The sequence below is a fragment of the Bidens hawaiensis genome, unplaced genomic scaffold (assembly GCF_021521415.1).
Source record: "Bidens hawaiensis isolate Kalapana, Puna unplaced genomic scaffold, B.hawaiensis_p1.1 tig00004497_1, whole genome shotgun sequence".
Taxonomy (NCBI): Eukaryota; Viridiplantae; Streptophyta; class Magnoliopsida; order Asterales; family Asteraceae; genus Bidens; species Bidens hawaiensis.
The window spans coordinates 1,380,074-1,452,162 of NW_027491272.1; the positions used below are offsets into that span (position 1 = coordinate 1,380,074).

General features: G+C 35.1%; 4 protein-coding genes across 4 annotated transcripts; 2 read left to right on the forward strand and 2 right to left on the reverse strand.

Moving 5' to 3' along the window:
* Positions 1-679: 679 nt before the first annotated feature.
* Positions 680-2,333, forward strand: LOC143626756 (autophagy-related protein 18a-like). Its single transcript, XM_077096739.1, has 4 exons — positions 680-1,396; positions 1,491-1,683; positions 1,762-1,888; positions 1,973-2,333. The coding sequence occupies exons 1-4, from the start codon at positions 680-682 to the stop codon at positions 2,064-2,066; spliced, it is 1,131 nt and encodes a 376-aa protein (XP_076952854.1). The 3' UTR covers positions 2,067-2,333.
* Positions 2,334-5,431: 3,098 nt separating this feature from the next.
* Positions 5,432-6,328, reverse strand: LOC143626767 (uncharacterized). Its single transcript, XM_077096745.1, has one exon. It carries the CDS (start codon positions 6,326-6,328, stop codon positions 5,432-5,434), a length of 897 nt encoding a protein of 298 aa, XP_076952860.1.
* A 9,964-nt stretch (positions 6,329-16,292) lies between these two features.
* LOC143626773 (acyl-CoA-binding domain-containing protein 4-like) lies at positions 16,293-26,990 on the forward strand. Its single transcript, XM_077096750.1, has 18 exons — positions 16,293-16,436; positions 20,444-20,514; positions 20,798-20,861; positions 20,959-21,030; positions 21,629-21,814; positions 21,896-21,973; positions 22,817-22,912; positions 23,042-23,111; positions 23,228-23,289; positions 23,733-23,872; positions 23,941-24,067; positions 24,215-24,329; positions 24,919-25,007; positions 25,089-25,172; positions 25,250-25,432; positions 25,503-25,658; positions 25,971-26,030; positions 26,605-26,990. Exons 1-18 carry the CDS (start codon positions 16,299-16,301, stop codon positions 26,779-26,781), a joined length of 1,968 nt encoding a protein of 655 aa, XP_076952865.1. The 5' UTR covers positions 16,293-16,298; the 3' UTR covers positions 26,782-26,990.
* Positions 26,991-31,668: 4,678 nt separating this feature from the next.
* Positions 31,669-36,852, reverse strand: LOC143626768 (PWWP domain-containing protein 1-like). The gene is made up of 3 exons (XM_077096746.1): positions 36,267-36,852; positions 32,447-34,536; positions 31,669-31,794 (listed from the first exon to the last, which is right to left on the reverse strand). Exons 1-3 carry the CDS (start codon positions 36,850-36,852, stop codon positions 31,669-31,671), a joined length of 2,802 nt encoding a protein of 933 aa, XP_076952861.1.
* Between the last annotated feature and the right edge of the window lie 35,237 nt (positions 36,853-72,089).

Genomic DNA, 72,089 nt, shown 5'->3' on the forward strand with positions numbered 1-72,089 from the left:
TCAACTAGTGTTTTAAAAACCGGTTCAAACCGGCCGGTTGAACCGGTTAAACCGGATTTCGCATAGAAGGCCAGTATTTTGAGCCCGGTATTTTTGGCCGGTTTGCTAGAACATCGTACCGGCGGTTTTTTCTAAAATACCGGTTTTTACCGGCAAACCGGTTTTATGTTCAAGAAATTTTTTATATTTGCGACCCGTATTTTATCAAAATTACTTTTAACTCAACAATTAAAATTCAAACGTGTAAACTTTAGGACTGTTTTTTTAAAATTGAGTGCTTTTGTATTATTTTTTCAATATGGATTACCTTTTGGATTATTTTTTGTTATAAAATCATTTATTTTTGAGTTGTTTTTGGAGTTAAAGTTGTATTTATAGGAAATTATAAGGTAAACTATTCAACCGGTTGAACCTCCCGGTATAACCCGATTCAACCGGTTATACTGTTTTTTAGCCTAATCCGATACGAGTAAAAAACCGGTTTTTAAAACATTGGTTTCAACGATGAACCAACACATGGTTCAAACACCCCCTAAAAATTAAAATTAGGCATTAAAAGAGTTACTAAGAAATCTCATTTATCAAATTGCAATCATTTACGCAGGTCACACTTTCCCAAATCTTTATTTTCAACTCCAGAGCCTTCACCCGCCGCCACGGCCACCGTCTTCTTATTCCCATGACGTCAGTCTCACCTCCAATAACCCTCATCATGGACGACCACCACCACCAGACCTCACCTTCATCTTCTTCCTCCACCACTCCCACCATCCTCCACCTGTCCTTCAACCAAGACTCCACCTGCTTCGCCGCCGGCACCGACCGCGGCTTCCGCATCTACAACTGCGACCCCTTCCGCACCATCTTCCGCCGCGACTTCTCCACCGGCGGAGGCATCGCCGTCGTCCAGATGCTCTTCCGCTGCAACATCCTCGCCCTCGTCGGCGGCGGACCGGACCCACAGTACCCACTTAACAAAGTCATGATTTGGGACGACCACCAGAGCCGCTGCATCGGCGAGCTATCCTTCCGCTCCGAAGTCAACTCCGTGCGCCTCCGCCGAGACCGGATTGTCGTCATCCTTGCCCAGAAGATATACGTCTACAATTTCGCCGATTTAAAGCTGTTGCAGCAGATTGATACGTTTATGAACCCCAAGGGGTTATGTGAGGTGTCTCATGTTGCCGGTTCGATGGTGTTGGTGTGTCCCGGGCTGCATAAGGGGCAGATTAGGGCGGAGCATTATGGGTCGAAGCAGACCAAGTTTATTATGGCTCATGATTCCAGGGTTGTGTGTATGGCTCTTACTCATGATGGGAGGCTGCTTGCTACGGCGAGTAGTAAAGGGACTTTAGTTAGGGTGTTTAATACGCTTGATGGCTCGTTGCTGCAAGAGGTATTGGTTATTTGTTATCGTTAGGGTTTATCTGTATATGTTGAAATAGCCCGCAAACCATACATTGGAAATGTTGATTGCATATTGAATTAAGGTACGGAGAGGTGCAGATAGAGCGGATATCTACAGTCTGGCTTTCTCCACAACTGCTGAAAGGCTAGCTGTTTCAAGTGACAGAGGAACCGTTCATGTTTTCAACTTAAAGGTTGATTCTGGACCGTTGCAAACGATATCAGACCATAATAATGGATCCCCACCAGTTGTTTCGCATCTATCATTTATGAGGGGTATCTTAATTAATTAGTTGCTTCTTTGTACATGATTTACAATCTAAATTCGTACTTCTGAGCACTGTCTTGTTGCAGGGGTGTTACCAAAGTATTTTAGTTCAGAGTGGTCGATGGCTCGGGTTCATTTGAACGAGGGTTTGCAGTATGTTGTTGGTTTTGGTCACCAGAAGAACACGGTTGTGATACTTGGGATGGATGGGAGGTAATAAATATTAAATACTTAAATGATAGCAATTGTTTGGTGTTCTAAGATGTTTTCTGGAATCTTAAAATTGTGTTTTTGCAGCTTCTATCGATGCCAGTTTGACCCGGTGGCTGGTGGTGAGATGACTGTGGTGGAGTGCCATAATTTCTTGAAGCAAGATGAAACCGTTTCTTGACAAACAATGAGGCTTTCAAATGTGAATATTTGGTAAGCTGTGTGATTAAATGAAGTTAGTTTTCGTGTGAACGTGTAAATATGTATATATATTATGCTCTAATAATTGCAGTTTCCCTGGTCGATATAAACCTAGCATGTTTAAACACCTCATCATGGTCGATATAAACCTAACATCTCCGCATCTGTAGGATAGTGGTGATTGGCTGGTTATGACCCATCAAACCGTCGGGTTATGGTGGTTGGTCGATCGTCGGGGGGTATGAATATCACTGTATGGTAAGGATTAGGGTGAAATTTTGGTAGTATGTAATCAATGCCAAGTAGAAAGAAGGAAATATTCATAGTTGAGATTTTAGGGGAAAGGTTGGTGCAAGGTTTTGAGTTGCATTTTGAAATATTCATTTGGTTCTTGCTCTGATAAATAACAGCATGCTTTGCTCCTTCACTCATTTTGATAGTTGTTTTTATTCCCACTTCTCATACTTAATACTTTGATCTGGTCTGCTGATTTGGCAAGTGTTATTTACATGATGGTGTTTACAATTATTATAATAGGGATAGTAATCATAACACATTTTTTAAAGTATTAGTTCATTTGAAGTGTGGGGGTTGGTTGAGTTGTCGTAAATTATACTTTAACCAAATCGATACTTTCTAATTGACTTGTTTTGACTCTTAACACATTCCAATTTTCATGTAGGGGGCTTGAATCTGTTACGCGGTCCGCCCCTTTTGTCTAGGTTACTATCATTGGTAATTATTGTTTATACACATATCAAAACACAAGTTGGTCACAATAATGAATGTGCATTAGTTGTTGGTGAATACACAGTTTGCATGCTATGTTGGTTAATACATAGTATAATGTTAGCCAAATGCTTCATGTGTGATAAAATTACTACTGAATGCTAACACCTATAGGTTTATTTTTTGACGTTGATTCCATTGAACTTGATGCCTTTTTCTGAAAGAGCTTATGATTTTCTTCACCTAGGAATGCTATGCAGAGAACCATAACACCATGACACTTTTCTTGAATATGGAATCAACACATTGTAGATCAATGATTAATATCTGGTTTGATTTCCTTGGGTTTTTTCCCTATATGAAAGATCTTTGGATTTTTAGGACCTTAGGCTGTTTTTGGAAAGTCTTTTTAGCATAGGACTATGAAAGTGTGATGGAACAGCAAAGGCATAAAAGTTCTTTAGCATAAAATTTTCGCACGATTCCATCACGCCATCGATTATAAAAGTACTACATATTGTCTTCATTACTAAAATACCACTGTTTTAAATGTTTCATCAGCGAGTCTATTCTTACTTTTAAAATGATTCTTACATATTTGATAATCCCTTGCACCCACCTATACTTAACTCTATGTACTTATTGAATATAGAAATAAGTTTAGTTATCAGAAAGAGGCTGATATAATGTATACCGAGTCAAACACAAGTAATATATAAGACGGTAGATAAAAGAACATTTGAGAGATGAGCAACCAAACAATGAGAGGAAGGGAGCAAAACAAGGATCTTTACATCATTGTGGATTTCTCCTCAATTTGCTCAAATTCACAACGTGCATAAATTCATTCATGGGTTCCCTCCAATTGGTTTGGTAGAGGTGGAACCATGGCTCAAGAACCTTCCAAAGGGGCTCAACCACCTCCACAAAACTACTACCCGCCACCTCAAAATTATGGACCATACCCAAACCAACCTCCACAAAATGGTTCATACCCAAACCAATACCTTGGGTACCAACCGTATCCGCCATCACAACCTTCAGGCCAACCGACTTACGGGTATCAGTATCCTCAATCGTCACAACAACAATACGGTGGTGGGTATAACTCTATCCACCGCAACCAATGCCACCACATTATGTAGACGGCAAGGAGAAAAAGAAGGATAAAAATAAAAAAGACAAGAAGAAAAAGAAGAGGAAAAAGAAAAAGAAAGGTATAGGGGGAAGCTTGGTTAGTATTGGATTTCTCGGGGCAGCCTTACTTGGAGCAGCACTAGGAGAGGAAATTGGTGGGGGCAGTTCTGATTCAGATCAGGATTTTTGTGGACTTCGTATTATCATTATTATAATATATAATATTATTTAATTAAGGAAAATTGATTTTTATTGGTCCCAACTATTTCATTTTTGTTGGCGCTGGTCTCAACTTCCATTTTGGCTGGCAACGGTCCCAACTTTAATACTCATTTCATCCACCAGTCTGCGACTAGACTAACGGAGCACTAACTCCATTATGTTTTTGCTAACGTGTCAATCTGAGTTGTCAAAAAACATCTTACGTGGCAGCCACCGTGGATTATTGATTTATACCTAATATAACCTCAAACTTTAGGGTCTAAACTGAAATTATAAATTTGAAATATATTAAATTAATAGAAAATAACCCAACCCCCCCCCCCTCCTGTAGCCCGTATTCCCGGCGAGCCGCCGCCGGCAACGGCGTGAGGTTCCGACCACCGAAAAACACCCTCATTTCAGCCGTTCTTGACCCGTTAATTTAGAATAACGTAGTTAGACAGCAATAAACAACAATAATTAACATTCTAATTATATTTTAACGCCTTAACCGTTGAACTAATTCTCGTAACCTTCACCGGAAAATCGGCCATAAGCAATTAACACTGATTAATGAATTTCATCGCAATTACTGGTATAAATAGGACCCACACACCAAGCTAAACTTGCTCATCCTCTCAATCTCACTGATATATCCTCTTTAACCCCGTAATCCTTCCTCCAAGTTGGCCAACTTCGTTCACCCCTTTCCCGGCATCATTCGAGGTAATTAAAACATGGTTTTGAATCATTTTAATCCACTAATCAAAAACCCTAACTTAATTTTAACAAACATGGATTAGATTAATCAATTGGATTTCTAGGGTTTGCAGAATTATGGATGAACCTGTATTATTTTATACAATAATCCATGGTGGCTGCCATGTAAGACGTTTTTTGACAACTCAGATTGACACGTAAGCAAAAACATAACGGAGTTAGTGCTCCGTCAGTCGCGGATTGGTGGAAGAAATGAATATTAAAGTTGGGACCGTTGCCAGCCAAAATGAAAGTTGGGACCAACGCCGACAAAAATGAAATAGTTGGGACCAATAAAAACCAATTTTCCTTTAATTAATGATAAATTATTACCTAATTATAAAATTAATGTCCTTTTGTTTTTATTCATAAACCATCCCAAAAGCTCGTTCACAATTAAAGGCCCATCCAAAATGAAATGGTCACCTAATAATGCCTATTGATTCTTCGAGATCACGAACCCTAAAACCTTTTTGAGACGATTAGCAAGGACCTTAGAAATCACTTTACTAATAATCCCTATAAGGGTAATAGGTCTATAATCTTTGAGACCCAAAGGGGTGTAAGAATCAAAGTTATAAAAGCCGACCCACAACCAAAACTAATCAAACCTGTCTCATGAAAGTCGGAAAAAATATTAAAAAAGTCATCCTCAAAGAAACGCCAAAATCTCTTCACGAACTTGAAATTAAAACCATCCGGCCCCGGGGCCTTGTCTGCCCCACAATCAAAAACTGCATCCTTAATCTCTTTTCTAGAAAACGGCTCGATCAGACTCTCCTTATACTCCATCGGCACCTTATTAATATCATCACATTCCAAAAGTGGTCGCACTTTAAACTTTTCTTTGAAATGATCTCTAAAAAATTTTAATACATGTTTCTTAACTAGTGACGGTTTAGAAACCCATTCCCCATCAATCTCCAAGCCAGGAATCGCATTCCTAGCCTTTCTCCCATTAACCATACTGTGAAAGTAAGCTGAGTTGTCATCTCCAAAAGAAGCCCATATGACCCGAGACTTTTGCTTCATATCTTTACATCTAAAAATTTCAATCTCTTCAATACTTTTTCTACATTCCATCCACACCCATAATTCCTCCTCTAATAAATCTCTCTCTTCCATACGCAACTCAAGATCTTCTTTTTCCGCTTTAAGAATCACCATCTCTTCATTTTCCTTAAGATAACAGTCTTTCAACCATTTCCTAAGCTTGTCTCTCAGCCTCTTGAATTTTTTTAAAAGAACCACATCTGGAGGACTATCACAAGTATACCCGTCCAATGCCTTACTAACAACCCCTTCACAATCAGACCTACCCAGCCAAGAATTGAACCAACGAAAAGGTTTCAGACAAAAATTATTATTAACTTGAGAAAGCATATGATAATGTGAATTGGAACTTTCTTTATCCATAATGATGCAAATGGGTTTTCCGGATCGGTGGGTTTTATGGATTAGAGGGATTTTGGAGTCGGCTCGATCGGCGGTTCTAGTAAATGGTTCACCGACTTTTGAGTTCAACGACCCGATTTCCCCGTTTCTCTTCTTGATTGTCATGGAAGCACTTTCGTGGGTTCTAAAAAAAGCAAAGTCGATTGGTGAGCTTTCGGGAGTTCAACTTTCGAAGAATGAACAAGATGTTACTCATTTATTTTATGCAGATGATGCGTTTATCTTGGGGGAATGGTCGAGAAAAAACTTGGAGAAGACTGCTAGAATTCTTCGGGGTTTTTACTTAGGTTCGGCGTTGCGAATCAATCTTCATAAATCTAACCATTTTGGTGTAGGGACGACTGATACCGAGGTGGAAAATATGGTTGGCGTGTTGGGATGCAGAAGAGGTATTTTTCCTTTTAATTATCTTGGTATAAAAGTGGGTGCGAACATGAATCGCATCACCAATTGGTTGCCGGTGATTAATGTGATGGAGACGCGTCTAGCATCTTGGAAATCCAAATTGTTGTCTATCGGGGGGAGGGTTACACTTATTAGATCAGTGTTGGAAAATCTCCCCATATATTATTTCTCGCTTTTTAAAGCCCCCGTGACTGTGATTAATAAATTGGAAGGTATTATGAGGAGGTTTCTTTGGGGTGGCACGAGTGAAGACAAAAAAATTAATTGGGTTGCATGGGATAGAGTTGCGAGACCTAAAAAGGTGGGTGGTTTGGGAATTAACCGTCTTAAAGAAATTAACGAAGCCTTGCTTCTTAAATGGCATTGCAGATTCAAAAAAGAAGCAAACAATTTGTGGAAGCGGGTCATTGTAGAATGTGACAGGAGTAAAAACAATTGGTTGTCCATTCCTCTCGCCTCCAATTCTTCTGGATGTTGGAAAGAGATTGTGAAGGTGGGAGAAAGATGTATTTCAGATGGTAGGAAGCTGAATTCTCTTTTCTATGGTTCAGTTGGAGATGGCAAGTCTATAAGGTTCTAGTGCGATTTGTGGATTGGGGAAACGCCTCTTCAAGAATCATGTCCTAATCTATTTTGATTAGAAAAATGTAAAGATTGTATGGTTGAAAGAAGAATCACCCTTTGAAGCACCGTAAAAATTTGAAATGGAATTGGAAAAGAGAACCGACGACAGCTGAGGAGGTTGGAGAACTTTTTGGCCTTTTGGAGCAGATCCATGATTACAGTTGGGCTCAGGGAGTGGATTCGTGGAGATGGGTAGGTGGTGGCCCATCTAATTTTACGGTATATGCGGTTAAACAACTATTTATTTTGAATTAGAATTATAACGATTTTTATAAAATGAGATGGAATGGATGGATCCCTTTGAAGTGCAATGTCTTGGCATGGCGAGCGGAACTAGATAGACTCCCAACTAGGGCGGAATTGACGAAGAGAGGTATGATTTTACAAGATATAAATTGCCCGTTGTGTGGCGATTCTACAGAATCATCGGCCCATTTATTTACTGCTTGCATTTTTGCATTGGAGGTGTGGGATCGGGTTGCGAGCTGGTGTAGGTTACCTCCTCTCTATGCGTTTGAGGTTAGGGATTTACTCTCTTTAACAAAAGGTTTGAAGTTGTAGAAACATGAGACGAGGACGGTTCACGGGATTGTGTTAATGACTTTATGGTGTATTTGGATTGCCAGAAATGAGATGGTTTTTCAAAGGAAGAAAGTTAAAGTGGTGGATGTTATCGCGAAGATTAAAGCTAGTTCGTTTTTTTGGATTAGAAATAGACCTAAATTCAAATATATAGAATGGAAGGATTGGTACGATTACCCTCTTATATTGTTGTAATTTCTGGTTTTCCATACGGTTCTTGATTTGAGGACTGGCATGTGACTTGTTTTGTTGAATGAAGTTTAATTTTCAAAAAAAAAAAAAATTATAAAACTAAAAAACTATGCAACAAGATGGTTGTTGGACAACTCGTTACAGAACATCAATTAAATATAAACTTAGAAAGCATTAATTACTTAAGAACATAGATTCATAAAATAATGCATTACACCTAAAAGAGTATGTGGTTGACAAATTAGATAATTCAATGTCTTCTATCAACAAATATTGTCTATATTTATTTATTTATGTATTGTTTTGGTTGTTCGGGTGGAGACTTTCAAGTATGTTACTAATCTTAAATTGCTCTAAGCTTGCAAGTTAACTTTGAGTTCATATCTCATTCACAACCGATTTATCCAAAACCATTGGTGGTGTTTGGAGTGCAACATTCTTTTTTAGATATCTCACATTTGGACGTGTTGATATGAGATGAGATTTGTTAAGGCGTCCCAAATTGGCTAATCATGTAACTAACAAGATAATATGGAAAGAAGTGTGTTGTTATGGAGATCAGTTTTATTAAAAAAAAAAATCAAGTATATAAAAACCACTAGTGATAAAGACACTAATATATGTATATTACATACAAAAAACACAATGTGACTATGTGAGTGTTAAAGATACAATTTACCTTTGCCTTACGTTACATAGATAGCCATTATAATAGTTTATTCACGACGCTCAAGTTGTATCCATCATATGAAAGTGTAGCTTGTTAAAATCTGACTAGGTTTTGAAAGCTAAAAACCGGTTCGGTTTGTTTACTTACGTGGACAGCCATCATAATGGTGTATTCATAATGCTCACGTTGTATCCATCATACAAAAGTGTGGCTTGTTGAAATCTTACTAGGTATTAAAAGCTAAAATCGTGTCTTAAAAAACACAATTTCTTTCAATAAGAACCAGATAACTGTAATAACTGAATCAAAACAAACATCAAATCCAAATAAAGCAATAAAATCAAAACCCAAACCAATAAAGAATTATATTTGATGTATCTTTTTACATTGTTTTCTTCTCTTGTTCTACACAACAAAATAAAGTAAAGTATTAACACTATGACATGATGGCAGAGGGGGGTGGCGTTGTTGGTGGTGGGGTGACCTGTGGATGGTGGTCGCAATGATTTCAATTTCTTTATGATTATTTTCTTACTGTTACGTTTTCAGTTACTAATTTCAAATTCAACTTCTTTATTCCAATTACATATCTAATTTCTTCAAAATCCAACTTCTTTGACACTCGAATTTGTCACATCAAAAGAGTTTCAGCGAACCAAACACACCCTTAAAAGACTAAAAATTCCGTCTCATTTTTTTAAAGGATAAAAGGTCTTTATCAACAAGAAGTTCGAAAGCTCAATAAGCATGCTTCTTCCCCGAAAATAATTTAACACGGGAGTTTGGTCACAAGGAGAAATCATTTCTCTTATGTGACGAAGCTAACGCTTTTAACGCTTCACTCCTTGTGCAGGTCATATGTTGTTTCCAGTTGAGTCATCTGCCTTAACTCACTAGAGGCCCCGAAAACAAAGAGAAGATGTGTACAGACGATATATGTAGCAACAAGAAGGAAAATAATTGCATAGAGGAACTCCCGAACATTTTTCGGATGTGTTGATATCAATGGTGACTCATTATTTCGATGAATCATTTCTTCGGACAGAAGAAGATTATGGAAACACTACTTGAAGTCTGTTAGTGCATGATTTGTTGTCCATAGTTAATCGAATAAGCTAGGGGTAGTTTAGTCTTTATGCTACAATGTAATATGGCGCATTCGCTATGGATTGTATAGTGAATAGAGTCCATTCGTTAGACTAAGCAGCTCATTCATTAGCCTAGGAGCACATATGCTAAGAACGTAGCGTATGTGACTCATTTGTAATACCCCGGCTTAAGCGGAAACGCCTGAGTGTAACGTACAGATTGCTCAAAACACATGTGACACTATTAAGTGACAATATTATCATTAATTAATTTCAATATCAAATGCACAAGTTTGAAACAAAGAAATTATAACAATGGAAATGATGGAAGGTAGTTTGTATTTATTAACAATGGAAATGAGTCTATTAGTATAATTGGATACATATTTTGTGTCTTGTTTTTATATAGATAATACCCAATTGACAAACGAATCAAAAAATTTAATTTATTAAGTATTAAATATTTAAGATTGTTTGAATTTTTTAATAACGGAAATATGTTTGTTTCTCTAATTCCATACAATGTTTGCGCCTTAAATTTTGATACACAAAAATATGACTGACTAACGACTTCATTAGTCGGAAGTAATTATTTTGTTGAATATCATTGGAACACTCCGCCCGCGCTAAGGCTGACGTGTCACTTTTATAGTTGGTTAGAATTAAACGATACATTATCATTAATGATAAAACATTATAATTTTACAATAAATACAAAAATGAGTGCAAGACGTCATTTATTTCTCTAAAACTCTTGATCTTTAATATTTTCCCAAGCCTTCGATCGATTCTTCGTGGATAATCTTGAATACCTAACGTGCAAGAAAACAATACAAAATCACGTCTGAGCGAAACGCTCAGTGAGCGGATAACGAAATCATAGACATTATAAATTATAAACTTTCAACTTATAATACATTTTATCAATTTTCACTTATAGCATATCAATTCGTAACTTTGATCAACCTCATAAACAATAATTCCATATCAAATTTCCCAACCAATGAATAAAAATATAAAATCCATAACGATGTCATAAGATTTCTTGAAGACATGGTTAAGATGATATTTTCTCTCAGAGGATTGATACAAACGTCTCCAATAATTCAATATTCTTATGACCAATCCGTAAACATTCAGTAGTAAGACGATGTATTTTTCCCGTTATCCATCTATACGCCTCAACCCACTCACGTTTCTCATGAGAAAAATAACGAAATTGATAAACGCAAAACGTGTCAAAAGATATTATGAAATCCAATATCAAAACAGCTATTCGTAGGTGAGCCCAAAAACGTATCATAACAATTCGATTAAAATCAAAATCAACTTCGTAGTCGGTGGTTCATATCAAACGATTTGTAATCAATGGTTTTCATAAATCAATAAATAATTCATGCTATAAATTTAGCATATAAATTACAAATACGATAAAAACAGCATAGTAGGCTAAAGTAAATCAAAAGGTTTCAAAAACACATGATGGAATCCAATATTAAAACAATTCTTCGTATTAGGGTCCAAAAACCTATCATAACAATTCAAAAGAAATCAAAATCAAATTTGAAATTGGTAGTTCGTGTCAATAAATAATCGATTCATAATCAATAATTCATATCAGTCAATAAGCAATCCATATAAATTAATGATACGATAAGAAAAATAACATTAATAGCTAACCATACCTTAATTGTTATACCACACTTGAGTATAACTCTAATAATAAGAACTTGATTGAAAAGTTGAACAAGAGTAGTTTTGCTCATGGAGAGGATAAAGTGGAAAGAAGATGATGGTGTTGTTTATAGAGCCGAGTACCCCATGAAATAGAAATGTAATTAGTATTGACTTCTTCCATTTTAAATTTTAAAGTTATTTAAAATCTTTGATGATTTTCCTAAATCGTGACATTTATTATAATTTTAATAATACAAAAGTTATCAAAATTTTCAATAACTAAAATAAAGCATAACATCCATTAAATATTTAAAAGATTTGACCACCATTAAAATTATTGGAGCGTTATAACCATAATAATAATTATTATTATTAACATTAATATATGAATTGAATTGTTTACTTTTAATTAATATTATTTATTTTTGAATTATTTAATTACCAAGAAAACTTGAGAAGCCTTTGTATCTATGGAAACTATAGTTATGGACCAATAGGTAAATGACATGTGTTCAAAAAGTATATTGCTTTAATAGTATAGGTAGATAGATAGATATATTTTGAATAAAATTTACAAATTTAGTCCTTCTAGTTTCCAATTTATATTAAACAGATTTTAAACTACATTACAATTTAGACCTTGAACTTTCAAATGCATATAAAGTAATAATAAGTTACAATCTTGGATATTTTTTGTATTAACCCGAAAGTTTGCAAATCATTTAAACTTAATAAAACGAAAAACTTCGAAGTTTCATTAATTAATCAAAGCGAATAGAAAAATGAACGAATGATAAACGTAAATCATCTTGAATATTACATTAGCGATTATCAATGAACAAGAACACATAAAACCGACAAAGCAGGTTGGTTTAACGAATACAAATGCAAATGCAAATTCAAATTCAAATAAATATTAACGAATGTCACATGAAACGAAACTTGATAAAATTATAATATGTATATATATATATATGTAAACAAAACCGAAAATTTAAAATGGGTCGGTTTTCAGGTTTAAAAAGTAACGAATGTTAAGTTAGGATCTCATACGCTAAGGGTGTAGCATATGAGGCTCATTCGTTACTAGAGAGAGCCCATTCGCTAAGGAGTTTAACGAATGGGAAGCTATTCGTTAACGGGAACACCTCATTCGTTAATATGGCTTAGTGAATGAGTCTTGTGCCTATAAATAGGCAGTTCGTGTTCATTGGGCTTAAGAGTTTTAGCCTTATTCTTCAACGAGTATCGTTACCATGCCGAATTCTCTCTAGAATGATAGGCCGCCTCGAGGTGCACATTGTTCAAGACCTTGCTGAATTTGTCAAGAAAAAGAGGAGATAAAAATTTCAAGGAATTTATTTGATTGGTATCTTCCTATGTTCGCAAGGGTTTCTTGAAAAATTGCTGCAATTCGGGTGGTAATACACGGTTTTGAAACTACGATTGACTGAGTTCAAGACTACAATTGGTCTTTGATTGTTGATTGATTTTTCGAGATTGAAACCGGATTATGTAGGATATGAGTGTTTGTCCATAACTTTTTTCTGAAGGACTTTGATCCTGACAATGTTGGCTACGAGTATTCGGCGGATTACTTTTGTTGAAGGGGACAATTTTTTAATGGGTTGATCTTGTTGAAGAACGCAATACAAGTCTTGTTATTGAATTAAAGAATTAGATCGTTCAGGATTGATTAATGAAGATTGGATCGATCTCTGTATCATATGCCAAAACAGTAGTGCATCCAAGCGAATGGGATGTAAAAGATCTAGAGGAATAAACGAGAACGAGAAGCCATTCGTTAACGAGAACACCTCATTCATTAATATGGCTTAGCGAATGAGGCTTGGGCCTATAAATAGGCAGTTCTTGTTCATTGGGCTTAAGTGTTTTGGCCTTATTCTTCAACGAGTACCGTTACCATCCCGAATTTTCTCTAGAATGATAGGCCACCTCGAGGTGCATATCGAGGTGGGTCGAGCTTAACCGTATATGTTTATGTATGTATGTATGAGATCTTGTAATCATTCGATATCGTTCTACGTAATTTATAGTCTCATGTGCGTGCCATGTTATGCGATTGGATCATGCTAGAGGAACAAACTGTTTTCTCAAAGTCTCACTTATCATATTCCATTGTGATGTGGGTAGAATTCTTGTTTCAACAATATCTGTTACAAGGGCTTAATGATTAAGTCACATGTATATAAACTCCAGAACAAACATGAGCCAATCCAAAGATCACTTTGTCAATAACTCAAAATATAATGGCTATGATGAAGACTAAAACAAGTGCAGAAGTACATACCTCTTCATATGGAGTATGGTTTAAATGCAGAGGTTGTACCACCCAGTGAGCCATTTAAGAATTAGTTGGAACATTAACCACGTAATAAGTAGCAGCGTGAGGCGTCCATCTGTGTCAAAATTCATCAAAACTAGGTTATATAGGAGGTTGATATGTAAAACAACAAAAGACATACAAAATGCTGCAGATGTGATTAGTTTTTGCCACCTACCATTTTGATTCTCACAATCACTTCCAATAAAATCATAATGAAGATATGATTATAAACATTAACCATATTTTGTCAATATCTCCAAATAAATTCCACCATAAATCTTATAAAAATGGTAGTACTACAAACTTACCTAACATGCTAAACTATCACTTTTCATGGATAATCATCCATAATAAATAAATCTCCAATTGACTGTTATAAAACTATACAATATCATCTTCATTTCAAAACCGATTCCATAAATCCAACTGTTTTTTGGAAAAAGAAGGTACGTTTTTACGCACCAAAGATATAATAAACCTAGCTTTATTAACCTTGCCAGTAATCTGCAGCCCTCGAAGCAGTTGATGAATACTATCGATACTTGGAAACCAATTCTTTTACATGCTATTTTTGGAAACCAATTCTTTCTAATGCTATTTTTGCACATCATATACGCCATATCATATTCACCTTCTTTATACATAACTAATGCATCATCGTTTGATAAATCCTAGCATTCGGCTTTTAACCCTCATCATGTACAGACGAATATACCCTTTATGCCATATCAATATAAGCCGCTCGACATAATGAGTTAATTTTAAATTTATTTGCCTCCATTAAAATTAAACAACTCATTATTGAGCGTTACCAATTTGACTTATAATACATAATAATTTATTAACTAAAATGATCTCTCAAGATTTGGCATTATTGTTTGGAGCACGTTGATATATATAGTTCATAGTTTACGAATTTGTAATTGAATGCATAAACGTTGTCTTTAAAGTTATGTAAGTTTTGGTAAGATACATGAATGTGTTTAGGCATAAACATTGTTGGAGAGGATCCACAGCAAAGAGTTTGTAGACGATACAACTCAAACAAAAAAGAGTGAAGCTAAGTGTATGAAAGAAAGTATTTGAAGGGTGAAAAGATAACATGTAAGTACGAGTATATCAAGTAGTCATTTTATAACCTGTTTAGGGTTTTATTAGGTCGACAGATATACACCCTTCACACCAGTTCGTGGAAGCCTTGTCAGAGTGTGAGACCCTTCAAACACTGCCCCGTCATCTTTTCCAAATTCTCTTTTTTTCCCCTTTTCTATTTTGTTTTTTTATTTTTGGCGGGAATAAGGAAGAAGTGGGCAAGTGGTGGTTGGATTTGATTTTGGGGCCAGCGGTGGTGGGTTTTTCCGACGAGTTTTCCGGTGGTTAAGCAAGCTAAAAGGGTAGGTTGGAAAAGACAGGGGTGGGTTCAAAAAATACTTGTCTATTGAAAGACTTTAATTATATCGTGTATAATTTTAGTTTTTCGCTTGTATTTTTCAATTAGATATAATTTATAAATAAAAATTACTAACTAAAAAGTAAATATTTTTAATTCGATTTATTTATTTAGATATAGAAAATGGAGAATGATGGAGAATAAGGAAATAGTATATACCCTTTGGTTGAAGGGTGTTAAAGGGTGATGATGAATGATAGGTGAAAAGTTAACGTACCCCGAGCGAGGAAAATGGTGTTAAGAAGCATCTTCCTCTTAACCTTACAGCGAAAGCTCCATTGAGGAGAGAAGAGGGGGGTTGTTCCATTAAGAGTAATTACTTTATATACCATTTTATATACCTAAATGGGTAAAAACATCATTTTATAGAATTATGACAAACAATTTTAACAAACTTTAGTGTTAAAAACTTAGAAACAAAACATTATACCTGATTGTTGACATCATAAAGTACAAGCATATCATAAGAGAGGTTGGCAAAATTATCCTTTTAACAATAAATTAGTCTTGTTTATTTACTAAAAACAAGATTTTCAAAGTCATGCGTAATTGACATCATAACCTTTAATGCATTCCATCATAATAATGTTTATTAAAATTAAAAAAAATCATTAAATTAATAAACAAAATTCATGTATTTTGTTAAAATATTTATAAAAGAAAAAACAGTATTGCAAATGTTTTACTATTTAGAAAATAAAATCGAGTGAAATAAAAAAAAAGGTAATATTTACCACCATTCTTCACCCTCAAATCAAATGTCTTAAATTAATTAAAGAAAAAAGAAAAGAAAAGAAAAGCTCTTAAATCACCAGTGCTGGTTGTGTTGTTGATCTGATCTGATCTGATCTGATCTGATCCGATCTCATCTCATCTGATCTGATTTGAATTGAGAAATGTCGAGGACAAGCTTCGGGCTGGCATATCCGGATCGGTTCTACGCGGCTGCTACTTACGCCGGATTCGGCGATTCATCTGTCACTTCCAAATTCTCCAACGACGTCGCTTTGTTGCTTTACGCACTCCATCAACAGGTCTCAATTGCTGCTTCTTTCTCATTTTTATTATTCTATTGCAGACTTTCATTTTCGTTAGGTTAGGGTTTTCTTATAGATCTACTCTGATTGCATTTGTTACAACTTATCTTATAGATTTCTCATCGGAAACAGCTAGGGTTTGTGTTTTTTTAGATCAAGAAAAGAAAAAAAAACACTTCTTCTTTAGCTTTTAGATTTAGATTAGCTGACCGACGACGTAACATTATTCTCATGTTAGGATAGTTTTCATACTAATTTAGCCATTGAAAGATGAAGCTTTGACAGGCACATTGTTCAGTTTTAACGTAAATTAATAGTCATATCACCGCTTTGCTTGCCACCACTCCATCAGTAGTGTGAGAATCAACATATGCTTGTGAAAGCATAAGTTTGTTACTCTCTTTTTGCACCTAGGAATGGCAGTGATAGCAGACCGACAAACACTGATTTTGCCGTTTCCTTGGTTGTTCAACTAGAATTTTGCATGGGCAATATGGGTGTTAGCCGAGGCTCATGCACGTGCAGTCTAGGAGAAAAAGCCAAAGAAACCATGAGGTCACTACTACCATGTTCTACTTCTATGTGGAATTTCATACCTTTTTTCAGTTTTTAGAAGTTTCGCTTGTTTACATGTTTTTTTATTCTTATTTATGCACCTGTTTTTTTTTATTAAGGCGGTAGGTCACAAGTAGGAGTTAGATGCATGATCTAGATTATGGATTATGTTAGCAGGGTAATTCTTATTCTTTCCTAAAGAGTCTTGTAATTTCCTATTCAAGTATCATGAAATGAAGAAAAAAAGGTAGTGCATGATTTGATGAAAGAATATTGTTCATTTATCTCTTATGTGCCAGAGTTAGATTGATCCATCTTTACTAGCTCAATTTGGGCATATTGAGTGGTGTTCTTAGGCAGGAAGCAGGATTCTTTAGCTGGAGTAGTGACTCTGTATCTTTGGTTAGAGATCATAGCACTACCATTTCCGTAACGAGCCGGAGAATTATTCATTTCTATCCGTTACATCTGATTTTTAATCTTATAACCATTTAGCCTAATTAGATTTACAAGAGGCAGTAGTGGTTATTAGGTTACACTCCTAATATTTGTCAAAATATGTTAGTCTGCCTAACCATATCATGAGCAAACTTGTGTTCATTAGGATCTTGAAGCTTATTTTGTCCAACAAGACTTCTGCTCAATAAACTTCACTTGGAAACAATTTTGAAGTTGGATACTCACTCTTGAAGTCGTATAGGGATGCCAGATGCTACATTTATCCAAGCACCTTTGATGGTTTAGAGTGAATTCTTTAGTACCGTATTTTGTTTTGAGTGATTGGAGACTAATATTCCAATAGTGAATTCTCTAGTTTCTAGGTGTTGATACTTGTGCATCATCTGTCCACATTTCATGTCTTACTTAGCGGAGTAGATTGATGTTAGGGTGTTTATAGTTTAAAAGGAAAGAACACATTACAACTTTTTTCGTCTTCCATTCATATTAAAGTATCTTTCCTTAACCCTATATATATATATATATATATATATATATATGGTTAGTTTCATTTGAGAACTCAAAAAAAGTTAAGAACTTTTAGGAACTCTTTAAAACCAAATATTCTTTTAACTTTTTTTTATATATTAACATTATTTGAGACTTGTTTTATCATATTTATAAAAAAAAAAATTTAATTACATATATAAATCACAAGTTACACATGTGTAAAGTTTATGTGATAAAAATTTACATATATGTAAAAAATCCATAGATATGCGTAAAAAAAACTAATTTTCATAATTTTAATCGTAAATATAGATGTCAAAAGTGATAAAACTACACTTAAATAACATTAACATAAAAAAACTTTTATAAAAAACGTTAGTTATTAAGAGTTCCTTCAAGTTCTTAAATAATTTAAGAGTTCTCAAATGATACTAATCCTATATATATATATATATATACACACTAAATACAACTCTTGCTAACTAAGTTTACTTAACTTACAAGGCTCCTACTCTAATAAGGAAACCACCCTGCTCCTAATTTAATTATTACCCACCAAAATCATATCAAACCAAATCTTCCAGCTGATGTCTTTCTGATTTGTTTATCTCAAACACCAATATTCACCTTTCAACTTTCACAAGTGAACCAAAACAACCTTTCACATGTAAAATCAAGATTAAACTTCTAGCAAGCTTTGCTATGGTACACTCTTTTATCATAGTCACATAATTCGCTAGCAAGGCCACGTTTTTCGTATTGGATCGTTTTGTTCCCAATCGAAATCGCCAGCATTCCCAATTGCCATGAAATCGCGAATTGAGTTGACTGGTTCACCGTTCCTAATCAATTTTGCGATCCTATTCCAATTAACTGGTTTGGTGTTACCGATTTCAATTGAAATCGATCCAATCGATATAGCGTACATACTAGGTTCGATTTTGTTAGCGATCGCTTTCAATTTAATTGATCCAATCAGTTTAACATTGTCTTTGTTAGGGATATAATACACTTATCAATTTAGAAACGACTTACCTATTCAGCTTTGGTTTCCAAATGCAGCAATTAAAATCAATAGAATCAATTTATATTTTTGAGCGATTTATATTACACATACATCTCGATCTATTTACAGCAATGAAATCAGTTTATATTTTAGTGCGAATTTTATTTTACAGCATTTTTTATATAATTTACAACATTTATGCTTTCTTTTTCTGTTTTATTCTTAATTAGAATTTAGATTTTGGAATTTGGATTTTGAAATTGGTCATTTGAATTTGGAATTTGATATATTATGTTTTGAATTGGGAACATCGAACCGAACTCTATGGTACACCGTACCCCGAAATGAACCTACCCCTCTATGTACCGAATAAGCCCCCACTAGCGAATCGCGTTCCCGTTCCTTGTTCCCGTACCGGACGAACTGCGATCCATGTGACTATGCTCTTTTTAGTGTGTTGGGCCTGCTCAAGCTTGACTGTGGTTGGATCTTGAAACAGTTGATTAATTAATTGATCTCTACCTTCAAATGAGCGCGGCAATGTTTCGCCTTGACTTGATTGCATCCCTTTTTACTCCCGTTAGCACCATTTCTGTGAACTCTAACCAAATTGCACAATCTTCATTTCAAATTGAGAATTTTCCTTCACATTATTTTGAGTACTGTTAGTTGTAGATTTATGATCCATTGCGTCATTTAGTGACATTGTGTTGCCATGTGGTGAGTAACGCTGTCAGCTTGAATGGCTAGTTAGAAAAAGCGTTTTGTCTCAAAGCCAATAGTGATGACTGATGATGAAACTTAATGTGAAGATGATAGCCATATCTATGAGAAAAATAGCAAACTGTTACATACATATAGACAATATAGCTGCTATTATGAAATAATTAAGATACAAAATGAACTTATATACTCATGGATTTCATACACAAATCCATTACTGGTTTGAACAAATGACCTCGAGGTGTCTTGAGTCTTGAGTCTTGGTGTGGCTGAGGAGCCTAGGGGCGTGTCTTGTGCGCCTGACTACATAGATACGTATAAACAAAGGCTAAAGTGTATTATATTATAATCTTATGGGCCGGTATCTCAATACTAGAGCTCAATAGCTAAATCGAGTAGTTTTCAATTTTCGCAGAGTCAAACACGAGTAGCTTGTGAGTTGGCTAAGAAGCATCCACACGTGCATTCCCAATGTGTGAGCGTGTGACCTACTTGTGTTAGTGGAGGCCGCTTCCTTAAATATTGATATACTTGAAATGCTACTACTATTGTATCTATGAATGTGTGTATATGTGTATCTGATTTGTGTGCACTTACGTGTGTAGATATGTATATTATATATACATGTATGAATATTTGTATGCATATGCACATTTAACATAGCATTTGAGACATGCTGCTGATTAATTAAACTTACAGTTCCCAGTGTTTTATTAATCAAGCTTTGTTTGTAGAATACTAGTTTGATAAAGTGAATTTTGTTTTATATCAGGCAACTGTTGGACCCTGCAACTTGCCAAAACCAAGAGGTTGGAGTCCAGTGGAACAAAGCAAATGGACAAGGTTTGTTTATTGAAGCACATGTAGTCTAATTTTGATGCATGAACCAATATATAAATTAAGGCTTGTGTCACTTGCTGCTTGTATTTTAATCGCATACAGATCCAAGACTGATTAGATGCACATTTTATATTTGTTGATGGCATTTGTATAATTATTACATAATTTTGAAGATAGGATTAGTAACTTTTGCATTCAATCTGATTAGTCAATTATTCAAGAATCCTTAGCACTTTTTTAATTTGTTATACAATCAACTTGAATAACAATTGTTCTTTTATTGCAGTTGGAATGGTCTTGGAAACATGGCTTCCAGTGAAGCAATGCGCCTCTTTGTAAAAATATTAGAGGTATATTTAACATGGTATTTAATTATTTATATTAATTAAACTGAAATATTATATGCCACAAAGCCATAATTATAGCATATGCTTACCTCTTGAGTAGGAAGAAGATCCAGGATGGTATTCAAGGGTATCCGACTTCATTCCCGAGCCTGTTGTAGATGTAGAGATGAATGTGAGTGGCCAAAATGTTTTACTTCTTTAAACCATCTTGATGGTAGTATAACATATGTTTTCGTTATGCACCTGGGTGTGCATGAAACCGAAATAACCGAATTCAACCCAAAACCGACGGTTTGCCTTTATGTTTTTTTTTTCAAAAACTGAGTTTTGGTTTCGGCTTTGCATGTGCCAGAAAAGCGAAGTGAACCGGATTTTTTTAATTGAACCAATCCTGTAAAAAACAAAAAAAAACGCCTTTTACTATTTAATTTATAGATTATTTAATTTTTATTTTTGAATCGTACGTAATTTATAATAGATTAATAAACGGTGTAGCCTAAAAATATAACCCAAATATCTAATAATCAGATAATCATTAGTTTAATAAAAAGTTAGGCCCAATGTAATTATTTTGGGCCTATTTTTTGGCTTAAAGTTTTTCCCAAATGGCAAAATCGAAACTAAACCAAATCTATTGTTGTATATGGAAAAGCCGAACGGTTTCCAAAAATCCAAAATTTGAGTTTTTCTTTATGGTCTGGTTTGAGCCCATAACCGACCAATACATGGTAAACTATAATCTAAATTGGAATATTATGCATCTGGTGTAGCATAATTCAAAGTCGGAATCACCCACTAACAATGAAACCACTTTACCCGAAATGAAAACTATTCCAACTGAGAACGGGAATTCTGTGGATAAAGATGTAATGGTTGAAGTAGTCGGTCCTGTTGGTGTGTATGATCAATGGGTTGCACCCTCGGTATCTGGTCCACGCCCAAAGCCCCGATATGAGGTATTACTATTAAAGTTTATTGATTCTTTCTTCTTATTTTACCCTTTTCTGATTATTATTATTATTGTGTTAAACTAATAGCATGCAGCAGCAGTTGTTGACGATAAAATGTATATATTTGGTGGAAATCATAATGGCCGTTACCTAAATGATCTTCAGGTATGCTCCATTTATATAATCTGCAACTACTATTTTTCAATCAATCAATCACACCCAGTAAAATCCCCACTACTAGCAAGGCTATTGGCATGGTATGGGGAGGGTGGGGCGTAGGCAGACCATACCCCTGTCCTGCTATATAATGTTAGTTATATAATAATAATAATAATAATAATAATAATAATAATAATGATGATAATAATAATGATAATGATAATGATAATGATAATGATAATAATAATAATAATAATAATATAGAAAAGAACATAATATCGCAAAATTTATTTGAAAACCTATAAATTGTCATCTTAACGCACCCTATCAAAACTTAAATGTCATAGGATTTTATTTGTCTTAATATGTTTCTTTCCTTTTAATTATCATCATCATATCATCATCATCGTACTCAGTATATCCCACCAATAGCAAAGCTATGGTAGGGTCTGAGGAGGGTAAGATGTAGGCAGCCTTACCTCTACCCCATAGGGATAGAGAGGCTGCTTCCGGTGAGACCCCCGGCTCGATAGTAGTTTTGCATCAAGCCTTGGACATAAGGCACATAGCACTCAATCATCGGGACACCGGCTGATCGGTGCATGTACCCTTATCTTTCAGCTATCAACGCCACTACATGATGCCTGATTAACCGTCCGTCACTTTTAACGTTATTTTCACGAGATTAGTAAAATAACGTCAAAATTAGTGCAATTTCACTTTTGCCCACCCGAGGGTTCACACATATATACATCATATGTGCGCACCGCAAGCAGGGCTATTCCTTTTAATTATCCATAGTATATTATTGTAGTAAATAACTAAAACAATAATATTGTTGAGTTGCAGACCCTTAATTTACGAAATTGGACATGGTCAAAGGTTGAAGTCAAAGCAAGTTCTGAGGATTCAGTGAGAGTAACTCCTTGTGCTGGACATACTTTGGTCAGTATTGAAATATGTAGTTTAAATAGAATTAAAACTTGTGGATTACTTTCATAACATCAATTCATCACATGTGATTACGACTATTTTGTTGACTAATATGACACGATATAACATGCTGATTTGTAGATACCTTGGGAAGGAAATAAGCTTATTTCAATTGCAGGACATTCAAAGGACGCTTCTGAAGAAGTTAATGGTTTGTTTTAACCTGCTGTGTTTTCTTTTACACTTAGCTGCACTGATTATTATATTGTACAAACTTATACACAAACAAATGTACATATGCATAATTATACCCTTAATTTTTAACAGTGAAGGCATTTGATCTGCAAACATGTACTTGGTCAAACATGAAGACCTATGGAAAACCTCCGGTATATATTCTTAATATCTAGCCATTATTGTTATTTTCTATATTTTCATTTGTTCTATAGTACCCTTGTCAAGAGAGTAGATTGTGAATTTGTGATACATGAATTTCATAAGTGTATAACCTAAAATTTTTGAATTTTTGTATTTTATTGACATAATCGCTATTAAAAAGTTAATATGCTGTGTAACGTGTATCATAGATCTCTAAATCTATCAACTTTTTTGTTAATACATTGTTACAATAAGCCATTAGGTCAAGTTTTTAATCTAGAGAAATAGAAACTTTAAAACCAACATAGAGATTATATATTTATGCATATTCAATATCAAAATCAATCAGTTAATTCGTTTTCCCACAAGCATTGGACACCTATAGAAAATGTCGGTCAAGACGGAAACAGACTTTTAGCATGTTTCTTTAATTTATTTCATCATTCTATTGCAGGTTTCACGTGGTGGTCAATCCGTTACGCTTGTGGGGACCACCTTAGTCATATTTGGCGGTCAAGACGGAAACAGAACTCTGTTAAACGATCTGCATGTTCTAGACCTAGAGACCATGACATGGGATGAAATTGAGACAATGTAACATCTTTATTCCATCATTTTTTTATAACAAGCGTACACATATATTTTAACTTCATAATATGCAGAGGCGTGCCACCTTCACCGCGGTCTGACCATGCTGCTGCAGTACACGCGGAGCGTTATCTTCTTATATTTGGTGGCGGCTCACATTCAAGTTGTTTCAATGATCTTCATGTCCTAGATTTGAAAACTGTGAGATAGCATTATTAAATATTTTTTTGATGTTACTGCCCATTGTGAATCTTGAAGTTGGTTTATATGGTTATGCTATTGCCCAGTGTGAATCTTGAAGTTCGTCTATATGGATATGCAATTATTATGTATGATTTGTTTTTTTAGATGGAATGGTCAAAGCCAAGTCAACAAGGAGATATACCGAGTCCTCGAGCGGGCCATGCTGGCGTGACCATTGGGGAGAGTTGGTTCATTGTTGGTGGTGGAGATAACAAGAGTGGTATGTAGGCTTATAAACGAAAACGGACGGAACATGTTCGTGTTCGCTTGTTTAACTTTAACAGAAGTACCGAACAAACGATTGAACATGAAAAGCTAATCGAATGACGTGTTCGTTCGTTAAAAAATGAAAGCGTTCGTGTTCGTTTATGTTTGTTCGTTAACGGTATAGACGAATGGTTCACGAATGTAAATGATTGAATGTAACTGAACATAGATGAACGGGGATAAAGCTAGTAAAAAGTAATGTGAAGAACAATGTGTTGGGCCTAAAAGTTATAAAAAGAAGACTAAGTTGTAATGGGCCAAAATTTTCTAAATAAATGTATTAACGAACGTAAACTAACTAACTTAAACAAACGTAAACTAATGAATGTAAATGATTGTAAACAAACGAACACAAACAATTTTAAATGAACGAACGTGATGTGTTCATGTTCGTTTTGTTTTACTAAATAAACCAAATTTTTTTGTTCACATCCGCTTGTTTATTAAATAACAAACTGTTCACTCTTATTTTACCCATTAACCAACCCACCCGTTTTCAACAGGTTAGATAGTTATCATTATTATTTTTTTGATAATTGCAGGAGTTTCGGAAACCGTTGTCTTTAACATGTCCACTTTATCATGGTCAGTTGTAACAACTGTTCAAGGACGTGTTCCTCTTGCCAGTGAGGTAACTGCTTGACGAGAATAATTGCTAGTTTATGGCTTATTTTTAAATGTGACAGATGACAATTTTGACCCTTTTGCGCAGGGGTTGAGTTTGGTGTTAAGCTCTTACAATGGTGAAGACATTTTAGTATCTTTTGGAGGGTACAATGGAAAATACAACAATGAGGTGACAAGTGATCCTTTCTCTTTCTCACTCATGCAAAGTTTTTTAGGGTTTCTTAATTTGGTGTTTTATATTATTAGGTCAATTTACTCAAACCTAGTTACAAGTCAACCTTGCAAGCAACTCGAGAAGGAGCTGCTGCCCTAGATAGTGTTTCGGGTGCCCAAAATGCTACAAATGGCACTAGAGATGTTGATTTAGAGTTTGAAGCAGGCCAAGAAGCAAAATTTAGGGAAATTAGTGTGGAAAATAATGAGCCACAGGTAACTCCAGTTTGTTTTACTGTAGAAATATAAATGATTGTAATGTGTATATATGTCTATAATTATGCAGAAAAATGAAGTTAATGAAGTGAGCGAGCGATCCTTAGCTGCCCTGAAGGCCGAAAAGGAAGAACTAGAGAAGGCTCTCAGTAACGAGAAGTTACAATCAGATGAGCTAAAACAAGAACTGATAGGAGCTGAAACCAAGAACTCAGACTTGTACAAGGTAGTATTTTCCAGTGCATAGGCTATGCACATAAAAACCATCAAACTAATTTGTTCATATCTTTTTTTTTTTAAATTCTGCACTGTTAACCTACATATGTGTAGGTAATAATATAATCTAAACATGTGTAGGTTATAATTTATATACATAAATGAGCAATCAAACGAATTTTCTTTTTTTGAATTTCATGAGAGAGGAGTGTGAAACAATAAACATTAAGTTTGAAAAAATGAATGGCTCATTTTGTTCTACATTCCCACGTATGTATGTATGTATGTATTTAAATTTAATTTCATGTTCACAATTGTGCAGGAACTTCAGTCTCTACGTGTTCAGCTTGCAGCAGAGCAATCAAGATGTTTTAAACTAGAGGTAACTACTTCTGTTGTATTGTACTACATCCACCGTCGGTGTTGCAATAGGGGTGTAAACGAGCCAAGCCCAACTCGTTTAACCTATGAGAGCTCGAGCTTCAGCTTGGCTCGATTTGAGATCGGCTCGCGAGTAGTTTACAAGCTCGAGCTTGGCTCGTTTATTATTCATTGTATAAAATTATAATTTATAACAAATTTTAATTAATTTTTGTATACATTTTAATCATAGCTTTTATATATAATTTAATATATATTATTTACTTATTTTTATCATAGTTTTATATATATATTATAATGAATATTATTATATATGTAGATAATAGGCTCGTATAGGCTCGCAAGCCAACTTGAGCTTGATAAGTGAAGCTCAGGCTTGGGTTTGGGCTGGTTTATTAAACAAGCTTATTTTCAGGCTCGCGATCATTTAAGCTCGGCTCGAATCACGAGTAGCTCGCGAGGGGCTTGGCTTGTTTACACCTGTAGAATTTGTGCTACGGGTCAAAGTGGGTAACTTTTTAGGTGGATCAGGGTTGACCTCCTAGCGTTATTATTATTGTGTTTTTAATTATAAGGTGGATGTTGCGGAGCTAAGACAAAAGCTACAAACAATGGACAGTTTACAGAAAGAACTGGAAATTCTTCAAAGACAAAAGGCCGCTTCTGAAGAAGCTTTTGCAAAACAAAAACAAAGTTCAGGAGGGGTGTGGGGATGGCTAGCGGGGACACCGCCTTCTCCAGCCGATGCGTGATAACATCAAGCAAATAGATACACAGTCATTTTCAGAATTAAGATCCCTTTGAGATTCGTTTTTCATCGTTTGATTTGGCGTTAGATATTTACAATTTTGTGTTTGTCACAAAGAGAAGATAGCTAAATGGTGCTTTTGTTTGGGACTATGAACTCAAAGGTTACATAATTGTTGAGGTTAAGATATATGGAACTAATGCATGATGTTGTAATGGCAAATAGATCAACATGTTAAAGAGTTTAAATTGTGTTTTACAGTATGGTAATTTTTTTATTGCCAATGCCATTTCTGTTCTGATTTCTAGTCCTTTTGAGGTGGTATTTATATTATTATCAATACTTTTTTAGTTTAGTTAACAAAAAACAAGAGTATCCAAGCGATTTTTGATGAAAAAACTACATAGAAGGCGCTACTTGATGTCTAGGTTTTCTGGTTGTTGTCATAGAACCGCTAGCTAACTTTATGGATTGATAATGACTCCGCCTTCGGATGTTGGCTAGTTGAACATATGGATAATAGGTGAGAATATATATATGCGAGAGGCCCTAGAGGGCATAGGAAAAAGATAATTATTTGTTCTCGTCAATGAAAGTTATCCTATAGATTAGAGGTGCACAAATCGGGTTCAACTGGAAAACCCGAACCGGTTCGAAACCGGTTTTTTCACACCGGATTGTAAAATGGCACCGGTTCCAATCAAGAACCGGTTCGGTTCCCGACCCGAACCGATGCCCAGCTATGCTAACTTTTAAGAACCGGGTAGGGTATGAACCGGAACCGGTTTTTACGTAAAAACCGGTTCCACCGGTTTTTTTTGAAATTTAAATATCATAGCCGTTAGGAACCGGTTCCAACGGCTATATAGCCGTTTTTTACCGTTGGAACCGGTTTTTTAACTATAAATAGGTTATTTTTTTACTCTAAATAGCAAGGTTTGTTTGTGTACTTGTTAAACCACTTCCAAAACTATAAAACACACTCCAAACCACAATTAACCTTAAACCGACAACAAATGGCAACTAATGATGACGTTATGGTGATCGAAACAACAAGATGCCCCGATGTTTGGGTTCATTATGATTTGTGTCTCATGACCGACTCACATGAGTTGGCACGTTGCAAATATTGCTCGAAGTTTCTTAAAGCAGGGTCCAACTCGACATTACGAAAACATACGAATAAGTATTGTCGAGAGAAAAGAAGTTTGGAAGCTAAAAAAGGAAGTGGGAGAGTCGTCCGGCTCTACAACCCAAAAATAAGTATTCCCGGATTTAAACGACGGACTTTGTTTTTTATGTTTTAGTTGTTATGTTTAGTATCGTTTATGTTTTAATAATGTTTGTAATAGTTATTTTTTATATAAATAAAATGTTCGTCGTTATTAAAAAAGTAACAAAAATTATTCATGAGTAACAAAAGTAATTATAATAAAACAAATCAAAACTATAGTTGAACAAGTTACAAATAATTTTACCAAAACAAATAATTACAACTCTTCTTCGTCTTCACCATCGTCTTCGTTATCGGAAGAAACCCCGTCCTCCGCCTCCTCATCATGAATATGACGCTCTATTGGTATTTCGTCTTCAAAGTTCGCCTTGTGTTGTACACGATCCACCGCATCCAAATGGTCCTTTAGGCAAATGCAAACCTCTAGAGACTCGGGAGTTAGTTTTGTTCTTCGCATAGATAACACCCTCCCACTAAGAGAAAAAACCGATTCGGAAGCAACCGTTGAGGCTTGTACGGCAAGCAAATCACGAGCCATGGCGGATAGAATGGGAAATTCGTTTTGTTTACCTTTCCACCAAGCCAACAAATCAATATTGCGAATTTCGTCGACCGTTGCGCCCTCAACATAGTTTGCTCCACTATATCGACCAAGTTCGCTACTTGGTGTGTTTCCTCTTTGCCTCTTAGATGCCGATTCACGAATCCCATTCATCAAGTTTATAAGTGGGTTATTGCACGGCCTATTAGTTGTTTTTTCACAAAAGACGATCTCGTGCTTGGACCATACATTTGAAAATAATGGTCATAAAGGTCTTGAAGGTTTTTGTTGAACTTGTCATTCGCTTCCGTCGACAACTTCGGGTCAATCTCGTGCATACCTAAGTTGTCGAATATTTCCTCAATCGTTGTTTCAACCCCATTAACATTCCAATAGGGGTTTAATGTGGCGGCACAAGTAAAGACCGGCGGTATGTTTTCAAAATATTTTATGAACTTTTCTTTCATCACCGCAACAATATTTTCGAAGAGTTTGTTCTTCTCCGCAAAGCTTTTAAAAACACAAGACATATAGTACAATTCTTGCAAAACCCAACAACTAGTAGGGTAATAGACTCCCGATAATTTTGTTGTTGACTTTTTGAACACGTCAAGATACTCCAACAAATAACCGACTTGGACCCAAACACTTTCCGGAAACATATCGGCCTCGCGTTCTTCAACAAGATTGTTATGAAAAGCTTGTAAACTTTGGCGTTGGGCAAAAGCACACTTTAACATATGACAAGTTGAGTTCCAACGGGTTGGAACGTCCCAATTCGGCCCCAAATACTTTCTTTCAACCGACTTGCAATAGTTATTATATTCAAGATGTCTTCTTTTACCACTTTTGAAGACATCTTGTAACATAAGTCTAAAGTATTTTAAATCATCACAAATGTTTTCATTGTCAAGACCTATTTGAACAACCAAGTTGATGATATGTGCAACACATCGGACATAAAAAAAATCCCCGAAACAAGGTGGTGAATATTTAATGATAAATTTTTCAGCCGCCTTAGTATTGTTTGAAGCGTTGTCAAACGAAATCGAAAATATTTTATTTCTCAAGTTGTAAGTCGTTATAACTTCATCAAGTAATTCAAACAATTTTTCGGCGGTATGTGGGAACGGGAAGTTTTCAAAAGCGATGGTGCGTTTCATCAATTGCCATGTCACCGGATCAACCCAATGAGCGGTGACACATATGTATGATTCGGGCAACCCGTGTGGTGCCGACCAAACATCAGTAGTTAAACTAACCATGGCTTCTAAAGAATGAAAAGACTCGATTAACTCTTTTTTAGCACACTCCCACAACCTGATACAATGACGTCTTAAGGTAGTACGACTTACATGTGTGTATCTCGGTTGTAGAGTTTCGCGAATCAACGACGTCAACTCCGGGTCATCAAAGTGGTTAAACGGCAAACCTCGTTGAATAACGAACTTTGCCATTCTATCTTGAACTTGAGTCGTGTTGTAACGAAATAGTGTACCATCTTTACCCAAGTCAATTTGATCGGTCGCGCCAATCCCTTTCAACGCCTTGCAATATGGCTTCTCGATGTGCTTTCTCAAAGTAGAGTTGGAATCGTGCTTTAATATTGAACCACATAGTTTGCAACGAGCCTTTTGATAACCTTCGTCATCCACAATCAAATCCCAATTCTTCCATATGTCTTGGTTGCGGTTATGGTTGACTACCGTAACAACCCTTGGGTCCTCCGTAACAGGAACAGGGGCAACAAAAACACTCTTCTTAGCCTTCTTGTTAGTTTTTTTGATGGGTGCCATAATAATATTTAGTTGGATGGTCGGGTAACGGAACGGGTTTGCTAAAGGAGTAGTATTTTAGTTTGTTTTTGAGTTTGGTGGTGAAATTAGTGGTGGAAAACAAGTTATATATAGGTTTGGGCATCAAAAACCGGTTCCAACGGCTATATTACCGTTGGAACCGGTTCCAACGGATCTATTGTCTCTCGAAAACCGGTTCCAACGGCTATATTACCGTTGGAACCGGTTCCAACGGCTAATTGGTGGCTAAAAAACCGGTTCCAACGGCTATATTACCGTTGGAACCGGTTCCAACGGCTACTTTGACTTTTGTTTGACTCTTCAAAAAAAACCCGCCGGAACCGGTTTTTTCGGGTACGAACCGAACCGGTTACAATTAAGAACCGGGTTGGAACTGATACTAACATACAAATATGAGAACCGGGTACGATTTTCGGGTACAAAAATACCCAAACCGGGTATTGTACCAACCGGGTTGGAACTGGAACCGGTTCCGGTTCGGTTCCACCAGTTAGGTTCCGGAACCGGTTTTTTTGTGCACGTCTACTATAGATGATGATGATGATGATGATGATGATGATGATGATGATGATGATGATGATGCTAGCATGTAAGAAATTATATCAGTTTATTTACAAGTTTTGAGGCACAAAACAGATGTTTTTCAATGTTAAACTTATTTATATAATCAGAACTACAATCTAGTAGTGGTATATATATGAGGGAACATACTTTCCTGCTTTTAAATCCCTTTGTGCTAACTATTAGTCTGTTGATCTTCTATAGAGTGACATCAGTTTAATGTTGGATCTAAGCAATGCTATTGCTGGATGCTGACCAACCCCACAAACTCAACCCACATTTTAGTCTAGCATCAAGCGATATCACAAACGAAAGCACACCTCATGCGATCGTTATAAGTGAAAAAATGAACTGAAATTGGTTTGGATTTGTAAGCTTTCGGCTTTATCACCTTGCTAGTGTTTTCTCTCTTGAATGATGGTAAATAAATGCATTGATCTGATTATATATATGCAAGGCTTTATCACCTTGCTAATGGGTTTCTCTTTTCGACAACCCTCGTTTGACAATACAAGGCCAGACCATGGCAAGTGTGGGGCGTGTGAATGTACATGCCCGGTTTTTTGGTCAGCCCAAACTATTTGATTTATTTTTACATACAAAATTATTATATTTAAAAATGTAATAATAGTTTACAACCCAACATCTTTAAACTATCAACCTTTAAAAAAAAACAAACCTGACTAAATCCAATAACCTTTTTAGTTTTAGCCCATCAAAAGTCACATACCAATTTTCTTAACATGCTTTGGGACTACCCAAAAACCCGAGTAAGCCAGCCTTCATGAGACGGAATGTCAAACGTTCATACTGATTTTGCAACTTCATGCTTGACTCGTTTAGGAACACCATTAAGGAGGAAACCTGCCACTTGCCATACAAACCATCATACAAAAATTAGAAAGCGCATGGGCAGACATTTGTTGACTCTGTTTAACCATTCGAATGCCCAACTCAGAAGTCAAGCTGTCAATTGCAATAAGCGATCAGGGTTTAAGGAGGTCAACAAACATTCACTTAGCCAAGTCTAATTTCTATTCTCTATATTATTGTTTTTAATCTGTTGATTAATAATCGATCGACATTCAACAAATTTCAGGTTAGTCCAAATCATTCAAGTCTAAACCGATAAAACAGGTTCAATCGAGAATCGTTCCAAGTCTCATCACACAATCAAATCTGTCCAATTGATTACTGATTTGACTATATGATTATTACATTACATAAATCACTTATATTAATTATTGTCTATTCTCCATCCCATACTCAAAAAAGTTAAAAGAGAAAACAGATTAAATTTTACGAAAGCCTCAATCCGGTGCTATAAAAAGGTTCAAAGCATTCGAATTTTTTATATAAAAAATTTCTAAAAAACACAAAGAAACACAAGAATCTTCTAGAAATCGGTAATCCAGGACTTGACAGTCCCCTCATTTTGGTATTCCTAATCTTAACTATGATTTGTATTGTCCGATTACAGAGGATGGTAAGGCATGTATCCTAAGATATTACAAACATTTGTCACAACATCATTGCATCTTGTAAGAAGGCTCAGCATTTGTGTCTCTATATCTATATTTGGAGCCATCAATGGTAATGGCGTCGTTTGCACAGAATGTGTTATCACTGGCGGTACCAAAGGCGGTGGTTGTGGTGGTGGTGTGGTGGATGGACCAGCAACACCACTAGGATTAACATCCTTTCCAAAGTTCTTGCTACTAAAATCCGTAAGAGAAGAAAATGAAGTTGTACCGCTTTTGTTCTTCAATTGACTCTCGTCCTTGCTTGCCATAAACTTTACACGTCCCCTACCTGCCGCCTCTTCACCATCAGATTTCTTCAAAATTGACTTCAGTGGTCTGTTCACGTCTGGCTGGTGACGGTTTGTTGGGGCTTCAACCTCCTTGAGGGTGCACTTCACACCTGTGTTTCCAAACACACTGCTACTTTCAACCACAAACTTATGAGCCGCTTGTGCATGAGCCCTATGCCTGAAAAGCACCTGACACGAGAGCGTGTTCCAAAATATGTGAGTTGCCGAATGATCCAATGGTCCATAACGCGTGAACCGTGCCTTCAGTTCGTTGTAAGACGGTAGAGATCCACCTTGCGGGAACTTTAACATGAGTATGGTCGGTCCGGGTCCAGATCCTGGTTGATCAATCATCTTTGTTATCTTCTTTTCCTCCTTGGTTGAATTTATAATATCACAGGCTTTCTTCCTTTTAGCAGCGCGAATTTGTTCCTGGAGGCTAGGCGGGCCTCGTTTGGGCCCACTTAGTGGTTTTACAGGTGATGCTTCTACACTATCCTTGGAGAATTTACTAGCGTTTGTCTCACCAACAGCCACTGGTAGTGAGAAGTTTTGGCCTTTAGCTTTCATTCCTTTAACATGCAAACTTCCGTTGACTTTATTAAAAGGGTCAACAGCAAGTGAACGCGGATCATGAACTGCGCGTATAAGATCGCCCTCCCTACTGCCCTTACCTGCTGCCTCTTCACCACCAGATGCCTTCAAGATTGACGGTGGTCTGACCCCCATGGCTGACTGGTGGTGGTCTTTTTGGACTTCAAGCGGTGGTTCAGGCTTGGTTGCATCCATGCCACCAACATCCTTGAGGGTGCACTTTACACCCGTGTTTCCAAATAGATTGGAACTTTCAACCACAAACCTACGTGCCGCCTGTGCATCGGCCTTATGCCTGAAAACCAATTCACACGAGAAAGTTTTCCTAAGTATTTTAGTTGCTGAATGATCCATCGGTCCATATCGCATGAACCTTGCCTTCAGTTCGTTAAAGGACGGTAGAGATCCTCCTTGTAGGAACTTTAATATTAGCATAGTTGGTCCAGGTCCAGGTCCAGTTCCCGGTCCCGGTTTCTTCAATGTTGTAGCAACCGCCTGCTTGACATCTTGCTTTTTAGCAACAGTCAGTTCTTCCTGGTGGTCAGGCGGGCCTTGCTTGAGTCCACTTGGCAGTTTTACAGGTGGCACTTCAGAGGGTTTATTAGCATTTAGCTCACCATTAGCCAGTGCTAGAGAGAAATTCTTGCTTTTTTTGAACACAAGTGATCTGAACCTTAAACAAGCTTTCTTTCCTTTAATGCATGATCCTCTGTTAATGGTATTACAAGGATCAACAGCGAGTGCATGCAGATCACTCAACACACGTGATAGATCCGTCTCATAATTACCATTACTTCTTTGTGGCCCTTCACGTTGACTTCTTTTCTTAGTCAAAAACATTTCAGCCAAAGAAACCTCGTCTTCCTTTTGTTTCTTTTTATTCTCAGACATGACGATTTTCCCAGAAACCCGTTCTTTTGGATGTAAAATTACCTTTTTACCCTCTACTTCTTGCATAATTCTCTTCTCATCAGCCGTAGACTTCACTTTTGCTTGATCAATGCACGGTGCATCTTTTAAGGCAGCTTCACCAGAATCACTTGTTGAATCTTTGAAAGAAACGAGCAGAATAGGGGATGCCACGTTTTCTTTTTCCTTTTTTATTTCTTTTTCGTCTCTCCGTTTCAAAATATAGTCATCTTTCTTGGCATGGCCCTTAAACTTTGCAGTCTTCTTAACCACCATACGACTCAATGGAGCTGCAAATATAACAATAGCATCATTGAAAAAATTTGACCAGCTTGCTAAAAACATACTAGAAGTTCACAACAATCTAATCTTTTGTTTCAACCGCTCCTTTTGTATGCAGTTTTACAGTTTGCAAGTATGCAATCAAATAAATATTTGGCCAGAAAAGAGAGTTAGGTACAACATTTAAATCCATCTCCACAAAGATACCGGCAGCCATTGTTCCTAATTGTGGGAAATTATGTATCTCCCAAAAATCAAGATTTACGAGTTCACTAATGGTGTTACCATATTTGTTTTCTGATACATTTAAGGAGAAAAGTTAAAAGACTTTGTATAAGTGATTTCATTAAAAGTAACTCTTGCTTCAAGAAAAAAAGCTCAATTAACGGCTTGGGTTGACAATTTCAAAATACGCAGATACAAATATGCGACGGTAATGGTTTAATTGCCAAACATAAACAAATTACAATATAAACACTAATGTCTTAACAATAACCATAACGTTGATCAATAAATGACGAATTCCAAGTTTCAAACATATACATGAAAGTCTGTACGCTTGTGAATAGGTTGAATGCAATCACAACCAACCTAAAGATTTGATCTCTAATTCTCAAGAAAACAGGGGCGGAAAGAATAAACATATGTATTTATGAATAACTGAAAACAAATTACAAAGAGACATTAAATAAGTCTCATATCTTGATACAACTATAAAACTATAAAACAAACACCTAAATAGATAAACAAAGATAAACTTCACTAATTAGGAAATATTTTGGAATAATAATAAAATAACGCGCCCAAATTTAAAAGACCATTTATTTATTCTACCCAGATCGTGCATCAGTCTGGAAAGCTTTACGACCGGATATATTACTAATTACGACTTCTAAATTACTCACATGTGTGTCTAGGCGTCTAGTGAGAGAAAGTAATTGCTAAAAAGTCATCATTAGGCAGGCAAATTATGCATTACCATATTGGTGAAGTACTAAAGTTCTTTCACATGAAAGCATCAGCCATATTAGTTATAACCGTGACAGATTTACAATAACTTTCACTTTTGACATATTATCATGGGCTAAAGATAGAACTATTTCACGAAATTTATTTTTTCGAATACATGACACTAAAAAGATTCTTGTTTTGCCCCTGCGGTTAAAAGGGTGGTAGCGATTTTGCGTGTGCTCGATAATGCACAAATTCCCAAATACAATACACATTCATTACCCTGTATAGATTGCATCAAAAAGATAAATTGTGCACATGAAAGAGTTCTCCGTTATATCAGCTGTGAGATGTTTTAACTCACAATAAAGAAGCACACACTTTATATTCTAGGTGTAGAACTGTAGTCTATACAGAATAGTAAACGTGCATATATTTGGGTATCCTTGCAAAATTGACCACTAACTAAATTGCTAATAGAATTTTACACTCACGTAACACTGAAGAACCAAAATTAGAATTTCGTCAATGTCACGAATTTGAAAAAAGAAATTCCGTAAAATAGTTCTATCTTCCATTGATTCTCATTAATATGTCAAAGTGAGATAAAGCAAAAAAAAAGTATAAGCACGAAATAAAACAACTAATCAATTAACTCGCACATACTGTTGCTTTTAAGAACCAAACTTTTGAAAGACACTTAATTGCATAAATAAACTAAGAAATTATCTATCTACAAAAGAAAGAGAACCCAAGTAAACAAATAGCATAGTATATGTATGGAAACCTTTATACGCCGAATCTTTAGGAGGCTGTTCATCAAAGTCCTCAAAAACTGCTTTCCTGTAAGCCAAGACCGTAGCCTTGTTCTTAATGAACTCAATATCCTCAACATCCTCGCCGCTTGCAGCTTCCAAAGCCAGCCGCCTTAAAAACCCACTAACCAACTCGGGCTGAAAACCAACCCTAGCTTTCCGAATCGCATCAACCGAATACACAGTGCCAGAATCACACCCCGCCTCATCCCTAAAACTCCGCTTACTACCACCACACATACACGAAAAACCGAGACCAACCCTCCTATTGACCTCGGCCACGGCATCTTCCACAGCCTTAACAAAGGCCTTTGAAGTGGTCTGCACCGACATTTCGGCATAATTGGAATCAAAGGGTATGAGCTCGGAAGAACCGAACCAGCCGAAACTAGTAGCACCAAACAAGGCAACCAACAAGAGACCCTCCCGCTTGGAGCGTCGGACCATGGGAGTGGCAAAGTCCTCAGGGTAGACGCGGGCGGGCCACCACGGCTGCGATTTCATTTTGGCCCAAACCATGTCCCCGACTTGGAATACATGATCAGAAGAAACCACCATGCCTACTACAGGATATTCATTCTAAACTTTAATAACCCTAACCCTAGGGGGTAGGGTTTGTTTTGTAGGATGAAAACGTGCAGAACAATAACAAGAAAATGAAATTGATTGATTTGAGTGATAATCAGTATCAGTAATGAATTTGAGAAAGAAATGATGCCTGAAAAGAATCCAAAATAGAATTGGTAACGAAACCCTAGAGACAGAGGCAGGGATTTTATACTCACCTTTTCATATCTTTCATTTCAAATTAAATGCTTAATATTACATCGGCCTATTCTATTTAAAGTAAAATAATTATGGATATTTGTCATTCTTATAATTCTTTTTCCTTGAAAACTAATATCTTAATTAACCATAATATATGTAATATATTAATAATTATTCATTTGCCTTTTATACTCTATTTATATTATATCTATACATTTTTATAAAAATAAATATTAACATATTCTTTTACTATATATTCCAAAATACTTGATGAAATCCAAAAATTAACAACAAATCATGTTTGTCAAATATTGAAAAGAATATAATTTCAGATGTTATCATTAACATATTGTACTATGTATATTGTAGAAATTGTAAAGAAAAACAAAACTCGAATATGCTTTCATTTTACAAAGTTATTTTATAATCATTAAATTATAAATATATACTTAAAATTCGATCCATTTCTTAAAAATCAATCAATTTATCTATTATTATTGTTGTAAATTGTCATATAAATTTATAAATTAAAAATCTATGCTTTAAATCTATCCATTTATTTTTCGGTTAATTTACGAACTCTATATATGTTAAAATGTAAGGATAGTATATATCAGTCACTCTCAGACATAACAAAGTTTATCATATTTAATTTCTTATTATTTTTATCATGGATTGTTCCGGGTTTTTTTGTGTAACTTAAATTTGATTTTTATGGGTCAAAAGTTGGTAAATATTTTGTTCGGTACAAGTTAATTGTATTTAGAATCAAAATTTGTTGCAGGTCAAAAATGGGATATCTGTGTATTTTTAAAAGTTTGGGAATGCAAATAGATTTATTATCAAATTTATTACGGATTCAAAGTGTTGACTTGAAAATGTCAAATGGATGAAAGTTAGAATTTTAAACACGATTCGGGTTTCAAAATATTTTCAACGGCATTTTTGGAAATACTCAAAAGATTCTGGATTTGGCAAATTGACTATTTTTCCCTCGACCACTAAAATTTAAGAAAAGATTGTGAACACTTTCGACATGCCACCACCAGACCTTTCACTGCTTCTAACGTTTATTAAATTTGAAATAGTTGTGTAAGCGTTAACTTTTCCTTCAATTGTGATCAGAGCGTTGTATGAAAAGCATGTAATGTAAAATTATGCTCAAATAAAGCAAAATAATCACAAAATTGAATGAGTTAATATGCTAATTTTTATGTTGTCATTATGACAAAGTCAAGATGCTCCCTGAAATTTATTGAAATCTTTTCATGGTGTAGCTCAGAAAAACATAGTTCATGAAGAACATCCGTCGTTACAACTTATGTTCTCCTTTTCTTTGATCGATGGGTGGTAAATTGATAAATTATATCAATAAAGGTAACACTTATTTTGCATTTAAGCTGAGTTGTTAGAATACTATTGTATGAGAACTCTTATTCCTGAAATTAGTTAATAACCAAAATTCTTTCAATTATACATATGTGACACTGAGAATGAAATTTTCGATAGAAAGAACGTTCTCGGATACATTTCTGCACGCACATTTTTTTTATTAAGCTCATTAAAAAAATCATTTTGTGATTTAAATAAAATTAACTTATGTACACATAGTATACAGACAAGCATAGATATAATATATTTTTTCATATACGCTATATAATTATTTGTTTTACTTATAATTTTATAATTTGCATAATCTCGTGTGTGACACGGGCTTTAAAACTAGTTATTATAATATTATAATACCGGGTGTTTTTCCTTTTTCTTTATTTTTAAAAATTTTTTAAAAACTAATTTTTTTCCATATTTATTTAATATTAAGTTAGTAGACTAAAATCCACAACCATTTCGTTAAAGATTACACATCTTTGTCACTAAACCAATCTAGTGGTAATTATAATAGGTGTTTTTCTTTTTTTTTCTTTTAACGCTAATTTGTTTTCCATTTTTAGTTTCTCCTCATGCCTCAAGTAAGACTAAAACCCACAACCATTTACTTAAACGCTATACACATTTACCACTAGACCAAGCTAATTATAAAGAGTGTTTAGTTTCTCCAATGTTTTAATTTTTTTAACAACTAATTTTTCTTCCGCCTATCTATTTCACCTCGTGTCTAATGTGAGACTAGAACCCATAACCAATTAATTGCAAGATATACACATTTGTCACTAGACCAATTTATTGGTTGTCTTTAATGCTTTAATTTAATATTTAATAATAATACTTTATTTTTTTATTTTCGTTATCGAGTCATTGTCACCTACTGTTGGGGGCCCGCTTTCTTCTTCTTCTACCTCTTTGGACCTTCATCGATTTGTGGAGACGTCCACGACAAAATCACCGCTCAATGTTATGAACTGGCCCTCGTGATAGCCATCTCGTCCACCTCCACGATGAATCAGAAGATACACTAAATAGATAAGAAAATAACCGGAAGCCAAATAAAGGCAATTTCAATACAATCAACTTAGTACATGGTAAATTGTATGGATCAAATCGGTAATGAGTCATTTTAATATAGACATTTTGATTTGGATCACAATCAGTTATGACGAAGTTAAGTGTTGGTCATTCGTAAAAAATTTAGCAGTGTCGAGGTGCTTCATTTAGATGTAAGCCTAGTTTAACATGGGAAAGATTAGCTAATTTAAGCAATACGTTTGACAACGCTTGTGTTTTACGAACGCCTGAGATTTACCGACTCACCGTCCCGTTTTACCAACGTCTGGGCTTTGTCGATCGAAAAACGCCGTTTTAAATTTATTTTTTATATGCTACTTTGACGAATTTATTTTTTGAGTTTTAACGCTTGGATTTTGCCAATGTCGTTAATATTGTACCATAAAGTACACAACTGAAACTGTCCAAATTCGCATCGACTCATAGCTGCAACGTCCGATACCTATAATGCTCGGTTTTTACCAATGACCCGAGTTTAACCGATCGAATTAATGCCATTTTGATATTTTATTTGTTAATATGTTAGTCTTTTTATATGTGAATTTGAAAATTACTTTAGTTTTTAAAGCCCATGTTTTACCATCGTTGTTTATACCGTAGCGAACTATCGCCCAAATTCGCGTCAACTCGCCATTGTAACTCTCGGTTTTTACCTACTAGGACTTTACCAACGTATGGGTTTAAACTCTCGGGTTTTAACAACCGAATAAATATTTTTTTAAACATTTTAATTTTTTTTATATGTTAGTCTCTTTATTTCGATAAATTTAGTTTTGGGTTAGTTACGGTAATAACCGAACCCACATTGGTGCACCGCCGCAATGTGACGGATACATAAACAGATCCAACATGCCCGGCGCAACGCGCCGGGTTGAACGCTAGTTTAAAACATAATGAAAATGTATTGTATTTTAGGCATGAACTTTGAAACATCATAGGCTTTTAAATTTACTGTGATAAAATCTTACATAGAATGCATTCTATTGTGTTTTAAATATTCAATTATGATGTTTTTCTATATACTACCATGCTAATAGAATCTAGAAACCATCTCTAAATTTAGAACACAAGGACTACAAAGACTTCTTACATTTTTTTAAGGTTTCGGGTTTTCTTATTTTAACCCCATATATATTTATATGATAAAGGATCCAGTACAATAATCTGTTAGCGTACATTACATACGCAGCACCCTTAACCCTTGATTTCAAAAACACGCTAACCCTAAAATCACAACTACGGGATTTGCTTGTCGTCCGCCGCCTCTGCCGTCCTATCAAAGTTCACCGTCCACCGTCGCGACCATCGTCTACCGTCGTGAGACCGTCCTCTTCTGTCACGACCATCGATCGTTGTTCACAGGTCAGCTGATCAATATTCAATTGAAATTAAAATTGATGAACATAATTAATCAATTAACCTTGAAATTGACCCAATTAATCATCAGTTTGAAGCTTCAAATCGATCAATTTTGATTTTTGAGTGATGGGTTATAACCTTGAATATATCAAGATTTAAGCCTGAACGTTTTAGATTTGGGAATTTTTCTTGTACGCTTTTGTTTTTTTAACATTGAACGCATTTCGCGTACGTAATGTAAGCGATTATTGTACGTTAACACAACTATACATATACATATTCTCTTATGCATTCTTATTCTTTCTTCCCGCATCTCTCTCCTATTAATTACATATTAATTATACATATTTTCTAAAGTTCTTTTTATATATTTTTGTTTAATATTTTCTATAATTGCTTTTACAAAACGTATTTTATTTTAAACAAAATTTAGGTTTGTTTATAAAACATTTTTTTATAAACCAAACGTTTTAATAATTTAACTTGTCTAATATAAATTATATCATTTTTATATATATATATAGGAAAACATTTACAGATATATGAAACATTTTAGCTTCTAAAACTTACTCAGCGAGTTCGTTGTTAAAAACACATGGATCTTTAACCGAATCCGACCCGCTTTCTTTTCCCCTGTAACCGTAATCTCTTTCTTTCTATCGATATATTGCTGATCAAAACTTTATTGATTCTCTTTACTGCACATTCTTCAACTGATCGAAAGTTTTCTTCCATTGATGACTGGTTCGTATTGTTCCCATTGTACCGTTTATGTTCTCATAACACTATTTTACTTTAGTTGTTACCATATTTTTAGTGTATCATCTAATGTTGTATAAAAGAATATTTAGAGATTCATGATTTATTTTTAAGTTTATGAATTGTAGTTGTAATTTAACTTCATACTTATTTAATGTAATACTTAACTTTATTTATCATTCTTTTATTTATAAAGTTATCACTTACAGATTTAAGTTGTTCAACCCGTGTAAGACATCGGTACTTAACCTAGTATATATATATATATATATTTATAGGGTAAGGTTAAAATGAAAACCCACTTGAGTTGTGAAAATCCGCGAAAGCCCTATGTAACATCGTTTTTTTTTGTTACATGTAATATATGTTGTAACATTTAATACAAAGCATCGAAACATAAAAAAAAATGTTTTGCTATTTTTTAACAATTTTTTACTATTTTTTATATATGTTTTTAGGAAAGAGAAAAAGTTATATTTATATTTACAATTTTTATTCACTTTAATTGTGGACCACAAGATTTAAACATTAATTAAAAACATATGGTTGAGAATGAGTTTCTAGAGTTTTCACAACTCAAGTGGGTTTTCATTTTATACTTAGCCTATATATATATATATATATATATATATATATATATATATGGGATGGTTCAGGAGAGAAATGAGATTATTGTGAGAAATGAATATGGATCACTAGCTTTATTTTAGGTTTTAAATGCTTAAAATAAATAAGGAAAGTATTAATGCATGCTCTCTATTCAATTAATATAATTAATAAATATAATAGTATCTATTTAATTAATATAACTAATCAAATTATTATAATTGGAAAATATTAAGAATTCATTTATTTTTATAACTTATTTTTTCTCTCTTGAATTTTTATCCTACACAAGTACAATTTATTCATACATTAAAATTTCTTTTTATCCAAAACCAATTTCTTCTAACTCAATATATTAATATCCATAAACACGTAGTTATATTGTGATGAATAGTACAAAAAACTATCTTACACATGTTTGCATTAAATATCAACAAAAAAGTACACAACCTACATAAAAAACATATAACCTACACTTGTTCTAAGAATAAGAAAACATATAACCTATACACGAAAAACATATAACCGACACACAAAATTCAGCATCAATAAACTACACACGCACACGAAAACGTATAACCTACATACGAAAAACATATAACCTACACTCGAAAATTTTATCCTACACAAATCCAATTTATTCATGCATTAAATTTTTTTCTATCCAAAACCAATTTCTTCCAACTCAATATATCAATATCCATCAACACGTAGGTACATTGTGATGAATAATACAAAAAACTATCTTACATATGTTAGCATTAAATATCAATAAAAATATACAACCTACAAAAAAACATATAACATACACTTGTTCTAAGAATAACAAAACATATTACATACACACGTATAAGATATGCGTATCTTTGTCTAGTTTATAATTGGTGATGTCGAATTACATATGTAAGTTGTATACTTTTTTTGTATGTTGTACGTTTTTATTGCTCAAAACAAGTGTATATTGTATATTTATTGTTTATATTAATGAACACATTTGTATTATATTTTTTATTAGTATTTATAACAATAATTTTTCTAAGTATATCAATTGAAAAAAAAATTATGTTTTGATATTTATTAATTAGAGAGGATTTATTATGGTTATTTTAGATGTATTAATTGAAGAGAGAGATTGCATTTATTGTTACATTTACATTTTTTTTATTTATTTTTAAACATTTGAAACATAAAATAAAACTAGTGGCCATATATATATATATAGGGTTTGGATCAAATACAAATGAAATTAACGTGCTAAACGTGATAATCAAGTAGAGTAATTATGTAATTACATCATAGAGTAATTACGTAATTACTCTATGGTGTAATTACATAATTACTCTACTTGTATATATAATTACTCTACTTGATTCTTATATTTAGCACGTTAATTTCATTTGTACGTCAACCCTCCCCTATATATATATATATATATATATTGGACTCGGTATGCCCAAGACACATATTATAATTGATGTGGCTAGTATGTCATGATCCAAGTCGGGTCATACTCATACCCAATAACAAGCTAGACAAACACCAATAATATTTGTTTACATATGATATGATCATAACAAATAAATATTAACACTTGAGTTATTTAGAAAGGGGTTTCTAAATAGAATGTACTTGTGAAATAAATAAATCATATGGATGATTTATATTTTGAGAGATAGCATTCCATAATGTTACTTAAGATGGTTAAGTAACAATATGTGAATAATGGTTACCAAGCATGTCACCTATAATATTTTATAACATAAATGGAAAGTTATAAAAATAACAATAATAATAATAATGAGAAAGAAAGGGGCCGACCCCCCCTCTCTTGTTCTCTTCTATTATTTTATTATTATATTTGAGATAGTGGAGACATGCAACGGTGTGGATTGGTTCCATGGGAGGTGCCAATAATGAAAGACTTATTTGTTTCTTTCTTTCTTCTATCTCTCATAACTTACAAGTAACAAAACACAAGAAAGGAAATGTCCTCTTAACTCTTTCTTCTCTTCTTGATTTCGGCCAAGCAAAGGGAAGACAAGGAGGTGATTTCAAGTGTTGAAAATCCTAGCTAGAGGTGTTTGTTGGAAAGCTTGGGGGTATGCAAGCTTGAGGAGCATCTCCATTGAAGCTCTAGCCTTTCTTTCATCATCTCCTTCAACCGGTTTTGATTTTTCTTAAAAGGTATATTGACATGCATGAACTTAAAGTGTCATGCATGTGTTTGATAACATGTATTTCGTATTTGGGTTTTGCATGTGTAAAATTGGTTTTATACATATCAAATTAACAAGATTTAAAACTAATTTCCGCTGCGTTTTCATAAAAATTGGGATTTTATGACTTTGATAATCTTGTTAAAACCCAACTGGCATCAAGAGCCGCTTATACGGATGCATGCTTCATTAGACCCAAAAATTTTCGGGTTTATGGTGGGGCTTACCATATGGCCGAAAATTTTGGGGGTTTTGGTTACCCCATGGGTTTTCAAGGTTATACTTTACATACATGTGGTAATCTTGAAAAACTAAGTCATTTGGATGATTGATTGTGTTGTTTGGATAAACCCGGAACTTTCGGTTTTGTCAAGTTTGGCCGAAAGTTTCAAGGGTTAAGGGGAACCATTTTGGGTCTTGTATTATTGAATATATGGATATGTATTAAATGTTCATAACCTAGCCATGGCCTTGTGTTTGGTTGAATGTTTGTGTTGATTGTTTGTTCATTCAAATGGTTGTTTGTTCATTTGATATGGTTGTAATATTTATTTGGGTTTGTAATCTATTTATTCATTTCAATTGGTTTATAGTGATATGCATTTCTTTTACTAGAAAAATGTAGTAGGATATATTTTGTAAAAGAAGATGTAAGGAAGGAAGCCCAAATAAAATGATGGAGACCACAACACGGGGGGTGAACACTTGGAGCATTTGGATGCGGGATCAAGTGGGAGTTCACCGACACAAGCACATGTCCTTTTGAGTCCCTTAGGAGAGACCTTTTGACACACTTGTCTTCGGTCAACAAGTGTGGTCAACATCAGGAAGCTATGGTTATGAACTTGTGGTTGTGTATGTTTTATGCTTGCATGGTTGATTTACTTTTGTTTGTGTTATTGCAATGTGGTTTGCTAACAACTTAAAATCAACAACTAGCATAAAATTGGTTTCTTAGAAATCGTTAGATAATAAAAATTGGTTTTATTAAAGGCTAATGATTTCATAATAAAATGGGTTTTATTAATAGGAACTTTGAAAATGGGTTTTTCAACTAAGTACCATGCATTTGAATGCATGCAAATGAAAGGTACATAAAAGGTTTTCCAATCTAGAATTTTGAAAAATAAAATCCCTTTTATAAAATAAGTTGAACACCATCCTTTTATACGACACTTGAATCACTTAGGAACTCGGTGTGGGATAAAGGTCACCTAACCGCATTAGAGGAAACTTGTGAGTTTGAGGTGGGTTTGCCATATTTATGGGATAAAGGTCACCTAACCACTTGTATATGTAAACTCACACGTGTGTGTAAGTAGGACGACTTAAATTGGAAACCATGTGAATAGGGTCACCGAAGCATAGCGTACAATGGTGTTGATGGGATTAAACATGCCAACTAAGCATGAGATGCTTAACCGATCCCATAAAACTAGAAGTTGCAAAGGGTTGCAATCGTCAAACGTTGACTACCTTGTTAATTTAAATAGTAGGATAAAGGTCACCTAACTACTATTTGAATGTAACATTGGGTTCTAGATTTTAATCATTAATTGTCTTGGAGACAAAAAAAAAATGGTATTAACGATTAAAATTATTGATATCGAAAATACTAAAATTGAGCTTTGTTATATTTGTAGATGGCCGCAATCAACAATCCACCTAACATTATTATTCCACCGTTAATAACCTATCACTAAGATCTATTCTTGACAAGGATCGTCTAAACTATATCAACTTTATGGATTGGTATCGAAACTTGAGAATCGTTCTCAAGCAAGAAAAGAAATACTACGTATTAGAGGATCCTATTCCCGATGAACCTAGTGTTGACAATGTCCAAGACCATAACGATTGGGTTAAGCACAATGAGGATTCGGTGCAAGTTTCTTGCCTCATGTTGGGAACTATGAGTCTCGAGATTCAAAAGGATTTTAAACTTCACGGGGCATATGACATGATCACCTAACTTAAGGAAATGTTCCTTACACAAGCTAGGGTGGAACGCTTCGAAACGGTTCGAGCGCTTCATGCATGTCGTATGGAGGAAACCCAATCGGTTTCATCTTATGTACTTAAGATGAAAAGCCACATTGATCGTCTCGAGCGCCTTAATTGTCGCGTCTCAAATGAGTTAGCCACGGATTTGATCCTAAATGGCTTAACTAAAAAGTTTAAGACATTTGTTATGAATTATAACATGAATGGGTGGGACAAGAGCATTGGTAAGCTACACGCAATACTCAAGATGACCGAGACGGGAATGGGTAAAAAGGTTTTACCCGTTCTCACGATCAATGAGGGAGGCAATAAGAAAAGGCATCACCCGAAACCTAAGGCAAAGGTTGCCAAAGGCAAGGGACAACACATGGGCAACTTCAAGGGAAAGGCAAAAGTGGAACCACCCAAACCTAAGAAGTTAAAGGTTAGCTCGGAGGATCCGTGCTTTGGATGTGGGGAGATTGGGCATTGGATGAGGAATTGTCCAACCCGTCTTAAAGAGTTGAAAGCTAAGAGGGATGCGGCGCAAACCTCGGGTACAACTTTCATGATTCATGTTGATCTTAATATTATGTCCTCTAACACATGGGTATTGGATACCGGATGTGGAACTCATATTTGCAATTTATTGCAGGGGTTCAAGGGAAATAATGGATTCAAGAAAGGAGATATTAGTCTCTTCATGGGCAACGAAGCAAAGGTTGTTGTCGAAGCCCGAGGAGACTACACATTGAAGCTTCCAAATGGTTTGGAAGTTATTTTGAAAGACATTTTGTATGCTCCTAATTTGACTAGGAAAATTAACTCTGTTTCTTTGTTAAGACAATATGGTTATGATTTTAAGTTTATGGATGATGGAATTTGTGTCTTCATGGATAATGTCTTTTATTTTAAAGCAATGTCGTCTAATGGCATTTATGAATTAGTTCATGATAACACATCATATGATAACATGTTGTACCAATCAAGCATCAAGAAACTCAAAATGGATTTGAGTAAGACTTATATTTGGCATTGTCGCCTTGGTCACATAAACAAAGATCACATACATACACTTCAAAATAATGGTCTTTTGGAATCAAGTGAAGATGATTCATTTGATAAGTGTGAGTCTTGTTTACTTGGAAAGATGATCGAGGACCCTTTTAGTGGAACAAACAAAAGGGCAAAATACTTATTGGGTATCATACATTCGGTTGTATGTGGTCCCTTTAAGGAAATGACAAGGAATGGTGAAAGAAACTTCATTACTTTTATCGACAATTATAGTCGTTATGGGTATGTGTACTTGTTAAGACACAAAGATGAAGCCTTTGAAATGTTCAAAGTCTTCCAAAATGAAGTACAAAATCAACTCGATAAAACCATCAAAGTACTTCGTTCGGATAGAGGAGGTGAATACCTAAGTGATGCTTTCCGAGATCATCTTAGAAGTTGTGGGATCATCTCACAACTTACTCCACCCGGAACACCACAACACAATGGTGTGTCCGACAGGAGGAATCGAACTCTATTGGATATGGTTCGATCTATGATGGCTAGAAGCACATTGCCTCTATCATTATGGGGTTTCGCTTTGCTCTCCGCAACCCGTATTCTAAATATGGCCCCAACCAAGATAGTGGACAAGACACCTTTTGAAATATGGAATGGAATGGCTCCATCGTTATCATATTTAAAGGTATGGGGTTGTGAGGCTTATGTCAAGAACAACACCCAAAACAAACTTGAAAGTCGATCCACTAAGTGTATCTTTGTATGATATCCCAAAGATTCTATGGGATATTATTTCTACAACCCAACCGAACAAAAGGTATTTGTTGCTCGAAAGGACGGTTCTTGGAAACTAAGTTCCTTATGGAAGGTACTAGTAGAACGGTGGAACTCGAGGAGGATCGAGAACGACAAGCCGATACACGTTTGGTTGATACTAGCACTCAACAAGAGGTTGTTGAGAATGATTAAATGGTTGATCAAGACACACAAAACGTTTGCAAATCCGGTAGAATTAGTCATCCACCCGAAAGATATGGTTTCTTCATGGATGGATGCTATGTGGTAGATTCGGATGAACCCACCACGTACCGTGATGCAATGTCACAATCCAATTGTGACAAATGGCTTGAAGCCATGAACGTAGAGATGCAATCCATGCATGACAACCAAGTATGGGATTTGGTTGTACCACCTCTTAATTCCAAACCGGTTGGAAGTAAGTGGGTTTTCAAGAAGAAAACCGATATGCATGAAAACTTGGATACTTATAAAGCAAGACTTGTAGCAAAAGGTTTCACTCAAACTCAAGGGGTTGATTATGATGAAACTTTTTCTTCCGTAGCAATGCTAAAGTCTATTAGGATATTGTTTGCCATAGCCGCATATTATGACTATGAGATATGGCAAATGGATGTCAAAACCGGTTTTCTAAATGGGCATCTTGAGGAAGATGTCTATATGGTTCAACCCGAAGGTTTTGTCGATCCACAACATCCTAACAAAGTATGCAAGTTAAAGAAATCAATCTATGGATTGAAACAAGCATCTAGAAGTTGGAATCACCGATTTGATGAAGAAGTTAAGAAATTTGGATTCATCAAGAATGGTGATGAAGCTTGTGTGTACAAGAAAGCTAGTGGGAGCATTATTACCTTCTTAGTATTGTATGTTAATGACATACTACTATTTGGGAATGACATTCCAACCATGGAAGGGGTAAAAGCATGGCTTGGAAGTTGTTTTTCTATCAAGGATTTTGGTGAAGCCGCCTATATTTTGGGAATAAAGATCTATAGGGATAAATCAAGGCGGTTTATAGGTTTAAACCAAAGTGCATACATTGACAAAATCTTGAAGAGGTTCAATATGGATAACTCTAAGAAAGGTTTGGTACCTATTCAAAGAGGAACGATATTGAGTGCGTCTCAATGTCCAAGCTCGAAGGAAGAGCAAGATAGAATGAATGGGATCCCATACGCATCGGCTATTGGATCCATCATGTATGCAATGGTATGCACTAGACCGGATGTATCATGCGCTTTAAGCATGACAAGTAGATTCCAACATAATCTGGGAAGTATCCATTGGATGGCGGTCAAGAGTATATTGAAATACCTTAGAAGGACTAAGGATATGTTTCTAATATACGGTTCGGGTGAGGAGGAACTCGTTGTAAAGGGTTACACAGATGTGAGTTTCCAAACCGATCGAGATGATTCTCGATCACAATCGGGATATGTTTTCATTATGAAGGGTGGGGCAGTCTCTTAGATGAGCTCAAAGCAAGATGTGGTAGCATTGTCCACCACGGAATCGGAATACATCGCCGCCTCATTGGCAACTCAAGAAGCTGCGTGGATTATAAAATTCATTGCCGACCTAGGGGTGGTCCGTACCATTCAAGACCTTATAGAGATCTTTTGTGACAATGAAGGTGCGATTGCTCAAATCAAGGAACCTCGTGCACATCAAAAGACGAGGCACATTGAGCGGAGGTTCAACTACATAAGGGATGAAGTTGAAAAGGGAAAGATATGTATTCGCAAAGTTCTCACCGATCAAAACATTACGGATCCACTCACGAAGCTCCTTGAAAGGCCAAAGCATGAGGGTCTTACTTGTGCTTTAGGACTTCGATATTCTAGTGATTGGATATGATCGAATTTTGTATTTGGATGTTAGAACAATTGTTATTTTGACTCATTCATATGATTATGGTTTATGATTATGACATTTTGAGTTATCTTCCATTTTAGCATGTTTAAATCCATAAATAAGTTAATTATTCTAAATGTCCGTAGTCGCTCATATTTGTGGGAGCAAATATGAAGGTAAGACTATTATGAACATGGATTGGTGGATATTCATAAGGTATGAATATAGAGTAAGGGTTACTGCCAAGGTTCATAGATATTTATGGGATATAAATATTGGACTGACCCACTCGCAAATATTACTACATGGAATCCTTGTGATTGATCATAAGTAAATTTGAGTAAAGGCGAATATCATAGTATCCTCCAACCTGAGATACATATTGGGTCTTGATATTCACCGAATATTGTACTTTGACTTAGTTCTTCGCTGCTCTGAAACATGACAGTACATAAGTCTAAGATCAGGTATAGTACTAGGTGATTGTGAGAGACGTATGTAGTCAAGAGGGGATTTGTCCCTCTTATTCGTTGAGAGTAAGATGTCTAAGGCCTGCAAAGTTAAATCAACAAAGAATGATCACTCTGTGTCTCTGGATTTGACATGACATCTGAGGCAAAAGGATAAATGATAGATGTACCTAAATCATTTCAAGTAAGGGACTTGAAGGGGATGATGTTATTGAATGGCACTTCGTCATGCATATTAGGGGTAGTAAACCGTAGTTAGGCGATATTTGCTACTTGCATCAATCTTCTATGTATCTAGTGCAAGTGGGAGATTGTTGGACTCGGTATGCCCAAGACACATATTATAATTGATGTGGCTAGTATGTCATGATCCAAGTCGGGTCATACCCATACCCAATAACAAGCTAGACAAACACCAATAATATTTGTTTACATATGATATGATCATAACAAATAAATATTAACACTTGAGTTATTTAGAAAGGGGTTTCTAAATAGAATGTACTTGTGAAATAAATAAATCATACGGATGATTTATATTTTGAGAGATAGCATTCCATAATGTTACTTAAGATGGTTAAGTAACAATATGTGAATAATGGTTAGCATGTCACCTATAATATTTTATAACATAAATGGAAAGTTATAAAAATAACAATAATAATAATAATGAGAAAGGAAGGGGCCAGCCCCCCCCCCCCCCCTCTCTTGTTCTCTTCTATTATTTTATTATTATATTTGAGATAATGGAGACATGCAATGGTGTGGATTGGTTCCATGGGAGGTGCCAATAATGAAAGACTTATTTGTTTCTTTCTTCTATCTATCATAACTTACAGGTAACAAAACACAAGAAAGGAAATATCCTCTCAACTCTTTCTTCTCTTCTAGATTTCGGCCAAGCAAAGGGAAGACAAAGAGGTGATTTCAAGTGTTGAAAATCCTAGCTAGAGGTGTTTGTTGGAAAGCTTGGGATATGCAAGCTTGAGGAGCATCTCCATTGAAGCTCTAGCCATTCTTTCATCATCTCCTTCAACTGGTTTTGATTCTTCTTGAAATGTATATTGACATGCATGAACTTATAGTGTCATGCATGTGTTTGATAGCATGTATTTCATATTTGGATCCGGGCTTGGGTTTTGCATGTGTAAAATTGGTTTTATACATATCAAATTAACAAGATTTAAAACTAATTTCCGCTGCGTTTTCATAAAAGTTGGGATTTTATGACTTTGATAATCTTGTTAAAACCCAACAATATATATATAGATATAATATATATATATATATATATGGAGAGGATCAAGGGAGAACTCTTTTTTAAAGAAAGAACTAGAGAACTAATAAAGAAATATTTAAAAAAAAATTTTTTTGCCATTATTATTATATTTTGTTACCATTCACTCAAAAAAAATAAAAAAATAATAAAAAAAAAAACTCGTTGCAGTGCACATATGCAATATATCGACTTTTTTTTATTGCATGTGTGCACTAGTGTGTATTTTGTTATGTACAATAATGTTGAATAGCATATATGTAATTTTTTGTATTGTATTAGTGCAATAGTGTTATATTATATCCAAAAATACAAATAAATCAATATAGTGCATATGTACATCAGTTTTGTATTACGTATATGCGATAGTGTGTTTTTAGTACAATTATTAGTGTTGTATCTGCATATATTCAATAGTGTGTATTGCATAATGCAATTGTATTGTATTATATGCAATAAAACACTATTGTATATATGTAATACACATTAGTGCACATATGCATTACATCGACGATTTTTTTAGGAACATTATCATCTTATTAGAATGACAGAAGAAAAAAAATCGGAAAATATTTTTTTTAAAAAAAGTTAAAAATAATTTTTATTAGTTATCTAGTTCTCTCTTTAAAAAGAGTTCTCTCTAGATCTCACCCATATATATATATAGAGAGGATCAAGAGAAAACTCATCTTTAGAGAGAAAACTTAAAAACTCCTATAAATTTATTTTTAGTTAAAAATAAAAAAATATTTCAAAATTCTGTTTTTGCCATTATTCTTATAATTTCTTACCTTTTACTCGAAAAATATAAAAAAATATAAAAAATAAAAAAAAAACCCACTGTAATACACATACGTATTACTATGCGATACTCTTGTATTACACATATGTATTACTGTGTATTTTTAAATTTAATAGTATTTAATGGCATATATTCAATTTTTGTGTATTGTATATGTGTAGTAGTATTGTATTATATGGAAAAATAATAATAATAAAATAAAAGTCAATGTAGTGCACATGTGCATTAATGTTGTTTTACACATACGTACTAATGTGTATTCGATGTGCGTATTAGTCTTATATTGCATATATACAATAGTGTGTATCAAATATGTGCAATAGTGCTGTATTCTATGCAATACAACACTTTTGCATATATGCAATGTACACTACTACACATGCGCACTACACGACAAGATTACCGACAAGGTTTTTTTTTTTTTTTTGGAACCAATAACAACATATAAGAATAATGGAAAAAAAAGAAACTTAAAAACAAAATTTTAAAAAAAGTTAAAAATAATTTTTTAAGAGCTTTTAAGTTTTCTCTATAAGAGAAGTTTTCACTTGATCCCAACCCTATATAGGTTAAAATAAAAACCCACTTGAGTTGTGAAAACTCTAGAAACTCATTCTCAACCACATGTTTTTAATTAAAGTTTAAATCTTGTGGCCCACAATTAAAGTTAATAAAAAATGTAAACATATATATAACATTTTCTCTCTCCTGAAAACATATATAAATATTAGTAAAAAAATGTTAAAAATTAGCAAAAAAATGTTTTTTTTTTATTTTTCGATGTTTTGTATTAAATGTAACACATATTACGTGTGTAACAAAAAAAAAACCAAACAAAAACGATGTTACATAGGGTTTTCACAACTCAAGTGGGTTATATAGGGGAAGTATAAAATGAAAACCCACTTGAGTTGTGAAAACCCGTGAAAACCCTATGTAACATCGTTTTTTTTTTTTGTTTTTTTTTGTTACACACGTAATATTTGTTGTTACATTTAATACAAAACATTGAAAAATAAAAAAAAAACATTTTTTTGCTATTTTTTAACATATTTTTACTAATATTTATATATGTTTTTAGGAGAGAGAAAATGTTATATATATGTTTACATTTTTTATTAACTTTAATTGTGGGCTGCAAGATTTAAACTTTAATTAAAAACGTGTGGTTGAGAATGAGTTTCTAGAGTTTTCACAACTCAAATGGGTTTTTATTTTAACCTAACCCTACATATATATATATATATATATAGGCTTAAGTTCTTTTGAGAAATGATCTTAGTGTGAGAAATTAATTGTAGGGTATAATAGTAAAAGTATTACTGTGCTTATTTTTGTAAACTAAACTTAATTGAGGAAACTTTACAAAACAATATTATTTGGTTTTACTTTTCAAAATATAAGTACCCAAAAATAATAAAATTCATCTATTCGTTCATCCTAATTGAAATCATTCTGTTCACGTTATGGTGATAATAATATATGTGTTTACTATCAAATCATTAATTTCATATAAACAAACAATCGAAATTCATTATTAACATAATGAAATAACATTAAACATATAAAAAATTGTGAAAACTATTAATTGAAATAGGAAAAAAAAACAAAAAAAAAATTACTAAACTAGTATTTTTTTAATAGGTAAAAATGAGCAATACTCCTCTCCTAAACCACGATCCTAATTTATTTCCTCCATGAATGTCTGTCATTTACAAAAAAGCGTGACATTATTCATACACTTTAACATGACATCCTACATATCCAACAAACTAATTAATGATTTTAATTATTACCACGACATCCTACACAACAAATAAACTTCCCCTACACATTAAAAATTAAAAATCATTCCTACACAGTTTCATATTTACTACATACACAACAAAGTATACTACCTTATATCCACACAACTAATTTATGCCATCTACAAGTAGTCATAATGGATCCCTACACATGAAATATATATCATACATAATATAAATGAAAATTGCACAAGTATAGTTATGTTTAGTATCTACATAGTCAACTTACACATTTGTTTAGGATTATTGGCTTTACAAACATTTATGTAGGGTCATTGTCTTTAATAATTTTTACATTCACTTAAACTACATAAGCACTAGAATTCTTTCCTACAAGCTAGAACACTTTTTACACAAAATCCATTTTTTATTACTAAATTAAAAAATGCACACACAATGTAAAATGTTTCCTACAAAGTTTACACATAGACGTGTAGGTTGAAATTCCAATATGTGTAGGATAGAATTTTCATAAAGCTTAAACATTTTTATATATTTAGGAAATTTCATGAGACCATGAGTACATCTTAAGAAAATAACAGCATCTTAAATTAACTTAAAACATTTTTTCAGTAATTTACTCAATTTTTTAACAATTTAAGTTTATTAAATCAAACTACTCAAAAGACAAGCTATTTATATATAATTAATTTTATATGTATCAAAGTAAATAATATTAAGGAATTAAATAGAAATTCGTAAAGAGTGAAAAAAAGATGCTTTAATGTGAGTTGAAGTTTTCATATAGGGGTTTTAGAAAATGTTGGATAAGGTGTACGTTTTTTATAATAAATTTACACAAAGACCCATGTACCCTTTTATGTAAATTAGTAAACATTCTATTTCTAGTTTATTAGAAAATTGCCATTAATATTATCTACCATTGATTACATATAATCAATGGTTCAGATCTATTTCTCGTACTAATATCATTTTTCCACTGAACCATATATATATATATATATATATATATATATATATATATATATATATAAATAAATATATATATTTATTTATACATATAGGGTAAGGTTAAAATGAAAACCCACTTGAGTTGTGAAAACCCGCGAAAACCTTATGTAACATCGTTTTTTTTGTTACATGTAATATATGTTGTAACATTTAATACAAAACATCGAAACATAAAAAAAAATGTTTTGTTATTTTTTAACATTTTTTTATTAATTTTTATGTATGTTTTCAGGAGAGAGAAAAAGTTATATTTATATTTACATTTTTTATTCATTTTAATTGTGAATCACAAGATTTAAACATTAATTAAAAACATGTTGTTGATAATGAGTTTCTAGAGTTTTCACAACTCAAGTGAGTTTTCATTTTATACTTAGCCTATATATATATATATATATGGGATGTTCAAGAGAGAACCCCTCTTAGTGGAGAACTGATAACTAATAAACAACTCTCAAAAATATAAATTAAAAAAAATTATTTTTTTTCATCCTTATTATATGTTATTAGTGTGACAATCGTCAATTTCAGGTTAACCTCGTTAACTCAACTCCGTCAATTCAAACTTTAAGATTGTTGAATCTTTAACGCACACTTCATTACATTTAAACTAGGGTTTAAATGACGCTTAACACTTACTACATGTGTAGTCTTTCGGGATTTGCACCGAAACGCAAACGAGTTAACGCAAACGATTGACAAATAAACGACAAACGTCAAGACACTAATTATATGATTATTATGTGTTAGGATTATGTGCTATGTGATAATAGTATGGTCATGTTAACTTATTGTTCAAGTATGATGGAATGTTCTAGAGAAAAACAACAATTGGAAGTTTAGGGACTAGAATGTAACTTGTTGGCCTATAAATATAACATAAACTCTAAACCCTAACTATTATTATTATTATTAAAAAACCCGATCGGCCCCTTGCTCCTCCCTACTCACGGCTGCCGTCCACAATCTTCCACACACACACATCAAATCAAGAGTTTAATCCAAGAACTAGGTGCTAGGAAGGTATACTTGATCATCCCTTACCTCCTTGTTGTGTAATTTTGATGTTTAATGAGTTGTATACAAACCCTAACTCAGCCGATTCTAGGTGTTATATGATTAATATGATTCTTGATAGTTGGATGATAGATTAATATGATTCTTGATGTTGTTACATGATTCATTGATTGTCTTTGATTTGAATTAGAACACAAACCCTAATCTTGTATGTATGGTATGATTGATATGCATGGATAGTAGTTATAGTATCTAGAAGGTTATATGGATGCATGATAGTTCATAGGTTATGGTTATGTTGAGTTTTGATGTGAACAGATTCTGGACAGAATGTATATACGATGTTTAACTGACTGTAACGAAGTGTAAACGTGAAAATTGATTGAGATTGTGGGTACTGCAGTAAACTAGGTTGAGTCTAGTTTCTATAAAGTATAAATTCGTAATTTTTGGATAAGTAGAAGTATACTTTTATGATTTTACAAAAACGTGATGCAAAGCTGAGCTGTTAGACCTGCTGTTAGGTTATATTGTAAATATTATATCTCATGAACCACGAGACCAATTGGGTTGGTTCCACTTCTGGAAGTTGACTCACTGAGTTAGGAACCAAACCCAAGTGGTCTTGCATTTATTGGATTTTTCGTTTAACGGGAATTGCAAATAACATTCTGATGTGCATGAATCTGGCTGATATAAGTTAGCTGTAATGTTTTGATCATTGTGAGCAATCTATATGGAATAAAAATAAGATAAAATATGTTCTGGAAACCTAAGACATGTATGTTTCTGTGGTAATTTTTGGTGAATTAATTGAGACATTATAATCGGTGAACTAGTACAATCTTTCAAGTAGAAATTCTGTCATAACGAAACTAGCTGCTGAGTTGTATAGGAATGCATGAAATATGGTAGTTTCTATATAATTGTTGTAATTTTGACCAAAATACCCTTGCGGGGAAATATTTGCTAGTTGATTGCCATGAATTGACCAAATTACCCTTGCGGGAAATATTGGTTAGTTAGTCTTTGTTTGTTGACCAAATTGCCCTTACGGGAATTATTGCTAGTAAGTAGGTTATTAACACATGACACGGAAGTAATTGCTCACTCATATGTCGTATCACGATTGTACTTGTAGAGTCACACACAATACACAAACGAAACATGTTACGTGCATAGGTATTATGTGCCGAGTCTAGAGACTCGTTAAACGTTCCGATACTTAGAAAATCTCCTTGTTGTTTTAGAACGCTAGAGAGTTTTCTACGACGCGCATCACTCGGTGATCTAGATCGGATATTCTTCGCAAACAGTGAGTTCACTTTACCCCACTCTTAAACTGCTTTCAAACGTTTTCACTTGGGGGAGATAACATACTCCGATAAACATATTTTCTGAGATAAACGCATATGAAAGATTTTGTTATAAATTATATATCACTTGTAAAGGCTAAGCGGCATTTGTAACAACTTGAAGTCCCACACATCGGACCGGTTAATATTTGGAATAGCGAGTCACTTTTGGGTAGTACTACTGGGTTTGACAAACCCCACCCGACGTTATAGCTCAACTGGAGGTTGAGTGGGTGTAAATTTGGGCTAACACATACCATGGTCTGGAGGACCTGGTGACGGGCACTTGATAAACAGTCAGCTTCGGTCGCGAACCACTTAGCAATACTTGTTGTATAGATTAGCTACCTATCGATATATAATTTGACATAACACTATCTGGTAATGCAACACTTAAACGTTGTAACATGGTTACACGCTCAAACGTCGTAACGAGGTTACGCAATACTTAAACGTTGTAACGTGGTTACACACTCAAACGCCGTAACGAGGTTACGCAACATTTAAACGTCGTAACGAGGTTACGCAAAACGCTAAACAATTTATCTTATCTTACTTGTGAACTCACCAACCTTGTGTTGACACTTTTAGTATGTTATTCTCAGGTAGCCGAGGCGGGCGCGCGGTTTAGGAGCATGCATTATTGAAAACACTTTTATTCTGCAAATTTAAACTTAAACAGTTACTTTTGGTTTTTAAGTCGTCCTGCGTGACGCAACTTTTGAATTAAGGTTTTACGCTTCCGCATTTACTTTCATTTAAACGTTTTTCTTTGGTTTGGTTATAACTAATGATTCCGATCCTGCCAGTTCACACCCTCTGACGGTAAAACTCCGTTAGTGGATTTTGAGGGTGTGACAGATTGGTATCAGAGCCATTGGTTATAGCGAACTAGAAGCCGCATGCATACTAGACTATAACCGCGACGACCCATTAGTTATAATAATACGCACTGCATAGGTTTGTGTAGTCTTGAGATCTTATTTCTTTACCTCCTTTACTCATACGCGCGCATATACACGGCATACCTGTAGAAATGTCGACGCCACCCTCATCATCATCCGATTCGATGACACATTCTCACGGGAAGGAACCGCAGTTACCTACTGCCTCGCCACCCCACGTAGTCCCGGAACTCGAAGCTCCTGCACCGAAGAGGTACCGCCTATCCGGAGGCTTGTATGACAACAACGTTAGCTGGGAATGGTACCCCAACATGATCAGACGTATGGTCTACCGTGAACAAGTTCCCCCATTGCCTCACCCGAACCACCCTGCTTACCCTAACACTCTACCACCTATACCCGAACCTGTGGAGCGAGTCCTCGCAGCTGTCGTTTCTTGTTTGGAGCGTGATGTGGGTTACATGCGCTACACTAGAGAAAATGTTGCTAGACTGTTTAAAGATGGAACCGAGACTCAAGAGGAGATTGCCCGCATGACAACGGCAATGAAAGAAATGCAAGAGACTAGTGAACAACGAACCAAGGTTATGATGAAGATGCAAGCCGAGATGATAGACTTGCAAGAACAACTCCAAGAAGCAAGGACCCGAACGGAAATAGCGTTAGAACGTTGCGATATCCTACAAACGCAACTCGATCAGAACGCAGCAGAACCTGAGGCCGAGCCCGAGGCAGAGCCTGAAGTAGAACCCGAAGTAGAACCTGAAGAAGATCCCGAAGAGGAGCCTGAGGAAGATCCCGAGGAAGATCCCGAGGAGGAACCCGAAGAAGAACCGGAGGAGGAACCGGCTGAGGAGGAGGCACATTCAGAGGTGTCCTCAGATGACGACATCTAGTGATGATGACACTTAGATGGAGGGGTTGTCTCCATCCAAACTATTATTTTTCTACGATTTTAAGGATTGATTGGAAATACTTTGTAGCGAATACAATGGTTTTAATCAAAAATTTTTATTTAGACTAATATGTGGTTGTGATGTGATTTTTTTTTCTTACCTACCTTTTATTACATGTATGGTGTGTTGTATATGAAAGAAAAATTCATGTTTAACATTTTATACTGTGATTCTAGGAAATGGCCGGAAGAAACGCTGGACGAGGACGAGGTAACATCAGCATGACTGCAGCTGAACTCCAAACCTTGCTGAATGACCATGTTGCTGCCGCTTTGGCTGCACACAATCAGAATCAAACAGGAGGTCCAAACGGAACGTGTACCTTCAAGAACTACTTAGACTGCAAGCCCAGTACGTTCAAGGGCACTGAGGGAGCTATAGGCTTCCTGCGTTGGGCTGAGAAGGCCGAGTCGGCCTTTGAGATGTGTAACTGTCCCCATGCCAATAGGGTCAAGTTTGCTGCTGGGACACTCGAGGATTCCGCCCTCACTTGGTGGAATTCGAACGTCCAGATCCTTGGCTTGGAACTGGCAAACGCGATGAACTGGGAGGAGTTCAAAAACATGATGCGAGAGGAATACTGTCCGAGGGAAGAAATTTCGAAGTTAGAGTCGGAGTTTTGGTCATTGAAAATGGTGGGTTCAGAGATTGAAGCCTACACCACTCGTTCGCACGAGTTGGCAGTGATGTGTCCGCGGATGGTGGATCCGCCGAGCAAAAGAATAGAGATGTACATTGATGGGTTGGCACCACAGATTCAGGGTATGGTGACGTCTTCCAGACCAGCCACGATCCAACAAGCGATCCGTTTGGCTCACAAACTAACGGATCAGGCTGTGACCCAGGGTGCGTTACCACCAAGGGGTTCGACTGTAAAAGCCCGTGACAACCCGAATAATGACCATGCCAGCAACAGCAACAACAGCAACCCGAACAGCGGGAAAAGAAAGTTTGACAACACCAGGTCTTCATCCTCAAACCTCCCACCGCAACACTACCGGAAGCCCGAATTTACTCGGAGTTTCAACACTCAGAATCACAACAACAACAACAACAACAACAACGGTAACGGGCAGGTTTCGAGCGGGTATGCTGGGAAACATCCAAAGTGCAATAGGTGCAACTTTCACCATGTTGGGCAGTGTGACCGTGTCAAGTGTCAAAGATGCGGAAAGATAGGTCACCAAGCGAAGGATTGTAGAGGAGACCTTGCGGCGAAGGGTGCTCCTAAGCCACCGATGACGACTAAGGGATGTTTTGAATGTGGACAGGAAGGCCATTTCCGGAAGGATTGCCCCAAGCTGAAACATAATGACAACAATGGGGGCAATGGAAGTGGCAGTAACGGTGGAGGAAATGGCAAAGGAAGTGCGTTTGTGATTGGATCGGGTCAAGCCCGCAGAGATCCGCATGTGGTGTCTGGTAAGTTCCCTGTAAACGATTGTTTTGCTTCTGTTTTGTTTGACACTGGAGCTGATAGGAGTTTTGTGTCAAAGGCCTTTAGCCAACTTTTAAACCTTACTCCAACCCCGTTAGACGCTAAGTTTCCTGTTGAATTAGCCAACGGTAAAACTGTAATAACAACTCATATACTTGCGGGATGTAAGTTGAAATTGTCAGGTTATGTCTTTGACATTGACCTTATTCCTTTTACGCTTAGTAGTTTCGATGTCGTAGTCGGCATGGACTGGTTATCGGAGAACCGAGCGGAGATTATATGTCATGATAAGATCGTCCATATTACCACCCCTTCAGGCGAGATCATTTCGGTCCGAGGCGAGAGAAGCGGCATGACCACCAGCATCATTACCATTATGAAGGCACAGAAGTATTTAAGAAAGGGTCATCCGGCAATTCTGGCGCAGATTGTTGAGAAACTTGTGGAGGAGAAACGAATTGAAGACATTCCGGTTGTGCGAGATTTTCCAGAAGTCTTCCCGGAGGACTTGCCCGGACTCCCTCCCATTCGTCAAGTCGAATTTCAAATCGAGTTGACACCCGGTGCAGCACCCATAGCACGAGCCCCGTATCGGCTCGCACCGGCGGAACTTCAGGAGTTGTCCACCCAGTTGGAGGATTTGTTGGATAAAGGTTTTATCCGACCTAGCTCATCGCCTTGGGGAGCCCCTGTCTTGTTTGTTCGAAAGAAAGACGGGACTTTCCGGATGTGCATCGACTACCGGGAATTGAACAAGGTGACGGTCAAGAACCGTTATCCTTTACCCCGAATTGATGATTTGTTCGACCAGCTTCAGGGATCGAGTTACTACTCGAAGATCGATTTACGATCCGGTTATCACCAGCTGAGAGTGCGCGAAGAAGATATTTCAAAGACGGCTTTCAGAACACGGTATGGTCACTACGAGTTTTCGGTTATGCCTTTTGGCCTAACCAACGCACCAGCCGTATTTATGGATCTCATGAATCGAGTATGCAAGGCGTACCTCGACAAGTTCGTGATTGTTTTCATCGATGATATTCTCGTCTACTCCAAGAACGAGACTGACCACGACGAACACTTAAGGATAATTCTGGAACTGCTGAAGAAGGAACAACTGTATGCTAAACTCTCGAAATGTGAATTTTGGCTTCGAGAGGTTCACTTTTTAGGACATGTGATAAACGAGAATGGTATCCATGTCGATCCCGGTAAGGTAGAGGCCATCAAAAACTGGGAAGCACCTAAGACTCCGACTGAGGTGCGACAATTCCTAGGACTGGCCGGCTACTACCGGCGTTTCATCGAGGGATTTTCAAAGATTGCTCAACCCCTAACCGCTTTGACTCACAAGGGCACTAAGTACAACTGGGGTGACGCGCAAGAATCCGCTTTTCAACTGTTGAAAACCAAGCTTTGTAGCGCCCCTATTTTAGCCCTCCCCGAGGGAACGGAAAATTTTGAGGTACACTGTGACGCATCTATACAAGGTCTCGGTTGTGTGCTGATGCAACTTGAGAAAGTTATAGCCTACGCCTCTAGACAACTACGGGTTCACGAGAAGAACTACACGACCCATGATTTGGAACTCGGAGCTGTAGTGTTTGCTCTTAAGATATGGAGGCATTACTTGTACGGTACCAAGTTTACCATTTACACCGACCACAAGAGTCTCCAACATATCTACGATCAGAAGGAGCTGAACATGCGACAGCGTCGTTGGGTCGAGCTGCTTAAAGATTATGATTGTGCCATCAAGTACCACCCTGGCAAGGCCAATGTGGTGGCCGACGCCCTTAGCAGAAAAGAATCAGATAAACCCAGACGGGTGAGAGCATTGCAACTCACGATTCATGCCAGTTTACCCGATCAGATTCGCGATGCGCAACTGGAAGCTTTGAAAGATGATAATCTTCCATCGGAACTCATGCGGGGCATGAGCAAGCAACTTGAAACCAGGTCGGACGGGGTCCGATATTTTGAGAACAGGATTTGGGTTCCACGATACGGAGAGTTGAGAACCCTAGTGATGGACGAAGCTCATAAGTCCCGATATTCTATCCACCCTGGCTCAGATAAAATGTATCATGATTTAAAGGAACTTTACTGGTGGCCGAACATGAAAGCCGACATTGCAACCTACGTGAGCAAATGTTTGACTTGTGCCAGAGTCAAGATAGAATACCAGAAACCATCTGGTCTACTGCAACAGCCGGAACTCCCAATGTGGAAATGGGAACAAATCTCAATGGACTTTATTACGGGTTTGCCTAAGACACCGACGGGATGCGATACCATCTGGGTGATCGTTGACCGATTGACTAAATCGGCACACTTCTTAGCGATTAAAGAAACAGACAAAATGGAAAGACTGACTCGTGTCTACATGAAGGAAGTAGTGTCGAGACACGGAGTGCCTGTCTCGATCATTTCCGATCGAGATTCTCGTTTTACCTCACACTTTTGGAAGTCGCTGCAAAGCGCACTGGGCACACGTCTTGATATGAGTACCGCATACCATCCTCAGACGGATGGGCAAAGTGAACGGACTATTCAGACCCTGGAGGATATGTTGCGTGCATGCGTCTTAGATTTCGGAAAAAGTTGGGAACCCCATTTACCCTTGGTAGAGTTTTCGTATAATAACAGCTACCACGCAAGCATTAAGGCAGCGCCGTTTGAAGCGCTGTACGGACGGAAGTGTCGATCACCACTCTGCTGGGCAGAGGTGGGTGATAGCCAAATCACTGGTCCGGAACTGGTACTCGAAACTTCGGAAAAGATTGTTCAAATCCGAAATCGCATGGCAGCAGCACGAGATCGACAAAAGAGTTACGCCGACAAGCGCCGAAAACCTCTCGAATTTCAAGTAAACGATCGAGTGTTACTCAAAGTCTCACCTTGGAAAGGTGTGGTTCGCTTTGGTAAGCGAAACAAACTTAACCCGCGATATGTTGGTCCGTACCGGATAACTGAGCGCATTGGTCCGGTGGCGTACCGACTGGATCTACCAACAGAACTCGGTGGCGTACACGATGTATTCCACGTATCAAATTTGAAGAAATGCCTATCTGATGAAACCCAAGTAGTCCCTTTGGAGGAACTACAAGTTGATGAACAGTTACGGTTCATTGAGGAACCAGTCGAGGTTTTGGATTGGGAAACCAAAACGCTCAAACACAGCAAAATTCCAATCGTTAAGGTTCGTTGGAACTCGAGACGTGGACCGGAGTTCACGTGGGAACGCGAGGATCAAATGATGAAAAAGTATCCTCACCTTTTTGAAGGGCTAACCAAACACCGGAAACCGCGAAACCCGGCAAACCGTCAAACATCACCGGAGGTATGAACTAAATTTCGGGACGAAATTTCTTTCTACTAGGGGATGATATGACAAACTGAAAATTTTTCTTACTTTTTCAGGCTCTCATCACGACTTGACTCAATTTTCGGGACGAAAATTCTTTAACATGGGAATGATGTGACAATCGTCAATTTCAGGTTAACCTCGTTAACTCAACTCCGTCAATTCAAACTTTAAGATTGTTGAATCTTTAACGCACACTTCATTACATTTAAACTAGGGTTTAAATGACGCTTAACACTTACTACATGTGTAGTCTTTCGGGATTTGCACCGAAACGCAAACGAGTTAACGCAAACGATTGACAAATAAACGACAAACGTCAAGACACTAATTATATGATTATTATGTGTTAGGATTATGTGCTATGTGATAATAGTATGGTCATGTTAACTTATTGTTCAAGTATGATGGAATGTTCTAGAGAAAAACAACAATTGGAAGTTTAGGGACTAGAATGTAACTTGTTGGCCTATAAATATAACATAAACTCTAAACCCTAACTATTATTATTATTATTAAAAACCCGATCGGCCCCTTGCTCCTCCCTACTCACGGCTGCCGTCCACAATCTTCCACACACACACATCAAATCAAGAGTTTAATCCAAGAACTAGGTGCTAGGAAGGTATACTTGATCATCCCTTACCTCCTTGTTGTGTAATTTTGATGTTTAATGAGTTGTATACAAACCCTAACTCAGCCGATTCTAGGTGTTATATGATTAATATGATTCTTGATAGTTGGATGATAGATTAATATGATTCTTGATGTTGTTACATGATTCATTGATTGTCTTTGATTTGAATTAGAACACAAACCCTAATCTTGTATGTATGGTATGATTGATATGCATGGATAGTAGTTATAGTATCTAGAAGGTTATATGGATGCATGATAGTTCATAGGTTATGGTTATGTTGAGTTTTGATGTGAACAGATTCTGGACAGAATGTATATACGATGTTTAACTGACTGTAACGAAGTGTAAACGTGAAAATTGATTGAGATTGTGGGTACTGCAGTAAACTAGGTTGAGTCTAGTTTCTATAAAGTATAAATTCGTAATTTTTGGATAAGTAGAAGTATACTTTTATGATTTTACAAAAACGTGATGCAAAGCTGAGCTGTTAGACCTGCTGTTAGGTTATATTGTAAATATTATATCTCATGAACCACGAGACCAATTGGGTTGGTTCCACTTCTGGAAGTTGACTCACTGAGTTAGGAACCAAACCCAAGTGGTCTTGCATTTATTGGATTTTTCGTTTAACGGGAATTGCAAATAACATTCTGATGTGCATGAATCTGGCTGATATAAGTTAGCTGTAATGTTTTGATCATTGTGAGCAATCTATATGGAATAAAAATAAGATAAAATATGTTCTGGAAACCTAAGACATGTATGTTTCTGTGGTAATTTTTGGTGAATTAATTGAGACATTATAATCGGTGAACTAGTACAATCTTTCAAGTAGAAATTCTGTCATAACGAAACTAGCTGCTGAGTTGTATAGGAATGCATGAAATATGGTAGTTTCTATATAATTGTTGTAATTTTGACCAAAATACCCTTGCGGGGAAATATTTGCTAGTTGATTGCCATGAATTGACCAAATTACCCTTGCGGGAAATATTGGTTAGTTAGTCTTTGTTTGTTGACCAAATTGCCCTTACGGGAATTATTGCTAGTAAGTAGGTTATTAACACATGACACGGAAGTAATTGCTCACTCATATGTCGTATCACGATTGTACTTGTAGAGTCACACACAATACACAAACGAAACATGTTACGTGCATAGGTATTATGTGCCGAGTCTAGAGACTCGTTAAACGTTCCGATACTTAGAAAATCTCCTTGTTGTTTTAGAACGCTAGAGAGTTTTCTACGACGCGCATCACTCGGTGATCTAGATCGGATATTCTTCGCAAACAGTGAGTTCACTTTACCCCACTCTTAAACTGCTTTCAAACGTTTTCACTTGGGGGAGATAACATACTCCGATAAACATATTTTCTGAGATAAACGCATATGAAAGATTTTGTTATAAATTATATATCACTTGTAAAGGCTAAGCGGCATTTGTAACAACTTGAAGTCCCACACATCGGACCGGTTAATATTTGGAATAGCGAGTCACTTTTGGGTAGTACTACTGGGTTTGACAAACCCCACCCGACGTTATAGCTCAACTGGAGGTTGAGTGGGTGTAAATTTGGGCTAACACATACCATGGTCTGGAGGACCTGGTGACGGGCACTTGATAAACAGTCAGCTTCGGTCGCGAACCACTTAGCAATACTTGTTGTATAGATTAGCTACCTATCGATATATAATTTGACATAACACTATCTGGTAATGCAACACTTAAACGTTGTAACATGGTTACACGCTCAAACGTCGTAACGAGGTTACGCAATACTTAAACGTTGTAACGTGGTTACACACTCAAACGCCGTAACGAGGTTACGCAACATTTAAACGTCGTAACGAGGTTACGCAAAACGCTAAACAATTTATCTTATCTTACTTGTGAACTCACCAACCTTGTGTTGACACTTTTAGTATGTTATTCTCAGGTAGCCGAGGCGGGCGCGCGGTTTAGGAGCATGCATTATTGAAAACACTTTTATTCTGCAAATTTAAACTTAAACAGTTACTTTTGGTTTTTAAGTCGTCCTGCGTGACGCAACTTTTGAATTAAGGTTTTACGCTTCCGCATTTACTTTCATTTAAACGTTTTTCTTTGGTTTGGTTATAACTAATGATTCCGATCCTGCCAGTTCACACCCTCTGACGGTAAAACTCCGTTAGTGGATTTTGAGGGTGTGACAATTAGTCTTTATAAAAATTTCGAAAAATAAAAAAATCGTTCGTGATATTACATCCACTGTATACATGTAATATTGTTGTATTACATATATGTAATATAGCAATATTGGTGTATTAAATGCATGCAATACAATAATATTGTTATATTACATATATGAAATATAACACCATTACACATATCTAATATGTCAAATATCGCGATTGACTTTTTTGTTTTCTTAGAAAAGTAACCTTATAATAAAAGAAATGACTATTTTTTAATATAAAAAAACTATCGTTTGGGTAGAGTTTTCACGATTTCCTTATTAGTTCTCTTTTCAAGGAGGATCTCTCATGATCTTTTCCATATATATATATATATATATATATATATATATATAACTTATTGTAAAAAGACAATGTTTTCTATGAATGGTAAGAATAATTATCGGCCATTAGATTATGGATCCAAGGGTTGAGATTTAAAATTATCAAAAACCGACATAGTTTTCTAGAATTATTCTTTTAACATAGGTTTTAATGCCAAATGTCAAAAATATATTGGTTCTTACCATTCCTAAAAAACTCTTTATTCTTATTTGAACACTTATATATATATATATATATATATATATATACGGAGAGGATCAAGAGAGAACTCCTTCTTAAAAAGAGAACTAGAGAACTAATAAAGAAATATTTTTAATTTAATTAAAAAATATTTTTAAATTTCCGTTTTTGCCATTATTCTTATAGTTTGTTACCATTTAATCAAAAAATATAAAAAAAAATAAAAAAAAACTCGTTGTAGTGCACATACGCAATACATCGACTTTTTTTATTGCATATGTGCACTAGTGTGTATTTTGATATGTGCAATAATGTTGAATAGCATATATGCAATATTTAGTATTGTATTAGTGCAATAATATTATATTATATATAAAAATACCAAAAAAACATTATAGTGCATATGTGCATTAGTGTTGTATTACGTATATGCGATAGTTTGTTTTGAGTACAATTATTACTTTGTTAGTGTTTGTATTTGCATATATTCAATAGTGTGTATTGTATAATGCAATTGTGTTGTATTATATGCAATAAAACACTATTGTATATATGCAATACACATTAGTGCACATACGCACTACATCGCCGTTTTTTTAATGAACAATATCATCTTATTAGAAGGAGGAAAGAAAAAAAAATCGCAAAATATTTTTTAAAAAAAAGTTAAAAATAGTTTTTATTAGCTCTTTAGTTCTCTCTTTAAGAGGAGTTCTCTCTAGCTCCCACCCCTATATATATATATATATATATAGGATCAGGATCATGTGAGAACTTTTTGAGAATTGAGAACTATGAGAACCATTTTGGACCACAAATAAACCCAAAAATAAAAAAAAATCATAAAAAAAAAGTAAAAAAGAAAACAAAGTTCTTATTTATCATCCTGGTTTCTAAAAAAAAACGTAAAAAAAAAATTCTCGGTTTAGCTAAATTATACATATACATATATGTATAATATGTACATATATGTACACACATGTTTTTTTCCTTTACAAATATGTATAATTTAAGGTAAATGATAATGTACATATGTGTACATTACATAACTAAAGATTAAATGAAAGTATACATATGTGTATAGGTATAATACGAATTAAAAAGAAAAAAATCGGTTTTTTTTTATTATACATATATGTATAGTATCTACACACATGTTTTTTCCTATACACATATGTATAATTTAAGGTAAATGATAATGTACATATGTGTATATTACGTAACTAGAGATTAAATGAAAGTATACATATGTGTATAGGTATAATACGAATTAAAAAGAAAAAAAAAATTCGGTATTTTTTTAATGAAGCCGGAATGAAATATAAGAATTTTGGTTTTTTTTTTACTTTTTTAAAATTTTTGGTTTTGTTTGTTTTATAATTTTTTTAATATTTTTTAGAGGGTTTTTTTAGTGATCCAAAATGGATCTCAAAGTTCACAATTTGCCAATGGTTCTCTTAGGATTCTTACCCTATATATATATATATATATATATATATATATATATATATATATATAGGTTAAATTAAAAACCTTCATTACTTTAAAAACTTTAAAAACCCACCTTCTATCATTGATTAAAAGGTTCAAGGGTTGAGATCAAATCTTGCATCTTGGTCAAATGGTGAAAAATAACTTTTTGAATATAAAACCAAGTAAAGATACAAAAATGTATATTAGTATATTTACATGAGATGATTATCTCTTTACATCTTTTAACTCACCTTTTCTCTTTTCACCTTTTTAATCTTTTTTTTTATTTTCTCTTTCCTACTTTAACACTAACGTTATCTCTTCTACTAGTTTAATAGATTTTGTATAAAAAAAACATAGTTAATCTGAAGATTTTACATGATACAAATAATCTCGGGATACGTTTTTCGTTTCTCTATCCAGATTTCATAATGTAACATATGTAACTCTGTATAAGGCGTATGTAACTGGTAAATATAACATATATAACTACCGTAATATGCACATAACTATATAAATGATGTAGAATACATGTAACCTTAATAAATGTGACTATGTACAATACATGTAACTATGTAAATTGAAATTATACTTCAAATCCACGGTTATCTTGAATTCTGCAAATCAAAATGTAATGACATAATGCAACACATGTAAAGTCTTGTAAAACGTATGTAACTGAAAAAAAAAATGTAAAACGTATGTAACAATAAACTCTTGTTAAACTGCATTTTTATTATTTTAAAATCTTTTCTCTACCTTTTTCTCTTACCAAATTTTATACTAACCTTCTCTTATAATCATTTGCTCACGTATGTAAAACGTATGTAGAAAATACATGTATATTACACTAATATTACATAAATATTACAACAAAAAATCATCATTCAAGTGATGGCCAATCCACCAAATAAAGTGTATTACAAGAAAAGTTATCGGTACATAAAATAATGTACGTAATTCATCCGACAAAATTGTAAGTTCTACGTAACTAATAATATAATTGTAAGACATCAAATTATAGGTGAACATCGCGTAGAATGCGCCCGAATCCTGCAAATTAAAATTGAAAACATTGGTAAAAAATATGTAACTCATAAAAGTGAAAACTGTAATAACTAGCTTGGCATAATATACATGTAACTCATACAAGTAAAAAACAATAACAAAATTTTATGCAAGTAAAAAAATTGTTGTAAGACGTATGCAAAATAGGAAATATAAAATTTACAGTTTACACAATTTACAATTTACAACTTAGATCAATTTTTTTTAAAACTAAGTAACCGTTTACACAATTTATAATTTACAGCATACCATGAACACCAATATTATTTGATGAGCATGTTTGAATGACTTTCATATATTCAAAGTTAATAAAATGTAACAAATGTACAACATTTAATCTTGTTTTTGTTTTTTTAAGTCAAAACGACCAAGAAAATTGCATTAAACGATTTATAGAAAATTACACGTGAATATTCAACTTTTTCCCACAAATAACTTCAACTTTGTTATGCTTGGCTTCTTCACACCAAAAATAAAGAAACTAATATCATCACACATTTAGTTATACACACACATACATATATAGAGTGGGGTTGCTCTAAAAAGTGAGATGTGCGTAGAAGTGTAGGAATAAATTATGATCCTTGGATTAAGCCTTCTAATGGCTACGATTAATGAGTGGGCTATAATCGTGGTGAGTTTTATACTTTAATTAGACGTTGCTTTTCAAAAGGGCATAAAGGTCTCTTTTAAAATAGAAAACCAGATTAATTAGGAATAATATTATGTATGCACATGTGAAAGAATACATTTTCATTACCCACCACGACAAAATCACCACCACCCACCGTGAACCAGCAGCAACCACCACAATTCTTCCTTCTCCGGTCATTGCCTTCTTCTCCGATAATATTTACTGATTTCTCGTCTTAGGGGTAGTAAAAAAAACACTCTTCTCCTAAACCCATATGTCTAAAAACCTGCTCAACCCTCTCCACCACAAAAATGTTGAGGAAGGTGAGTTATTGGCTCCGATTGATGAAAAATGGCCTGCAATTTGATAACCCTAAAATCGATCTTGGATTGCCGCTCTCTAAGGAAATTGAACGTGTGGTGGTGTTTGCCGGCAACTGCGGTGGCAGGTTGGAGGTGTTCACCGGAAAATGGGAGACGAAGGGTGTACGAGAGATTAAGCGTGGACTACAAAGGTAAGATGAACACAAATTTGTTCTAGATCCAATTAAGATCGTTGTGTTATATTTCATTTGAGTGTAGTGTGCTATAAATTCCAGCAAAGAACTCGAATATGTTATGACACCTATGACTTGTTGTGTCATAGTTCATATGTTTAAAGTGTGTTATAAATCCTCAATTTCTAGGGTTATTTTGTTTTGATTCAGTGGTTTTTGGCGTGTTGTTGACTTTGAAGCATAACTACACTATGAATGCAATCTAATTTGTTACAAAAACACACTAAATTTTATATATTCGCGTTTTGAAATTCAATTTTTATGTTATGCTAGTAGAAATAAGTAAGGATGCATTGTGTTCTGAAGTTCAATTTGAAACAGAAACACACTAGAGTGGTGGTCTACTTGGTTAAAGAAACACACTGTATTTATTCCGAAAATTATAGGAGATTAGTTAACATAGATATTTATTCCATAATTAAAACATTTTATTGTTGACGATCATACCCTGATGTGTTTTATTAAATCCAAAGGTCCATATTCCTTCCCAAACT

Bases quoted from the DNA above. Each gene is read 5' to 3' on its own strand.
- LOC143626756 (XM_077096739.1), top strand. From the start codon at position 680: ATGACGTCAGTCTCACCTCCAATAACCCTCATCATGGACGACCACCAC. The intron at 1,397-1,490 runs GTATTGGTTATT...TATTGAATTAAG, and splicing joins ATGGCTCGTTGCTGCAAGAG to GTACGGAGAGGTGCAGATAG. The intron at 1,889-1,972 runs GTAATAAATATT...GTGTTTTTGCAG, and splicing joins ATACTTGGGATGGATGGGAG to CTTCTATCGATGCCAGTTTG.
- LOC143626767 (XM_077096745.1), bottom strand. From the start codon at position 6,328: ATGGATAAAGAAAGTTCCAATTCACATTATCATATGCTTTCTCAAGTT.
- LOC143626773 (XM_077096750.1), top strand. From the start codon at position 16,299: ATGTCGAGGACAAGCTTCGGGCTGGCATATCCGGATCGGTTCTACGCG. The intron at 21,031-21,628 runs GTGAGTGGCCAA...CATCTGGTGTAG, and splicing joins TTGTAGATGTAGAGATGAAT to CATAATTCAAAGTCGGAATC. The intron at 25,008-25,088 runs GTAACTGCTTGA...CCTTTTGCGCAG, and splicing joins GTGTTCCTCTTGCCAGTGAG to GGGTTGAGTTTGGTGTTAAG.
- LOC143626768 (XM_077096746.1), bottom strand. From the start codon at position 36,852: ATGGTGGTTTCTTCTGATCATGTATTCCAAGTCGGGGACATGGTTTGG. The intron at 34,537-36,266 runs GTTTCCATACAT...TTATATTTGCAG, and splicing joins TAAAGATTCGGCGTATAAAG to CTCCATTGAGTCGTATGGTG. The intron at 31,795-32,446 runs GTTTGTAATATC...GGCAAGTGGCAG, and splicing joins GCAATGATGTTGTGACAAAT to GTTTCCTCCTTAATGGTGTT.